This window comes from Periplaneta americana, chromosome 1 (assembly GCF_040183065.1).
Source record: "Periplaneta americana isolate PAMFEO1 chromosome 1, P.americana_PAMFEO1_priV1, whole genome shotgun sequence".
NCBI classification, from domain to species: Eukaryota; Metazoa; Arthropoda; class Insecta; order Blattodea; family Blattidae; genus Periplaneta; species Periplaneta americana.
Window position 1 is genome coordinate 142,690,439 of NC_091117.1, and position 72,089 is coordinate 142,762,527.

Sequence of the window (72,089 nt, forward strand, 5' to 3'; positions counted from 1 at the left end):
CATTATCTGTACTGAATTTTTTTCGAAAACCAAATTGATTATCACTTAATATATTACTGTATGTTTATCAAGATAATTCATCAATCGAACTTTAATAGATTTTTCTAGTAATTTTGAAATACATGAATTTTTATTTTATTTTATTAGGTTATTTTACGACGCTGTATCAACATCTCATATTATTTAGCGTCTGAATGAGATGAAGGTGGTAATGCCGGTGAAATGGGTCCGGGGTCCAGCACCGAAAGTTACCCAGCATTTGCTCGTATTGGGTTGAAGGAAAACACCGGAAAAAACCTCAACCAGGTAACTTGCCCCGACCGGGATTCGAACCCGGGCCACCTGGTTTCGCGGCCAGAAGCGCTGACAGTTACTCCACAGGTGTGGACGAAATACATGAAAGTAATGATATTGGTCTATAATTGTTCATATTTCTTTTGATTCCTGTTTTAAAAATAGGTTTCACAATTGCATTTTTTAATTTATTTGGGAATTTGTCATTTAGAAAACATATATTAAAAATATGAGGTAGAGGTTTGGCAATATCATTTATAACCATCTTAAGTATTTAGCACTTATGTTATCAGAACCAGGTGATACATTATTTTTTAAAGTTTTGGCTATATTGATTATTTCATCATCTGTTAAGGGGGTAAAGATACATACAAACATTTACTGAAGTTACATTGCTAAGAAAATTGTTATTTTTTATAGACGATACAATATCCAAGATAATGTTTGTAAAATACGAGTTAAATTCTGTTGGAATAAGTTTTTTATCACTTAAGATTAAACCATTTCGAGAAACAATCTCAGTAAATTGTTCTTTTTTATTTACTTCAATATTTGCCGCTTCTCGCACAGTTTGCCAAAACATTTTAGAATTATTGCTATATTTTTCTAATTTGATAGAGAAATAATTAGCTTTCGCTCTCTTTATTACGTTAGATAATATGTTACGAAATTTTTTTAATTTTTTTTTTTTAATAATATTAAATGGTTCTTTTCTTAATTTGCTTGCGAGTTTGTCTCTCGTACGGATTGATTTAACTATACCATTTGTAATCTATGTACTGTATATTTTTAGTAGAGCCATCGATGTAGCTCAGTCGGTAGACTAGCTGGCCTGCTGATCCGGAGCTGCGCTCGGGCTTTGGTTGGATCCCCCGTTGGGTTTCATTGAATGATTTCTTCCGAGGTTTTCCCCAGCCTGTTGGACTGAAGCCGGATGGTCTATGGCGAGTCCTCGGCCTCACTTTATTTCACCCCCTTTGGTCTGATTACCTGGTTGGGTTTTTTCCGAGGTTTTCCCCAACCATAAGGCAAATGCCGGGCAATCTTTTGGCGAATTCTCGGGCCTCACCTCATCTCACTACATCTCGCCAAAATATTGTAAAACATTTTTAAAAATTGTAGAAAATTACAAAATTGTAAAACTGAAAAAATTGTAAAATATTGTAAAAATGTAAAAAGTTGTAATAATTGTAATATTGTAAAATTTTGACTTGTTCTACATGTTAAACCTTCATTGCTAATGGAATATAATAAATGAAATGAAAAAAGAAGAAATAGAGGTCTCACGCCAAAAGTAGATTACACATCAGGCGGGGTCACCGCTGGGATTTGAATTTGAATTATAGCATGCATAGCGTGTGTTCTTGTAGAGAAGAATTGGCATCATGCTGATAAACACGCAAATTACATCACGCAATAGTGCAAGTAGGCTACTGTAATTGGTCATAAGCCCATCACTCATCATGTACTAGATGGTTTACGCCATCCAGTCTGTGCCGTCTCATATCGGATTCAATTTATTCAGTTAGTCCATCGTTATTAGGGCGTTCAAGGTCTCGACTTCTCTTTAGTATATATCCATACGCTCGCTATACGTGGTACTTGATAACGATCCGTCCGAAACACATGTTGGTGGTGCCAGATGTTTGTAGACCGTTATAGTTTCGTACAGTTTGTGTTATACTGTAATGGTGAGTTTTTATTTTTAAATCTTCAAACTACAGAGAATATTCAGACACGACGAACACAGAAGAATTTCACAATCAAAACCTGAAGAGGTTATTATCGGTGCCGGTGGCTGTCAAGTGTTCCTATTGATTAATATGTGTGTTGGGTCCAAAATATTCATAATTTGCTCATTTCCTATGTTATTATCAGAGACTGGAAGTTTAGGCATTATGGATCATTAAAATACGCAAGCAAAAGGGCATCAAATAGCTCAAATAGGCAGACAAAAAGGCATTATAAATAGCTAAAAAATACGCAATAAAAGGCAATTACAAAAACCTTGCACTAGACCCATTTATTTACTAGATTACGCTATTCAATAACTCGATCGTCATATTTTAAAGAACTTTAAAGTTTTAAACAAAAGTTTTAAACTTGACACAAAAATGAAAAATTTTTTTTTTAAAAAGCCTATGTACTGCAATGCCTTATTCGTTGCACACGACAACCAAATGCTTTTTTAAGTTGTCTGGGGTCATGTTGAGTCTCCTGTCAGATAACACATATTTCAGACGAGAAAATAACTTCTCAAATTCGACAGAGGTTATTGGAGCAAATCTAAAACATAACATCATTGTAGGATCCATTTCAACTGCAATAGAACTGTCACCTTGTAGAATTTTTGAAATGTTTCTTAGTTTATCAAGCTCACAATTTTTCGAAAACACATTTTTACACTTTTCCCTAACTAATGAACCTCATTTCCCTGGTTCACTGTCCATTAATTGCACTGTATCATCCACAATTTTCACTGACTTCGTCAAAGGCTGCCCTTTGTCTTGAAGCTGGCAGATCACTTGTGGCAGGAAACGAAACTCGGCCGCAATGAAAGTTAACCCCTTACCGCATGGACAGTCTTGCACGCACCGGTTTAATATTCAAATAACTTAAATAGTTCTTTCTTTCTCAACTGATGTCACATATGGTCAAATCTAATTCTTGACAGTTTGCCATATCTATCCAAGTATGCAGTTTGAAATATTATATGCTTATATTATAAATTATATGAATATAAAACCGGTATGTGCCATACCTGTACCTGAATGCGGCAAGGGGTTAAATAATTTTTTTGGCTGCTACAATTGAAGATGCTTCATCCTCCAGAGAGTTCACCACCTCAGTTACAGTCAGGAAATTTGAAGCGAAATAAAGTGTCGCTGAGACCCATGTCCCCCATCTCGTTATGATAGGTTTGGGGGGGGGGAGATATATTTGGTGCAATGGATTTAAATGTCAGAATTCTTGATGTAGCTTTCAGAAAGATCTTCTTAATACTGGAAATCAAATTATCGATATCCGGAAACAAGCATCGTATCTCTTCTGACACTTTGTGAAAGCCGTGTGCTAAGCATGTTTGGAAATAGCACTTTTAAAATTATTCCAGTCTTTTTCATGTATGGTGCAGCGTCCTGATGAAAAGTAACACGTTCTCATATTGAATTTCTTCAGGCCACAGTAACTGTAATGAATTGGTGAATAACTGCGCGATAGTTGAATTGTTAACTTTCTCCAGACACTCTATTGTAAGCAGGAATGGTTTCATTGATTCATCTTCTGAAGGTTCTAGTGGCCAACAATTACATTGGCAATGAAGCGACCCGTAGGATCAGGTAACTCGTCGACAGAAATCCAGGTCATCTTATTTTTGATTTTATCTTTAATGATTTTCATTGTATCATCGTAACATTCGCTTAAGTAACATTTTCGTAAACTTGACTCGCTAGGCACAGATTCGTTCATAGGCTATACTTCTCCAAAAACTGTCTCAATTTGCATTCGACTTATATAAAGTTTTTCTTGCTGCCGAAATCCCTTTGTGGAAATTATAGAATCCTACATTAGCCTTGGAAAGTGCATTTTTGTGTTTGGTTGTACTGATATGCTGCGATATGAAATATTTCTTTTTGTAATTCACTGACTGTTCACATAATATTTTGCACTTAAGTACTTTACCGTCAGTACAAAATACGTCGGATCCAAAAGTATTAACGTAACTTTGAAATTTACTGCGTAAAGGAACACTCGATTTCGGCATCTTGGTGCTATAGTCGCGACGCAGTTATTCCCGGCGTTGACTCCTCCTCTTTGCTTACGTCTTAGGAATTGAAGGCTCTATAAAGTCTAGGTAGCTAGTATCGTTCGCCATTTTTGTTCTTTCGTTGCCGAGCTACCATACGAGAGATCTACGAGTATTTGCCACACCGTTAAACATTATCACGTCGTAGCTCCTATGATAATAAATCAAACGCACTGTAATTCAGCAAATAATTGAGCGGCAAATAACGTCTTCGTGTGCTTTCTGTGAACGCCAACGAAAGAGCCAAAATGGCGGGCGATTATATTAAGTATTTATCGAGCCTTAAGAAATGAATAACGTCTTCCTCAGCGAATCACAAGACGCACACGTTTAAATGTAGCCGACCTGCAACGCGATTGGCTGCCGGAAATTAGAGCGACGGGACTATAGCTACAACAACGTCGCAATGAAAACTGAAAGAAAAATAACCGTTAAAAATAATGTTAGACCCTCACTCATTGTTGCCGTGTCAAATAAACACAAGCGATAATTAAAACGCTTACCTACTGTTACACATTTTCGCACGGCAGCATTCATTGTTGCAAAGAGAATATAAACTGACTGAAAGACAATAATATACATTCGGTGAAGTTACTTTCATTGTAGCAGTTGCAGAAATAAATTAAAATATATCTGTAGGCAATTTCTAATAATAATTAAATAAATAATAGATAAATAATCAAATAAAGGCATAAAAAGGCATTTACTTTGTAAATCAGGCATTTATATTAACAAAGGCAGAAACGGGCAACATAAAACTGCGACGTTTCAATCACAAAGGTAGGGCTATAATTATTACAGACTTACTTTCAAAATGAAGATAGATTTAACACATTTAAAAAGACATTCTGCCAAATTTCCGGTCTCTGGTTATTATTATAGAGTTTAGCAATGAGCGTATTCCGAATCTCACCGGTAAGCAATCCGATGGCATCACGGTGTTCCGAATTCCACCGATGACGTCATTGATGCTCCACCGGTGTCGCACCGGTGCCATCAACTTGCAGAAGTGGTGGCAGTCTCCATCAGCCGCCATCAGTGAATCTGATTGGTTCTTGTATAGGGCGGGAATTAGCAGACCAATAACATCGTGCACTCTTGTGTCATGGCGGTGTGTTCTGCTTTAGTTCTGCTGTATTGTTTGTAGTGAGCACAACGTAAAAACAATATGTTAATGGCTTATGAGCGAACATGTCAACGGACCCGTTATTACTACCGGTTCAAGAAATAAATTGTTTATGCTATCTTTTCTTTGAACGAGATGGGAGTACGAAAATTTTGCAAAATTTTGCTAGCGTAGCACAGACAACAACTTGTACAGTCGCCACGACAGCCATCGATCCTTCTAGCAGTTTTGTTCCTTATTTCGCTGGAACGTGACGTCATTGATGCTACCGGACCGGTGAGATTCGGAATACGCTGAATATAATAATCATCTGTGACATTAACACCGAGAGGTATATGGAAATTATTTTTCTTTATTTTTAGCTAGTTAATGTGGAGCATAATGTTTTTGCCTTTTTCCAACAGTATTTTTCGACAACACATACAGCCGACTACTGTATGGACTAACTTCATTTCAGGATGGAATTATCAGTAGGAAAGTCTACCTCAATCGATCCCCCAGCTCAGACCCTAGTCACTTCTATCTTTGAAAAATGTAAAAGTTAAAGTATACAAAAATAATTTTACATGCCTGAAAGAACTAACAAATACAATTCGGAATAATATCGTCTTCATTTCTCAATGGCAACTTTAATGAGCAGTGCTGAGATTCCTTTAACCTGCGCGGTGTTGTAAACGACGCAGCGACTAGTTTGTAGAGCAAAGAAAGAGACAGAGAATACTTTTACGATCCCATTCGGAAGCAGTGCTCGCGTGTATACAGGTACAATTGGATGAAACATGTAGCAGTCAATGAAATAACGTTTCCATGTGTACTAAATTTTTTATAATTGAGCAACATTTGCATTGGAATTTAACACAGTAAACTTCATATAATTTCAAAAGTAATTAAATAAAATACATAGGCTAAATACAATACACTTCTATGAATAACAAAAACTAGTAATTACAGTTTGACATACATAAATAAGATATACTTCTATGCAAAACAAATACCAGTATATGGTTCACTGATTTTTATGACAATAAATTACAATATACATTCTGATTGTATCAACAGAAAAAGAGGTGCAGTCGGGTGAAAAATCTTGTTGGGTACTTGTACTCCGTGAGGTGGACGAGAGTTCTTCTTCTTGTGTTTTAACATGAAGTATTCACTGCCAAATTCGTTTACCAATATTTATTGCATGTTGTATTTTCTTATTTTCAGCATATTTCTTAACAACGTAAGACTACGTTCTGACTAGCGCTTGTGCTCGTAAGAAATTAAATGTTCAGATACACGAGTAAGGAAAACAAATCTTCACGAGACGACATCCTTTGATATCGTATTCTCGTTGCGAGTGTACGCTCGTAACTCCATACGTCAGACTGAAGCTGTAGTCTAGACATCACTAACCTATTTTCAATGTTTTGGTTAAAGGAATCGCAGCTCTGGTAATGAGTAATGCAGGCGTGGAATACATTTGAACCAATATGACGGATAATTTAAGCATCTCCTTTCTTAATTTGGGTGAGTAAATGACATTTGAACTCCTTGTAATTTAGTAATAATTTACATAATAATTCGTGTTGGTATGTATATCACCAATAATGTACTCTCTGTGTAGTCGGAGCCTACGAATGATTCGCCTGAGATTCAGGATGCCGCATTGCGGTTTCGCTATAAATCTATTCACCCAGTATTTTATTGGTACAAGCAAAATTACTTGTAACTAGTATAAATAATGCAAATTGTATTCCACAAAATCTTCTGATAGATTAAAATTTTACAATTCCAAATTTATTTGTTATTTGTGTTGTTCTGTTTCACAAAATTATTAGTAATAATAATTTGTGTATTATACCGATTTTTATACTAGTATATAGAATATTATTAGTGTTTTTAAGAGTACATTTATATAATATGATTTAAAAGTGTAGCTTACTAACTGCAGTGAAAGTGATGGTGATGTTAATTAGATTTTTTCAGAATTTAGAGAAAGAATAAACAGTTCTATTTTTTATAGACAAGGTGACATCGAAACCTTTGCATGACGTGGGATATAGATCAGAGTACTCTACATACAGAAGCCAAACAGCCTGCTCTACATAACAATGGCTAATTACGCTAACTACAATGAATTCTTTTTGTTTCGAACGCACCACACCCTGAAGGATGACTGTGCTTAACTACACTGTTTACCTTGACCTCATGGAGAATAGAGAACGCGAACAAAAGACTGCATTGTTCCTCTTGAAGGCGAGACAGATTAGAACTTCAGCTGTTGAAGTTTGTGATGCGAACTGACGAAGGGATAATGGTATCTACTCAATTATACAATTTTATGTTTGTTTTAGGTTAGGATATATTATATAATGTGTTTTGTTTGCGCCATTTTGATTTTAATCTGTGTGTTCTTTTGCAGAGTGGTTGGATCTAATCATAGGTGAGAGGGGTGAAACCTACAAAGTAGGACTTGTTTTACACAGTACGTACGGTCAGAAGACCCGTGCATAGGATATAAGAGAAAATTGTGATAATATAGTACATCTATATATATAATATTGCTCAATAAATCCATCTGCATGTTACTTATATTAATATATTACGAAGAGCTACAAAACATTTACTTTCAATTTTTTGCAAGTTAAATAACCTATATAATATAACATACAGTCCTAACTATTATCTAAGAAGATAAAAAAATAACGTATTTGTTAACAGAAATAAACGTATTATTATTTTGTAAAACTTATAAATATAATTTCATTCTATTCTACGTGTAACTTGGCAGTCGGGTAGCTTAGTTGGTGGAGCCTACAAACTGGAATGTCCCGTCTTCAATCCAATCCCGAAATTTGGAGGGATTTTCTCGTTGACAAAATTACAGAACGGCCCTGGGGTCCACTAAACCTCTTGTTACACTAAGTATAGTATATTTCCCCGTGGTACATAGGCAGAGCGTGATGCTGACCACCCACCTGATTCTAGTGCCCATGTCATGGAAACATTAAGCTCTAACTCTATTTAGTTAATTTAGAGGTTGAACTGAGGTACGGCGAATCGTTGCTAGATAACATCTCCTAGTAACCACACAATACGTTTCTACCGCACTTCAACGACCGTACCAATCTGAAAATAGCATATAGGCCTATTGGTGTTATGTATACAACTAGTCATGTATAATTCTACATATGAATGAATGAATGAATGAATGAATGAATGAATGAATGAATGAATGAATGAATGAATGAATGAATGAATGAATGAATGAATTAATGAATGAATGCTAGCCATGATGTCCCATATTGGGCACAGGCCTCCTGTGATGGGATTAGAAACCCCTCGACAGGGATGGCTCAGGTGTACTCGTTTGGTGAGCCAATCCAGGTGAGCTTGTCGTGTATAGCCTACTGTCGTGACATGGTTACTAACCCTGCTAAAGTTTACTTAGTCTCATCACTTTGTTCTTTGTTCATTTTATGCACTCTCCACATAATACAACACCAGCAGTTTGACACTGATTGTAATTTACACTATTTAACTAACACTTCCTCAACACTGACTTTACTATTTACAAAATTTATCTGACACTTTTACAAATACTGACTTTTTGTGAGCCAATCCAGGCGATCTTGTCGTGTATAGCCTACTGTCGTGACATAGTTTGTTAAACTTTAGTCTCAGCACTTCGTTATTTGTTCATTTTATGCACTGTCCACATAATACTAACACCAGCACTTTGACAAACACTGATTGCTATTTACACTATTTAACTAACACTCTCTCAACAATGACTACAATTTACAAACATTATCTCACACTTTCACAAAAACTGATTTTATTATTTACACTAAATTTGTTACCATGACCTTTCGTTCTTTACACAAAACGCTGTTCCTTGCTGTCCTCGACCACTGTTTCCCCGGCTCTTTGGTAAACATATCAGACTATCTGCGCCGTGGTCTTCCATGTCCTCTCTTTCCGACGTAGGGGTGCCACATCGTGACTGCATGGGTCCACCTTGCCTGGTGTAATCTCGCCACATGTCCCCCCCCCCCAGGTCTACTTCGTTGCCGTGGCTCGTTCTAGCTACCACGTATTATTTTCAATATCTAATTATTTTAAATTTCAATTAATATTTACTTACTGGCTTTTAAGGAACCCGGAGGTTCATTGCCGCCCTCACATAAGCCCGCCATTGGTCTCTATCCTCAGCAAGATTAATCCAGTCTCTATCATCATATCCCACCTCCCTCAAATCCATTTTAATATTATCCTCTCATCTACGTCTCCTCCTCCCCAAAGGTCTTTTTCCCTACGGCCTTCCAACTAACACTCTATACGCATTTCTGGATTCGCCCATACGTGCTACATGCTCAGCCCATCTCAAACGTCTGGATTTAATGTTCCTAATTATGTCAGGTGAAGAATACAATGCGTGCAGTTCAGTGTTGTGTAACGTTCCCCATTCTCCTGTAACTTCATCCCTCTTAGCCCCAAATATTTTCTTAAGCACATTATTCTCAAACACCCTTAACCTATGTTCCTCTCTCAAAGTGAGAGTCCAAGTTTCACAACCATAAAGAACAATGTTCATGTTCACACCTTTACGAATTCTAGATTTTTATGCTCAGCTAATCATGTTCTTTGTAATTTATTTTGTTTAATTTATTAGATGTTAAGATGACTCTATAACACAGCTTCAATTATTACGTTCATAGGAGTTAATTTTATATGCCACTTAATGCCTGAAAGACGGAAGTACTCGTAGCCATTATTTGATATTACATATTGTTCACGTATTAAGATTTAACAATAAAATGTGACAGTCAAATGAAGGTTTTTTATATAATTTTTATTGTCTATTTGGTTAGTTATCTTTCGGTACATTGAAGAGCTGGTTTCGATGTATCTGTGTTTTATTTTATTCAATTTCACTTGCAAATAATGCTTATTTTGATTAAATTCTATCTATTATCACTGCAATGTCCTTCTCTATTTTGTTTACTTTGTAATTCCTTAGTCTAATTGTTAGAGTTTCGCGCCATAGCATTGTGGTCAAAGAAGGTGTCATGCTTAGGACTTGCGTAAAGGAATGAACGATAGTTCGAGTCCTCACGGGGAAGGAATTTCCTCATGAAATTTCGACTAGTGAATGTGACCGGTGCCCACCCTGCATTATGATGAATTTGGGGAGCTATGATAGGCAGCGAAATCCGGTTTCGAAAACCATCTATAATAGCTGGGTGGGGGGCATCATCGTGTTTACTACACGATACCTTCGATTCGGTTGGATGATCATTTACTTCTACTGAGGCATGTGAACGTGAGGCCAGCAGTCAGCTTTGGTCCTTCATGGGCTATCCGCCACGAATTACTTACTGGTTACATTGTTCAGCTTGCGATGTATTATCTATTTATTGTCTCAAAAATTCCCGCTTCCTTTCCTCAGTATTCTAACGGCCAAGTGAATTCTGTCTCTTAAGAATTTCAAATAATTAATGGCATAACATCATCATCATCATCATCATCATCATCATCATCATCATCATCATCACGATATAGGTACAATAACCTCATTCGGTCCTGTAGTCTACCGTTCCATAGGCTTACCTGGGTCTCCTCGTCATTTTGGTCTATATTGCCATTCTCTGTAAAGACTCAAACCATTCCAGTCTGTATGTTCTTATTTGTGAGTTCAGGGATTTTATTACTTATTATCCTGTTTCATCATTTTTAAATGTAATCTAGGTAGTGCTGCGCATGATTAGATTTGAGCGCTTTCAATCGGAGATCTCAGATTACCTCCGATTGAAACCACAACAACTTTTCTAAGGTCAAGACAGCAATTGTATATGTGCTGTGGTACAGATGTATACTTTCCGCTGAGCATTCCTTTAATCTGATCATGGAGTGGTTCGAATCCGAGTATTTTTAATAAGTGTGTAATTTTTTTGTTTATTCTCTCATTTATTTGGCTCTGTTTTTTTTTTTTTTTGCTTGAAGTACTAATTTAGACGACAGATTTTTTCTACATATTTTGAAGTTCATAGAGTTTGTGGAACATGATGTTAATTTTATGTTACTGAACAAATTAATGTTACTAAATTCAATTATTGCGAAATCTACAGGAAAAGTAAAGTTTTTCACTAGCTAATGTAAATAATAATAGTTCTCCTAGAAACATTAGTTTTTCATAAATAGTCACTGTCAATTAGTCTAATCGATTTAGTTCAACGTAAAATATATTAAATGAAATTTCAAAATGTAACCGAATAAACGTGTGGTATGAATGTGTTAGGGTTTACTGTTTAAAAATAATTTACTCAGGCTATTCCTTACCTTTAGGTTAACTCCGGAAAACACTTTTACATAATATCCATGAATATATTCTAATAGAACATAATATAATATTAATAAATATAACGTGCCATAATAATAATAATAATAATAATAATAATAATAATAATAATATTTGTTTGTATCCCCGTAACATGCCATGAAGGCATTTGGGGGGAATGGAGGTAGAGCCCCATGCTTTCCATGACCTTGGCACTAGAATGAGGTGGTGTGGTCGGCACCACGCTCTGACCGCCTTTTATCCCCGGGAAAGACCCGGTACTCAATTTTATGGGAGGCTGAGTGAACCTCGGGGCCGTTCTGAAAGTTTGGCAACGAGAAAAAATCCTGTCACCACCTGGGATCGAACACCGGACCTTCCAGCCCGTAGCCAGCTGCTCCACCAACTGAGCTACCCGGCCGCCCAATAATAATAATAATAATAATAATAATAATAATAATAATAATAATAATAATAATGGTAATAATAATAATAATAATAATAATAATAATAATAATAATAATAATAATAATAATAGCAGTAGTACAGAAAATTTAAAATGCCGATAATGTAAATTGTAAACAATATTATTAATAACCCCCTTGAAAAATTCTGCTACTTCCAACTGAATGAAAGAATTTCCATGTGTCGGATACCCGCTTCAGTGTCATTTTATCCCACTGACAAATGCCGCCGGTCCCGCCGGTCGGTCGTCTTTGAGAACTCCGTCCTTCGATTATCGCTTCCCTCCGAATCTCCGCATCCCTTCGTATACCCCCTATACCGGAGGAGAGTTTTATTCGTGATCTCCGATTCCTCCGTTAGCTGTATTCGTTCCGCTGAGCAGCAGGAGTACTATGCATCATTGCACAGCTCTTAAAAATATCTTCTCGGCAGACTGCATCATCCCTTCGTCGTATTGTTTAATCACCCAACACTCACCTACATCACTAGCGGAATCGCTATTCTTTTTATAAAACTTTAGCTGTACAGTGGAACTCCACACATAAACACGAGGTACGAACTCTGTCTTTCTACGGAGTACTGCGGACATTGGTAAAAATAAGGGCTATACAATGTTTTTATGGTGTGCGGACCGAAAAATAAATTAAGGTATAATTTTAAATAATATATTGTAGTATATGCAAAATATATAAGAAAACAACTTCGTGATTAAGCATAATATATACGTGATACATTTGAAACATAAAACAAACTTCTGGAGAAAAAACTCTCTAAATGTATCTACATAATGTAAATATGTACACACAATTTGAAAGCTTAATTTTCATTCATTGTTCCATATCCCGGATCAGTGTTGTCCATTTGTAGCCAAGAATTCACTTCACTTTCTTTGGTATTCTTTAAGAATACGTCCATGAGGAGAATACCACTTGTGGTGAACTATTTGCACTGAAATGCTCACGAACGCGGGGTGAAAAGAAGAATGGAACCACCGTGCATTTTTTTTTTTGGTGATTGTAACTTACTGGCAGATTTTCTCTATTTATATTTCTTAAAGCTCTTGGACTCTTGCTTTTCCCAATAACTACTCGTGGCAACTTGTGACATACCAGGAGTGTCAGTCTCTCTTTCCGACGTTTGTAACTGGGAGCTGAAGTCTCATTACCATGAACCAATGTGTTGTCAGGAAGAGTTCTTCAGTTCAGTCCTGTCTCATCACAGTTATACAATCGTTCACGTACAGTAGTAGTCCATACGACTTCATTTCACTTCTAAGCTCTTCTAAATTCGGGAACCATAGTGTCGTTGGCACTTAACTTTTCACCCTGAACACTGATCTGACGAATACCATCCCGGTTTTTGAAGTTTCTTAACCAGCCATTGCTAGCTTTGAAATTCGGATCACCTCCCATTTATTTATCTCTATCCCCTTCTCGCATAGTAATGACCCCTTTAAAGATATTCCCTGGATTCATTGTTGCGAAAACCATTCGTACACGGCACTGCCAAACTTTTCATCTTTATGGATTGTTCTTACAGCTCGACCAAGTTAACTCTGCGAGCCGAGAGGGGAAGTTGGAGGCAGTTCTGTAGTGAAAGGAGGCGGTAACGAGAGGAGACCAGTACAGTCTCACATGACAGCAAAGTTTTCCTATAGCGCTTCAGTTCATAGAGCGGTAACAATTTAAGACACTTTGAAATAGACTGTACTTCTACTTCTGCTTGACAGTGATGTTTGGCATTCTGATTGGCAAGCGTGGAGAAAGCTGCATGAGGGGGGAGGCTAGGAGACAGCGTAACTGTTGCCTTTACCTGAAGACAAGGACAAAAAATGCGTGCGCTCCGTAATGTATTTTAAACGATGTGCACACGTTGAAATCTGAGCGTCAAGTGACCTATGTGGCAACTGTGTTTTGCCTCTACATTCAATCCCGGTATCCCCACTCGTAGACTTGACTTGGGCAAGCTGTACCATTTTTCTCTTTTGAATTTTTCCACTCAGCTTATTATAATCACTACAGAATGTCTCGTATTTACATAAATTTTGTTTTATTCATTGAAATGTTCTGATCGAATGTCAAATTCTTGAGCGATGGCTCTGATTGATTCACCTTTTTTTTAACCGTTCCAATATTTGTAACTTCTGCTTTAACATAAGTACTCATTTTTTGTTCCTGCCTTGCTGTCAACGTGTACGAGTATCTGCACACTACTGCACTGGTTCAACTGGTTAGCACTGTGCAGCGTGCGTGGAGGGTGCGTTGACTTACCTTGTATCGTGAAGCATACGAGAGTGAACGTATACTGGGTGTTCAGTTCAAAGTGTGTCATGGTTCGCTGTATGCCGTCATGTGGCTAGCCGATGAGCCTAAACAATCCAATCTTCCTACACGTCCGCAGAGGCGTATTACCTATGTGCGAGAGAAGTTGCCTAGCAAGTTCGGCGTTCATTCTGAAGAGTACTTACCGATACGTACGGTAATGCCGGTAGTGGCAGGAATGTGAACTGTTTCGAAACTTGTACTGAGGTGAGTTTTATTTTACTGTCGAGATATGGGGAGGGGGTTAGGACGATTACTTACGTATTTATTGACATTAACTTCGACGGTCAACATGGACACGGAGCATTTGATTTGTGTTGTGGAATGTTGCCGTACGCAACGGATGATAACAAATACCCTGTGTACGACTTGGCTTCGCAAAACACAGTTCGAAAGAGGTCATGGTAGCACACAGACCGTACAGACCGCCATCTGTTGCTACGACGTTCAAGTTATACCGTACATGCTCTCAAGTTCAGATTGAACGCCTTGATTAATAGACAACTTCTCTGACATAAAAGCTGAAACTCGCTTCAAATCGCTGACTCATCAACAGTGACGTCATGACACACTTTTAAATGAACACCCAGTATTTGTGGAGTGCCTATTTGTGGAGTCCGCTGTATGTCTTTTCTTGTGTTTCGCCTATGAATTTATATTTAGTGCTGTACATTTACTGGAGCTTTTACAATTTGTTTCCTATAAGCCTGTCTTCTTCTTTTCTCTATGATACATAATTTCCCAGGTAATTAACTTACGAGGTCTGTTTTACAATTAGATTATCTATTACAATCTTTACCGTACTACTTATTTTCCTTTGAACACCATCGATTCCGTTTTCTGTTGACGTTCTACAATTACATAAGTTATAGTTGCTATTTCGTTCAACTTATAAGAGGCTATTATGTCATTATTTTTCTTCTTTGGTTATTATTACTTGACAATCCGCGTATATGACTGTACTTATTAATTTCAATTCCTAAAGGGGCTATATGTTTCCACTTTTTCAGCATCATATCATCCAGGTAAAGAGTGAAAAGTGTAATAGATAAACTACATCCTTGTCAGACTCGAGGTCTGTTATTGTTTTGTGTCCTATTTGTTTCCTATTGTGAATGCAGATGTTGCCTGACAGACACTTCTAATAACATTTATCAGTTGAACGGGTATTTCTTTTGTTCCTAATGTTTCCCAGAGTAGTTTCCTATTACGCGCTCGAAAGCCTTTACATAATCGATAAACTATAAGCGTATCTAAGTTACATTCTCTTCTTTTTCCATTTATTATTTTGAGTGTAAAGACACCGTTCGTGCGTATCGACCTTCTATGTATCCCGTTTGTCGTCATCCTATAATACCATATGTTATTGGAGTTAGCCTCTATGTTATTTTAACGTAATTCTTGCAGCATGTTATAAGTTTATAGATCTGTAGTGGAACATATACTTCGATCTTTTTTGGTTCCACTACTGCGGTTTTCCATTCTCTGGATATCTGTCGTTGTGTCCAACATAATATACCCATGAGGTGTAATATTCGTGAATTTTAAGATTGATAAGAAATAATATACAAGATTGATAAGAAATAATATACAATCTGTATTCCTTGAACAATGGAAACTACCGAACCCAAAACCTTTTTTATGTCTCTTGCTTTAATTACAGAATTCTTAAAACAGTGCAATATTTTCTAATAAGCTTATAGTGAGTAAGAACGATAAAGTAGAATTAATCGGATAAAAGCTAAACCACAATTACTGAGAATTAAATTTAACACATTTACTGTAAATTAATTTGGTTGACTTATCAAAGGGTGCGCAGACCTTAACATCTGTCCAGTATCAGTTTTGAAAGTGCGACAACATTAAACTTTATATCTGAATGATAATAAAGAAGCCCTTGAAAGAAAAAAAAAACATTCAAAAGATTGATGACAAATAACTGTACAAATGTTTCTTGGAGCCTAAGTATTATGAATCCATAAATGCTATAAATTACGACCATTCATTACTGTAGAGTTTGCTCACAAATATGCGATATGTTGCGACAGAACGATTAAGATCTTAGTCAACGTTGTCTAAAAAACTCTGCAAGCACCTCCCCGTGTTCTAATTTGTCACGCACAGTCTGGCAGAAAACGTCATGTTGCTCGGGAAGTTGAGTCACTTGAAAAGTTGTCTACTTCGAGTACGTTGACGCGTAAGTATTGATTTTGTTATAATTATGGATTTTCTTTTACGATTATACGGTAAAGATGCCTAACTCCGTGATACCTCTAATCCCGTCATAAAATTTCAATTGACTGCCGTGGAGTCGTGGTCTCTTACTTTTAAGTTTTTGAAATACCTAACAGATGCCAGTAGATGTTTTCTTTTCAATTCTTTTGGCTACCCGCCTTTTGAATAGAAGCAGTCGACTGCACAAACTTTTTTTCAGTGAAAGGTGGTTGATCAGTAAGTTTTTCTTTCTCTTGTGACAGCTCCTGAAGAAACATTTTATATCTGAGGTAAGAATTAATATAGCATTATAAAAATTATATATTACTGTAGATTATAGTCAGCTGAATCAATGTGTATGATTATTTAAACATTGTGAGACAATAACAATACTACAGGAGCGTCCCCATTTTCGGATTTATTTTCATATTCCTCGTTCCTGGCTCACTCGACTAGTGATGCCAGCGCTAAATTATAAAAATTAATGTCTATGAAAGAAAATAGTTAGTGGAAATAATAGTAGAAATAAGTTATAGAAAACATCAATTATGATTATAATAAAATAATTGGGCATATACTTAATTACTGCTGTTTTTAGAAATACAAATAATGAGAAATAATTGTGTTATAATTCAATTTATTCAAATTTAATTTTGTATTAAATTTAACTTTCAGTTTATTTTGTTTATAATATATTAATATGTAATATGTATTCCTATAGTTACACAAGTATTTTCTATGAAATTTGTCACTTAGGCCCTTTTTCTATGTTGTAATTTCTTGGTCGATCCATATTAAAACAATATACCATGAATTTAAAGTGTTTTTCCCAATATAGGTTTGTTTTCTGAGCAATTAATGAGGATTATTTTAGTATCACAGAATTAGGAAACCACTATCACGGAATTTGGATCTCTGTCACGGATTTAGGAGCCACTGTATAACAATGAAGAATCATGTATTATATACCAAACTAGTGAATCTGCTGACACTGAATGTTGTAAAAACTGTAGCTACAGGTCCAAACAAAGTCATTTATTTGTTATTTGAAAATGTTTAGTACAATTTTGGCATAAATATAGACTTTATTATATATGTCAAAGGAATTAGGCAACCTTACCCTATAAGCTATAAATTCCTATTAATATACATATTTGCTTGGATTACTAACCAATTTAAACAAAAATATTCTGTTCTGTTTAAAGAAACTTAAGGCCAATTCATATCAGAGTTTAAAGTTTGCTATATGAGAAATATAATTTTTAGCAGCGTTCTATCATTGTCGTGATAGACAAGAAGTTATCAGAAGAGCCCTCAGGTCTTCTTTGTCCTGACATATTTTTAAAAGAGTACTTTGTGCCGGAGCTCATACAGAGATTATTTTCATGCCAGATAGTTCTAAATTACAATTCTTCGGATGATTACATTGCTAAGTTAGTCTTAGAGGTATAATCAGCAACTTTTCTAAAAAATTTTCTCAGGTTTATATTTTTCACTTCTCATATTATAAAGGTCCAATGTTATGAGGGAGAGTAAATTTCCACGAACTTCTAAAACTTAAGCTGTGTGTTCTTTATTGTCTTATTTCAGATTGTACTTTGAATAAAATTGCGTCACATACTCACAGCATGTAAGATTTGGTGTTTAAATTAAAGACACGAATTCAAAATTGATTTAATTAAGCATTTGTGTTCAAAAGTCCAATAATTAATGGCAGCGACAACAGTGTGAGAAAAATTAAAACATGGATTTGAGCACATAAGCCCAACAAACATGCAGACCGAGAATATTGGTAATTATAATCTGCGGATCATATTGTTTTGCTGGAGAGAATAGTGTGTGAAATCCTTAAAAGGATGACATTAATTTTTATTTTATTTTTTTTTAAATTTGATTTCAAGTTTTATATCTATATCAAAGTTCCTAACAAGTGAACAAATGAAAAAATGGTTTCGTTGTCATAGAAACATACCTAATATTCCTTCGAAAAAAATGTTAGTTTCAAATTGCGTGTATAAAACACATCATAAAAGCATCTTTTGTTGTTGGTACTCTACGTTAACTCAGGATATGAATGGGAAAAATCTTACATCAGAAACGAAAGTTCGTGTGCATTTGCACCGGATGACGTCAGTGCTTTCAGTAGTGTATTTGTTGTGAATATTGTCTAACCTCTAGGCGCTCTTGAATTTCTTGTCTTGCGAAAGTCAGTGATAGACAATTGTTGTTTAGTCAACTGTCCGAAGACAGGTCTGACCCATCTGATCTGGTCCAACCAAGCATAACAAAGTTTTTACTGTGAATGATGATAAATCCATGAATAATGAACCCGCTTTCCTTTGTCCTGTATGATCTTGAGATTTAAAACTTAAGATTAAAACCGCAACGAAAAGTGCGAATAATTCTTAACAATTAATTTCTCTTACCCATTACTGTGTTTCAGTCAACGTTTGCAAACTGCGGCAAACCTTTCTACAGTGTTATTAATCGACGAAGAAAAAATATTTTGCTCCAACTGAAGCAAACATTTTACACGTACTTATTTCAACATTGGGTTTCTTTATTTATTTATATACAAAATAAAACAAGGAAAATTTAAGAAAGTTATTATTACATATTTCGACATTACAACAACAATAGCTGGTACCGGTAAAAATGAACTGGCGGTCCTCTAGGTTAAATACATTTGTAACTTTCTTCATATCCGTGTTAGAGACTTACTTTTTCAGACAAGTTTAATAAGAAAAAATTTACTTGTATAAAAGTCGTTAAATATAAGCGCTAACATAATTTATTGTAATTTCTGAAGCCTTACAAAAACCTCAGAGTGACCAATACTGCCATTTTAGTGTTAGAACTGTTTTATGAAAAAATGTGTAACAGTTAACCACATTATGTCTTGCAGTAAAATATATACTGTTGAAAATTTAATTTTATACATGCTTCATAGAAACTCCGCTGCAAACACTGCTTAATGTAAAATTAAAACATTATCTGGTGAAGTAATTTAACGAATTCCTTGACAATTTGGGTTCTAATAGAAAATAATATACGCTTGCAAACTTATGTTAAAAATAATTTAGCATTACTCATGGATACTGAGATACATAATTTTCTCATTTTTTTCAATATCTAAAATTATAAATTTAGCAAGTTTTGAACGGTAGACCGCGAAATTTTACTGGTCCATTTCCTGAAACGAATAAGGAAATTAATATAAAATCTAGTTGCCAAGTTATCAACATAATTCACGCATTTTCACTTCCTAGTAAACAAAATAATTATTAACGAATAATTTAGTATTATTTGGGAATGTATCTGACGTTCTGACGTAGAATACGTCTTTGTTCGCACTGTTCACAGGGAGCCGAATTCACTCAAGAGTGTGTCACGAAAACTTTGACGTCACTAGAAACTCTTATGCGAGTACTAACATAGATATCTAAATAAACCAAATTGGAGTTAGAGTATAGCAAGGAGCGTCAAGTGACTACACTCTTGGGCGTACGTACAAACCCTCAAGTCCTGACGTACGGCTGCGGGCAAAGGTAGATGCTTCCACAGTGGCGGAGCTAAGAACTTGTACTGTATGTGAAGCAAATTTGTGATAAGAATATAAATTAATTTCAGCTTTTAATTGAAGTACACTTTCACTGTTAATTGCACTATACTCAAAACACTACTCTACATAATTTGGTACGGTTAACTATATACGAAATAAATTTTTGCATGTTTGCACAATAATGAAACAAAACAAAATATACATTTTATACAGATCAACATACTACGAAATAAAACTGTTCACTGTTTGTCTTCGTCTCATTGCTATACAATTCAATTAACAAAATAAAACAACAGTACAAACGTTATTATTCAAGTACAATTCTGTAATAATAGTACTTTTTCTTATATATCAGAGATCCGCGGCGATTTTTGCAGTTTTTTGTTAGTAAGCAGCTTTTCAATTCGCGGAGCTTTTGTTTTAGTACCAGCCAATCGCAAACATGCTTTCAGTGTTCATCACTTAGTTGGCTTCTGTGACGTGACTTTGTAAACTTCATTAAAGGAAATAGTGTTTCGCATACGTAGGTTGTCCCGAACATGCACAACGTTCTTGCAGCAAGATTTTGCAGTTTAGGAAACCTTTCTCGTCGAAAACAAGTATTGAAATGGTTAATACTTTTTCTGTTTTGATACTTATCCTTTAGCTCAATATCGCTTTGTAAATCAAGTATTTCTAATTGTGGTTCAGCAGGAATATCCAGGACACTCACTGAAAAAGGTGTTGCAAATATCTTAAATTGTTGTTCAAGTTCTCTCATATCCTGAAATCTACGTTCGAAGTCTTCGCATAATTGTTGCATTATTCTTATATATTCTTTCAAGGCTTCTAACAAGTTTCCCATGTACATCCATAAATAACGCAATTTCATTCCTAAGTGGGAGAAAACGTTTCAGAACTTTTCCTCGACTTAACCACCTTACCTCGGTGTGGAAGAGTAAATCCCCATACTCACTGTTAATATCATCAAGTAGTGCCCTGAACTCCATGTGATTAAGTCCTTTAGACCTTATGAAATTAATTGTTCGCACAACATCCAGTACATTGCTAAGGTTCAAGTTTTTAGCATATAAATATTCCTGGTGCAAAATGCAGTGCCCCCAAGCGACCTCGATAGGTTCCACCACTGATAGACTGCAGTGTACAACTGTACTGCCCGCAGTGGAAGCCGTAAGCAGACGTGTATGCCCTCTCGCGATCTTGACTCGACCTGGCGGAGCCTGGAATATAGGGACAAACGTTTCTGACATCCGCAGTCTAGCAACGAACCACGATATAGCAGTGCGGGAGTCGAATAATATAGATGGAGAAAACTTTGTCACGGCAGTGAAGTAGTAAACGACCACATCTGAGAAACGGCACATCGCACAGCGTTCATTTTGACGCCATTCGATTGAAAATTACAATTTCTGCTGGAATAATACCAATTTACAAAAATTTGAACGAAAATAATTTTGAAACAGTTGTGCTCAAAAGTTAAGTTTCAGTGAAATGTCCAAGCACATGATCATATTGTAACTTTTATACAACAATGTGATGTGACTTTTATTTCTAACTTTAACCACACACCCGTCAACAATGGGTATTCCACTGAATACAACACAGTAGTCGTTATTGCACTCTACCGAACGACGATGACAATTTACGTGTATTATTGAGAAGATTAACAATGTACTCGTAATTTCACCTAATGTCCACAAACCATTATGTACAAAACAAAACTGTCAGTTCTAGTTTACAGTTCGTTCGCCTTGCCTAGTTCTTCTAGCTCACCCAAGTTCGCTGTACGTCGAACCCAAGCCTTCCAGATACAGTTCACTACACTTCGAACCCAAGCCTCCGGATACGTTGCACTTGCATGATACTGCCACAGTTACAGACTCATTCAAGTTCACTGCACGTCGAACTCAGATCCTCGCCTGGACGCTGCCACAGTTACAGACCCACTCACGTTCACTGCACGTCGAACTCTGATCCTCTCCTGGTCGCTGCCACAGTTGCGGTCCTCCTCACGTCGAATCCCCGTCTCGAAGGTTGGCTTCCTTGCTCGCTCGAAGACTCCGTGTAGACCGGCTTCCGAAGACTAACTCCAACTCAGGTCCACCTCGCTCGCTGCCCAAGGCTGGCTCTCTCTCTCGCTACTGACTGACTGGCTGCACTCGCAGTGTTTTTTATTTTCCACGATCGTCTAGAATGTTCTGCGTGCGAAGCATGTGGACCTGAACAATCCACTTCCAGGCGCTTCCTTACCTCCCTCCGTTCCGCAGCGCTGTCCCGTAGCCTTGTTTCCCCTCTCTCCGAGCCGCGTCCCAACGCCCACCGAGGCTCGAGCCTCGTCTCCCGCGCCACGCGCTCGTACACTCCCGAGGGAACCAGCCACGACTAGAATGTTCCAGACGGTTGCCACAATATCATAGACCTGTCTTAGTTACAATAAGGCCTATCAATGATAGCTACATAAAATGTTGTAAAATACGAACATAGCATTCTCATTCTATACCAGCGAATCCCTCAGACGTATTCTACTCGGAAACATTGCGACTTTGTCAACATAACCCCCCCCTATTATTATTGTGTTCTATTAAGCAGCAAACCTACTCCATGCTGACTACATATCCAGAGAGTCCCACTACATGTGAATGTCTAATGTCGGTTAAAAATTTTATGGGGCGATAACACTGATAAACGAAACGGGCCAAAGGCCCAATCAGTACACACTGACTTTAGAACAAAGTTATGGCTCTCCTTAAAGCGATAAGATTATGGACAGGAAGAAACCGCGTTTCATCTCTTGTAAAGGCAAGGTTTTTAATTCAGTATAATTTTCAAAACTATTCTGGAGTTCTCTCTGCCTTGTAAGGAAGTTTATTACCGGATTTCTAGCGTGTGTGAAATATAGCTGAATTGTGGCGTTTCCTCCTTGTGTACGCATAAAAAAACATGGGAATTGAACTTCTCCTCATGGGAACGTCAGTGTTCTTACAGAAAACTTTTTTTATCCCTCTCAGTTTCCTTTCACATTACTCCCTCTAGTTCCTTTCATTATTTCAATCGTTATACATGTGTTTCAGTCAGAAAATACCAGTGGCAATAATTCCTGTCTGGAAATCGGCCGGATAACGGATGTGGGACGGATTATGTATGAACTACTAAATAACACAAGATAACTAATTTTATGAAGGATGGGTTGAGAGAAGAAAAATTCTCTCCGGCACCAGGACTCGAACCCGAGTTTTCAGCTCTACGTGCTGACGCTTCATCCATTAAGTCACACTGGATTCCAGTTCCAATGCCGGATTAAATCCTCTCAATTTAAGTTCCACCTCTGCACATAGTGTGTTGGACATTGTGCCACAGTCACACATCTGTGACACAGTGCATGAGGGTTGACCACTAAAGGGAAACTAAGTGGAACTTAAATTGGGAGAATTCAATCCGGCATCGGAACTGGAACCCGGTGTGTCTTAGTGGATAAAGCGTCAACACGTATAGCTGAAAACACGGGTTCGGGTCCCGGTGCAGGAGAGAATTGTTCTCCGCTTCATCCATCCTTCATCATATGGTAATGTAGAATTCCTGCACAGAAATATCATATGTACTTCGGTACATTACGATAATAAATAATTTTTATTTTGCCTCTGCCGGAATACGACATTGATACGGAACAGTTGCATATAAATAGATCTTAAGTCTACAACAGAGTTAACATGAATCCCACCACGTTTTTCCTTCACATAGAGCACAGTCACTTTTCGCAATTCGTCAGATCGGCATTTCGAGGAGGCCAGTTGAGCGATCCATCTCGTCAGTTCAACACTGGAAACTACTGCTAAGAAATTTTTAAAGTAGTCCAATAATGCTTTGAAGCCCTATCCTGTTGAAAGACGATAGTATTAATACGACCAACTCTCTTGAGTTCCGGGATCAGAAAGCGCGGCAACATTTGGTCGTACGATAAAGTAAACACAAACGTATAAAAAATGATTCCATTATTTCAGTAGTAAATTAACTCAAGTCTATATAATAATGAGACAAACTATTATTACAGAAGCCATTTGAAGAGTTCTGATGATTTTAATCAGGTTTTAATTTGAAAAACATCTTACTATAGCATAAATACTATTCAATAGTGACTTGGTCGAGCCTACATCTGTTGAAATGCATGGAAGACCAACTGAAAACAATAACAGAAGTGGATTTTCATTGACTATTACACTCTTACTACGTCATACTACTTTTGACCAATAAAACGGTACGAAAGGACGTATTTCAACCAATTATGGCTGCTTATCGCACAATTTTATCGCGTCCCTAGCATTTGTTTAATTTTATCGCGTCCCTAGCATTTGTTTCTTTGTTTGCCAACATTTGAAACTGCGCTGGTCTGGACGTCAAAAATATATATAAAATTACAAACCGCTCCAGTCGATGCACAGCAGTTTCAAATATGACTCGCATTGGCATTCAAGAACAAGAATTAATAAAAATCACTGATCATACCTATGCATCTTCAGAAATCCGATTTACAAATAAATGAAGAGCGCCATTCGGAAATCCTGAATAAGTTGAATACACCATGTAGGCCTAAATCAACGAGTTCCACTTCTATTATGCACACGTCCCATATAACATCAATTGAACCACCAACCACATTCAAATTTGAAAATTGTACATTCAATAATTATTCCTTTTAAAATTATTCATTCGGAAATCCTGAATAAGTTGAATACACCATGTAGGCCTAAATCAACGCGTTCCACTTCTATGACGCACACGTCCAATATAACATCAATTGAACCACCAACCACATTCAGATTTGAAAATTGTACATTCAATAATTATTCCTTTTAAAATTATTCATGTTTATTTTTTATGTCATCGTCGTTAATTAAAACTTTTCTAACATTTGTGTATATTAGTTAGGTTATGTTATAGCTTCTGCTCTGAGAGGATAAAAAGAACTTCTGCTATATGATATTATGGGTAGTCACGTATCAGAGATTGTTTAATATTAAGATTTATTGAATAGTAATCATTACAGTGTCTGTATAAAGACACTACTGCCATCTATCATGCATCTAGCGTAATATTTGTAATGTTGAGATGGTACAATAATACATTTGAAGACAGTTGTATTTTCGTAAGTCAATTAATATTTTATTGTATTGGAGTACTTCGTTACTTCTAATCTTTATATACTTTCTTCTAATCGTGTAATAGTCAATTAAATCCCACTCGAGTTTTGATTTTCTCTAGATAAATCAAAACGTCTAGTGAGATTACTGTTGATAATTGCTAAATAGGTGATCTAGTAGAAACAGACGTTGCAACATCAGTTATTTACCGTTAATTATATCATTTTTCCAGGCAAATCACCTTACTGTGTTTAATTTTATGCAGAGTTCCGAATGAACACGTTCTCTGGAATCCGCGGGGAATATAAGGATGACATATTTACCAGGTTGGGAGGTTAAAAATCAGACCTATTCTAAAAGTTCGATAAAACTTATGTGTTAAATACTAGAGTAGAGTGAGGTAAATGAGTGACACAAAGTTTCGTCACATTATGACAATGTATATTCTTGAAAGGTATTGGGATGTATTGTGATGCCTTATGCTTCCTATTCATCTGTCCTTGTCATCTCGAATTAAGATATAGTCTATTCTACAACAATGAAAAATTACAAACCCACTATGCGGACAGGTATTTATATTTATATGTAAAATAGTTGTAAGTGTATGTATTCAAGGGTGCCTGCAGGATACAATCTCAGTGGTAGCAAGGTGGTTAGAAAATTAGAGGAAACGGATGGACGAAGAGAGAGAAATTGAACATGAAAAATAGCCAATTCTGAAATTTAAATTACCATGCGCACTCATTCATAGTCAAAAGCACTTTGTTGAATTGTTTACCGAAGGTTTGAGAAAACATGTGTCGAATACGCAGAGAAAAATAAAAAAACCGCGTAAAAAATAAAAATCTCAGTGGGAGAAATTGCTACCACTGTCTACTCCCTGTGGGCGCCCTTCACTGCATCTGTGTGATTTCCAAAAACAATCGAAAAATTTCCAAGAAGTTGACAATAGTTATACATTTTATACAGAATGTTCAGATCAATTTGTACAATATTTTGGGTAGTGATAAGTGGTGTCGAAAGGAACAAGTTTTACTATGAATCCATACAAAGCGACGCTTCAATATGATACTACATGTCATTGCATCTGTTTCAATGTTATCTTGAAAATTGATCAAAATGTTCCTACAGCTAGGCCATCTTGATTTCTAGAATTCGACTTGTTTCTAGGACATAGTGAAAAGTATAATATATAAAAGACCAGTGGAGAAACACTTACTTATACTCATACTTGCTTGTGATAACATCAGAAGGACTCAAACATCTTTGAAAAGTTAACGATGCGTCATTGCAGTATGTCCTACAAACTGAATGAACGCTATTATCACAACTTCCCCCAAATTATAAAATCAGTAATATTAAAATTAATACCTGTATAGAAACATGTAATATGCCTAGACATAAATGAAAAACTTCACTCTAAGCATCCCACTATGCAAAAAATGGAGTTGCCAAACGACAAGGCACGAAACTACGTTTCTGAGGATATGTCGTGTCATGCCGGAGTACCACCTGCTATCTGTTCACTGGTAAAATTTCTTCCTTTTTCTACTAGCTATTACTTTCTAACTTTGTAACTGTACCCCTTTTCATGCGACTTAGTACATTAAGGTTGTGGTTTTACAGCCGGACAGAACAGTACGAGCCATTCGCGCTTAAGCAACGTTGCCTCGTTGTATTGTCATCACTTAGTCTCTATTAGTTATGGTAAGTTAAATATTACACGCGCCCAGACAAAATATTGTGGCCACGAAGAAAATGAGACGTATGAACCAAGTCGACTGAAGAGTATTATAGCTCATCCGACCGAAATGTAAAAATATGTCGTATAAGCACAGTCTAGTATATACAGTCACGAAGCTCTATAAGTAGCGAATATGCATCCATATGCTAACCACTAGGATCGCTACAACAGACAATGTGAAATAGTACTAGCACAGTCTATTGTTCCTAGTACCCTCAACAACTCAAGGTTCATGACTGTATATACTAGACCAGGAGTCAGCACAGAGCACGCTGGGGCTAGCCTCTCTTCCCGTTGAAAACGCAGTGCACTATAGTGCTCTCGTAGCTGCTAGCGGGTATGCTCTCTATCTCTCCCTGTTCCACTACCGTGCACACGAGACTGCACCGCGTACCCATTGCACATTTCAGCGAGTGGTGACGACCACTGTACTAGACTGTGGTATAAGTAAGGATGAAGGGACATTCAAGTTTCTTGAAGTGGCAATATATTATTTGAGAGACCGGAATTTTGGCAGAATGCCTTTTTAAATGTGTTAAATCTATCTTCATTTTGAAAGTAAATCTGTACGAATAATACCTTTCTGATTGAAACGCCACAGTTTTATGTTGCCCTTTTCTGCCTTTTTAAATATAAATGCCTAATTTACAATATAAATGCTTTTTTGACTTTATTTGATTATTTATATGAGCCGTTCAGAGCAGAAGTGGTGTAAGTCAAATATGGGTAATGAGGATTAACGTAAACATTCTGTAAAATACAGCGCAAAGTAGCAATTAATATTCAATTTATTTAAACTATTAGTAGTCAGTGGATAGCACGAAGGACATATTAATTGCTACTTTGCGCTGTATTTTACAGAATTTTTACTTTAAACTTCATTACCCAATTTTGACTTACACCACTTCTGCTCTGAACGGCTCATATATTATTTATTAGTTTATTATTAAAAATTGCCTACAGGTATATTTTAATTTATTTCTATAACAGTTACAATAAAAGTGACTTCACCGAATGTATATTATTATCTTTCAGTCAGTTCATATTCTCTTTGCAACAATGAGTGCTGCCGTGCAAAAATGTATAACAGTAAGCGTTTTAATTATCGCTTGTGTTTATGTGACAAGGCAACAATGAGTGCGGGTCCAACGTTATTTTTAACGGTTATTTTTCTTTCAGTTTTCATTGGGACGTTGTTGTAGCTAGCAGAAAGATGCCGAAATTCAGTCTTCCTTTACGCAGTAATTTGCAAAGTTACGTTAATACTTTTGGATCCGACGTATTTTGTACTGACGGTAAAGTACTTACATGCAAAATATTATGAGAGCAGTCAGTGAACTACGAAAAGAAATATTTCATATCGCAACATATCAGTGCCACCAAACACTAAAATGCACTTTCCAAGGCTACTGGGAAGAAGATTTCTTTGCTTCCAACAGTAACTGCAACATCGAGTCGAAAATCTCAATTTGCATTCGACTTATGTAAAGCTTTTCTTGCCGCCGAAATCCCTTTGTGGAAAGTGAAAGGTTGTGGGCCTAGTGCAAGGTTTTGTAATTGCCATTTGTTATGTATTTTAGCTATTTATAATGCCTTTTTGCCTGCCTATTTTACCTATTTATGATGCCTTTTTGCCGGCCTATTTTAATGATTCATAATGCCTAAACTTCCGGTATCTGAATATAATATATAAATTCAAATTGTAAAAAATCCTCTTTCTTACTAATATTCATAATTTGTATTTGTCAACAGATACAACTCCATCATGTTTAGAGTGAATAATAAGGTCCTAAGTTCTGAAAAAATGGAGAATATGGAACGTACTTACAATGCTGGAGCTGGAAATGAACAAATGACATTTGCAGTGAGGCGGAAACCTACATACGACTTGTCGAAACCAGTATACAAACAAAATTACATGAAGACCAATACTTATTTCGACGAAATGAAGCCAATTCTCTTCATATTAAAAATTATTGGTACCTTGCCATACAGCGTTATTTCTGAAGGTAAATGAAATAGGATATTACATATTCTATTTAATATTATTTTGAATTATGCATCTGAAGTTATTGTACTCGTAATTGTGTATACTCCTGCTGAAATACACTTTTGTTGTATTACAGGAGAACTGATCTTCAGAAAACTGTCTGCACTTACGCTGTATTCCACTGTTATACAAATAGGAATGACGGCTTGTGGTCTGATAGTGTTAAAGGAGAGAATGGCCGTTATGTGTGCAAACGACAACGAACAATTTGAAAGGAAAATAGCTCGGTTTTCTGTGACAATGATGTATGTATCCATATCCGCGTTTCCACTTGTTAATATAATAGAATACAGCAAGAAGATTCGGTTCATCAACGACTGGAAGAGCTTTCAGGTAGTATGTTCAAACGTGGCAATACAATTTTCATTCTGGCAATAATAGCCGACTAATAACAGCTGACTAACAACAGTACACTAATAATAGCAGCAGTTTAATAACAGCTGACTAATAACAGCAGTCTAATAACAGCAGTGTAATAACAGCTGACTAATAATAGCAGACCATTAACAGGAGACTAACGACAGCAGACTAATGACAGCAAACTAATAACAGCAAGCTAATAACAGCTGACTAATAACAGGAGACTAATAACAGCTGACTAATAACAGCAGGCTAATAATAGCTGATTAATAACAGTAGACTAATAACAGCAGACTAATAACAGCAAGCTAATAACAGCTGACTAATAACAGCAGGCTAATAACAGAAGACTAACAACACCAGACTAATAACAGCAAGCTAATAACAGCTGACTAATAACAAATGACTAATAACAACTGACTAATAACAGTAGACTAATAACAGGAGACTAACAACAGGAGAATAACGACAGCAGACTAATGACAGGAGACTAATAACAGCAAGCTAATAAGAGCAGGCTAATACCACGCTAATAACAGTAGACTAATAACAGCAAACTAAACACAGATGAATAATAACAGCAGAATAGTAACAGCTGATTAATAACAGGTGAATAATAACAGCATACTAGTAACAGAAGAATAATAACAGGTGAATAATAACAGACTAGTAACAGCAGACTAATAATAGCTGACTAATAACAGGTGAATAATAACAACACATAATAACAGCTGACTAATAACAGGTGAATAACAACAGACTAATAACAGCAGATTAATAACAGCAGACTAATAACAGATGAATAATAACAGCAGATTAGTAACAGCAGACTAATAACAGCTGACTAATAAAAGCAGACTAATGATAGCTGACTAATAACAACAGACTAATAACAGTTGATTTCTCTTTTCAATTGATATGCTTAACAGCAGACTAATAACAGCTCAATTATCTTTTCAATACTATGCTTAACCGAACAATATACAATATGTAGAAATTTCTTGGGGAGTGGATAGAGAACCTAAAACGAAGCAAGAAAGTTAATGTAAATGTATTGCCAATTTCGCTTTGTTTTATAAATACAAGTAACTTTTTATTGCAGGTGGTTTAGTTCTTACATTATTTGTAAAGAAAGAAAACTTTACAGCCATTCCAGTTGTCACGGATGTTATATTTTTACTATTTTCAAACTCTATATAGCCTACACACATCACAAAAGTTTTGCATCACCTCGGTTCCAAGAGTTCTTGAACCTTGACGTTCAATGTTTATATTGTATAATAGTATAGTCCCTTAGACCAGGGGTCGTCAGCGCAGAGCACCCTGGGGCTAGCGTCTCTTACCCGCAGAGAACACAGTGCACCATGGTGCACTCGTAGCTGCTAGAGGGTATGCTCTCTGCCTCTTCCTGCTGCACGACGGTGCAAACGGGATGGCACCGTTTACCCATTGCACATTTCAGCGAGTGCTGACGACCACTGCCTTAGACTATTCATAGATGTCACTAAATCTGCACAAAGATGTGAACAACCACGCACGAGCCGTACCTATCAAACAGAGCAGGTAAGACAGCCGATCAGTTCCAGTCATAACATCAGGAAGATAATACACTACTTGCGTTGTTAGCAGTTCTGCTATGGCTAGAAGGTCAATGCGACATTTGATCGTGTCCGCCTTGTCACACTGTGTCAGGAAAGGCTATCATCAAGGGACGTTTCCAGATGTCTCAGAGTAAATCAAAGCAATGTTCTTCAGACATAGAAGAGGTACAGAGTCTCGTGCAGGCCGTCCAAGGGCTGCAACTGCAGTCGATGACCGCTACTTATGGATTTCAGCTCGGAAGAACCCGGAACGCAATGCCACTATGCTCAATAATGATTTTCGTGCAGCCACAGGTCATCACGTTTCAACTAATACTGTAACAAATAGACTGCAACTTCATTCTTGCCGTCCATGACGAGGTCCAGCTCTGAAACCTAGACACCATGGGTCGCGGTACAGATGGGCCCAACATTATGCTGAATGGACTCGCCACGTAAGTGGCATAAAGTTCTTTTCACAGATGAGTGTCGCATACGCCTTCAACCAGACTATCGTGAGAGACGTGTTTGGAGGCAGTCTGGTTAGGCTGCACGTCTTAGACACACTGTTCAGCGAGTGCTGCTAGGTGGTGGTTCCCTGATGTTTTGGGATGGCATTATGTGGGACCACCGTTCGCCACTCGTAGTCATGGAAAGCAAGAAACGGCTATACCTTACAGTCTGATCCATAGTGCAACCGTATTGCTAGAATTTTGAAGAGGAATTCGTCTTAATGGATGATAATTCTCGCGCTCATCGTGCACGTCTCGTTAATGACATCCTTCGTGATGGCGAAATCGTTGACTAGAGTGGCCGGCATGTTCAACAGACAAGAATCCTATCCAACATGATTGGGATACATTGAAAAGGGCTGTTGATGGACGAGATGACCCACCAACCAAGCTGAGATATCTACGCCGAATCGCCATTGAGGAGTGGGACAATCTGGACCATCAGTGCCTTAATGAACTAGTGAACAGTATGCCACGACGAATACAGGCATGCATCACTGCAAGTAGACGTGCTATCAGGTATTAAAGGTACTGGTGTAGGTTGTAGTAGCAAGTCAAGCTGTATTGTTGTAGAGCTTGTGATGTTTGGTTCTGATAAGCAATAAAGAGAGCTGATATTTTACTTTTGTATATCTCTCTTCCGTTTTTATAAAAAAGTTCAGGAACTCTTGGGACCGAGGTGATGCAAAACGTTTTTTGATGTATGTATTTAAAATTAAATGATTTTTGTGAACTTTTATTATTAGAATCAACTTTTGAAGATAAGTATCATTTTTACAGACAAAAAAGTTGTTGAATAAAAGGTAATATTATTGCAGAAAATAAAGAAAAGCTTCCGTCACGGATGTTACAAGATTTGTGAACTCAATTCACACTTTATTAACAAGAAGTGTAGAAGTCAGGTTTCTGCCTCAAGCAAAAAGGGATCCATCCTCACAATGGCCATGTGAAAGCTATGCAAATCTCATGGCATCCAATTACTTCAAAAAAAAAAAACAATCGGTAAATATTTTATAGCTGTTTCTTCCATGTCACGGATGTTACACACATTTTATCACGGATGTTACAGATTAACTGAAGTCCTTCACTTTTCCAGTTTCAAAACAACTGTGAGATTTCTAAGTCAAAATATTCACTTGAACTGTAAGATTAAGTGTTATTAACCCAAAGTACTGAAAATAAATGGCAGAAAGAATGTAGTGCAGAGTACAAAGTTCCTTGATCCTGGAGTTCTGGAAGTAACATTGCAGTCTCTCAAAATATTTATACAACAATAGCTCCTTGAAAAACATACATTAACAGCTGATCTCTCTATGAGTAAGTGCTGCAAACTTTAGGGATATAAAACAGTACCACTTACCCAGCCAAGACCACTTAGATTCAATGCCCATAAAACTTGAAACTATTTTCCTTTTGAAAATATAACATTAGAGTATTTAATTTTAGGTTCTGATCTAGGTTTTGCACTAATAATAAAAAATATTTCTGAAAAGATTTTTTCAATGGAATTCTCAGTTTACCCGGAATGACTGTTTTACTCATTATTGCCGCCTGGCAGTGGAAAACAAGTGATAGTGGAAGCTTCGAGATTTGTTATTTGCTGTTCATATTACTCATGTGTCATATGGGCTGACGAAAATCCATTTGCAGTTTTAGAAACAAGACACCAATAAACAGTTCAGTATGAATGTATGGGCTAGAATTTAGGTGACAGATTAATTGAACCAGTGAGTGGAAAAAGGGAATAACTACATTTTTTTGCTAAATTGAACTGAGATAGCCATTTTGTTCCTCAATGATAGACTCATTGGATGAGCTGAAAAAGGGAATATTACTAACATTCTTACCCACGTAAAATCTCATGTCTGTTCTGTGTGGAGTGGAAGAAGGAAATAACTTCTGTAGTAGTTCCCTTTTCCACTCAATACTGTTCTATTACTGCTAATATTGGGAAATTTTTATAATAAACTAATAATAAGCTGCAGGAAGTAACTGATACATGTAAACAAAGAGGAAATGTTGTTGGGTTATTATTCGACTACATGCAGAACTTGTCACTTTCCTTTATTCGTGTACAGGAGATGTTTTATCTTCACAAGCTTTGGATATACGTACATACAGTATTCTGTATTCATAATATTTCTAACAACAATGCATTGAAACTGCAACAGATTAACCGAACAGTAAAGCAGGAAAAGTTGATTACCATAATTGCATAAAAACACCTTTTCCAAAGCTTCCTTAGTACCGTACCATGTTACAAAATATCTGTAGATGCAGTAACTAAAGTTTGTGTCATTATTACAGTTATCTTTAAATAACTTGAAAACGATTAGACATATCTCAAAACGAATTGCACCACTGTTTTTCTCACAAAATTTCAGATGATTTTGAGTACCTATATGACCCCCTTTCCACTTAAAATTTCAAAGTTGCATTCAAAATGGCGGCTTTTGAGATTGCTGAGAGCTAGAGTCGAATGTGTCACTGGTAGAGCATTTGGTTTTACAAATACTGGTGCTGGCCGAGAATGGAAGGAAGCAAACTGCTACGTGCGGAGTGAAAGGGGGGACGGACCCTCCCGAATCGTCCAGAAGTCCGTCGAAGTGGAAATCCAGATTATTCGAGAGTGGAATCTTTGGAGAACTCTCCAGAAACTATAGTTTGGTTATAAAAGAGAAGACGCAAGTGAACATCAGTCAGTCAGTCAGTCAGTCAGTCAGTCAGTCAGTCAGTCAGTCAGTCAGTCAGTCTTGTGTAGCAGTGAAGCCAGCTTCGAGACCAGAGCGCGACTTGAGTTGTGTCCGTAACTGTGGAGCCTGAAGCCCGGAGTTCGAGTGCAGTGGACCGCAGTTGGGGGACCAGAGTTCGAAGTTCAGCGGATCGTCTCTGAAGGTCTGGGGTTCGAGATTCTGTGAACGCGAGTGACTGAGCTAGAAGAACTAGCCAAGACAAACGAGCTGTGAACTGAGAACTGACAGTTCTGTGTTGTAAATAGTGCTTTGTGAATATTAATTAAGATTTACGGTTCATTGTTGCTCGCAAGAATCCAAGTAAGTTGTCATTGTCGTCTGTGGAGTGCAATAACGAATACTGTGTTGCTGTTTGGAGAGCAAATCCTATTGTTGAGATAATAAAATTACATTGTTGTTGAGTTGGAATATGGCTAGCACTCATTATAAATAATCACTTATAAACTCTAGATCACCTATATTGTTTGGTCAGGACAAGTCTGTCATATTAGGATGAATACTATACTACTAAATAAATGTAAAGAAATTACGAAATAATAGATTGTTAGTAGTGTACGCGCGACATTTTTCATCGGGTTAATTCTAGAAAAAAGTTGCTTGCAGACACATGCCTAATTATGTGGATGCAAAGATTGCCAGCATCTTAGCTACGAAATTACGCAAGTTTGGAGACCTTGTCATTAAATAATAATTCATACAAATTGCTTACCGGTTTTACCTGACATTTTAAAACGGGTATTGTTCTCTACGACTCCCCTATGTGTTTATAATGCGATAAATTGATCGGACTGCATTTTAAATTAGTAGCAGCAACTGCTGCATTCACAACGGTCTGGGCTCCCGTGTAAGCCCACTGGTTCCGATGTCTTTACCACAACGGTCGCAACTCCACTCAAGACACACAGAAAAATCCGAGAGTGGAAAACATAAAAAGCTGTTAATATACAAACGGATCAATCACGCTGATTAATCTCCAACGAAAGAGAACTAAAGAATGCATTTAATCTCAACCTCACAGTGCATATATGTATACAAGGAGAACCTAGCAGAAAAATAACGAAACAGAGAACGCGTCAGATCCATCCAGCAAAAAGACGAAAAGGTAGCCAACACACAGGAAGGATTGATGAAATAAATATAACTAAACAGGAAAAAGGACCTAAAAAAAGGAAAGGAATAGTGGCGTAACATATCGCCAGATTATATGTACAATAAGAGGATTATTACCACAAAGATTTTCATTCTCATGTTTATTATTTCTTAGCTTATAGGGGTTACTGGTGATTGCGAAATGCCGCACTTCACACCAGTTACTTTGGTCTCATACCTGTCCACTCCAAAATGTTTCGTGACAATTCTCGTCGGGAGGTCCAAAGTCTTCTCTTTTTTGTTTCCTGTACATTGCTCTCTGTCTCACTTACGTACTGATGATAAGCAGTGTCGGTACCATGTTGTTCTACAAACTCTCTACGAGCAGGAACAGAAGGTTTCGTACAGAATGGGAAGAAGAATTTATTCGCTGTTCTGTCGGAGAAAATGTAATATGTTGCTTTGCTCAACGGTTCAATTAGCAGTAGTATATAAAAGCGACATTACAGGGCATTACGCTGAATACACAGGCATAACAGATACTATTATTATTATTATTATTATTATTATTATTATTATTATTATTATTATTATTATTATTAATCAGCAAGTGTTACCATAATTATATACGTGCCTCAATATACAGGCCTACATCTTCCCTTGAATGATAAAATAATTACTTCGCTATATCTCCATTTTAATTTTTTTTTATCTTTTTATGACTATTATCACTTATTTACTAGTTATTGATTTAATAATAATAATAATAATAATAATAATAATAATAATAATAATAATAACAGCACTAATAACAATAATGATAGCTCTATCAGTACCAGCAATAATAATAATAATAATAATAATAATAATAATAATAGTAATAATAATAATAATAATAACTGATTGAATATTACGTGCTAGCGTAGTAATGAAGTGAGCTATTAAACTCCAAGAACTGAAATCATCCTTCAATCATCGTCCTGAAGAGAAAGATGACATAAATAAATGTAAGGAAGCCAGCTATCTAGTGGCGAACGACATAGCTCGTTCTCTTAAGTCTTACAACGAAGGAGAGTTTTATAAAAGCGTAGGCCTAATGATCAAGGTGGCTGAAATAATTTGTTCAATGAAAGTTGTTAATTAATTTTGAACACTGCAACTTGTACAGTCGATCAGTCCTAGTGAAATGGAGTACACGAGAGCGGAATAAGCAGACCTGATTTTCGAATACGGATGAGCCAATGGGAACAGTAGACAAGTTCACAGATTGTTTCGGGTCAAGTAGCCACGTAGGAGACGTCCGGCCCATACCATTTTTCCACGACTGTTCCAAAAGTTAAGGGAAGGAGGGCACGTGGTGCCAAATTACAATTACATTTCCACACAACTATTTTTGCTTATAACTTTCGACTCTGTCATTTCCGGACCATGGATCCTTATCTCAAATTGATACATGTGCCCTTCGCCATCATCCCTGTAAGTTTGTAACACTACCTCGGAAACACCCTGTGTAATTAATAATTATAAGAATTCATATTGTTTAGGTAGAAAACAAAAGGAAACCACTGCCTGATATCGTAACTACCACGAGAGTAAACCATGGTATTCTTGCGGTGTTAATTTCACCCCACAGGACAAATAAAGATATACTTATGCTCCTATTGAAATGTGACATGTATGATACAGTGATGATAACAACAGCATTTGTGAATTCACAGACACGACCTCCAACATATTTCATATGATATCTCTATGTTTTAGGCTGAATTCAGTCATGTAACTGGAAAGAATTTCGTCCTCAGTCTCAGAACTAAAGTTTATGCAGTAATGGTGGTATATCCTGTGACTGTAGCGGTGATTCTCTTTCTGGCAAAAGACGATATGACGACGTGGTGGCACCTTTGCATCGCAGGAATAGGGCCCACGATGTCGTGGCTCTATATCTGGTTCTTTCTTCTCACATGCCAAGCCTTCGTATCTTCAGCAAGGAACGTAGGAGAAGAGTTTGCACAAGTAAGTACAATTAGATTTCCAAATTTGAGTAAGTACTGTCAAAATACTTTCCACTCCAAATATTATGATTTAATTCCTAGAACAAAATATCTCCATCATCCTGGATCTAGTGATTACCTTGGCATTAAATGCACCAGAATTCCGCAGATTTAAATTCGATGGAGAGATCTGCATTTATAACTCTCTGCAAAATCTTAAGTAAATTCTAAGTCCTAGATTCGTCATAGAATAACTTCTATCATGCCAAATTTTCTGGTTTATGGACACAGGTGTCATGACATAGACCTATAGCTATACAGAATTATTTCTACACACAAAAGTATGGATATATAAGATCCACCGCTGTGGAGTAACGGTTAGCACGTCTGACCGTGAAACGAGCGGGCCCAGGTTCAAAATCCTAGTTGGCACAAGTTACCTGGTTGAGGTTTTTCTCCCGAGTTTTTTCTTCAACCAATTGAAGCAGAATTGCTGAGGTAATTTTTGGCATTGGACCTCGGACTCATATCTCCACCATTATTACACTTCTCCTCTTTCAACATTATCACTTTCATTTCTTTCCTAAGATTCGGGCTTGCTCCGAGTTTACACCCAGTGAATATGTGGTCATTCGTTGTTGGTGGTAGTGAAATGTGAGCTTTAAGGGAGTCCGGTGGTGGCGCACAAAGGATTTGTAGCGCTGGTCCAAGTCCGTGCCCTTTCCTGAAGGGGGACTAATAGAATGTAATAGAGTAGAATTCGTATATAGAAACTATAAATAATAACTAATAAGAAATAGTTTCTTAACACCTTGATGTGTAGTCGGACATTTTGATTATTAGTCTAGTGGTGAGAGAGGTATGTTACTGAGATGAGGAATTTAGAATGATCAGAATAATCATGGACGAAAAAAAACACAGTTACGGCTCTCTTCCATTCAGTAAGGGGATTTCTTTATGTTTCCCAAACCTTCGAAACGATTATTTGCTTCCGTTTCTTTCCATAGCAATAGATTTTATCTTCTTTGGCTGGATTCGAACTTTTTTAAAAATGGTTTTAGTTGGTTATTTAACGACGCAGTATCAACTATGAAGTTATTTAGCATCCTTGAGATTGGTGATAGCGAGATGGTATTTGGCGAGATGAGGCCGAGGATTCGCCATAGATTACCTGGTATTCACCTTACGGTTGCAGTTCTCACTGAGCGACGAGTGGAGCTGGATGTGAATGACCGCGCGCCGTATAAAGTAGCGAAGAGTAAATAGTACAAACAAATCGTTCTAAAGTTTAAAGAATTGTGACGTGAGTGTTTCGAGTAAAATGGATCCGGAAAGTCTTAGGGAAAGCATCGTTAAAATCAATAAGAAGATAGAAGAATTGCAAGAGGAGAACATGATGTTGAAGAGGAAAGTGAAAGACTTAGAAGAAGAGAAGAGGAAGAATAATTTAGTATTTTTCGGGATCGAAGAACAGGAAAGAGAGCAATCTTGGGAAACATATGAAGTGATACTGACTGTGTGCTGGGAGAGGATGGGATTAGATATTAGTAACGGTCAAGTGAACGAGGTCTACAGAGTGGGGCATGGGGCTAACCGGCCTATACTAGTCAAATTGGCGAACTCTATGGTAAAGGATATGATAATGAGCAAAAAGAGTGAGTTATAAGACTCTAATATTAGCATCGATAGTGACTTTGATTATGAAGTGAGGTGCAGGAGGAAAGTGTTAGTGCCTTTTTTGAAAGCGGCAAGGGAAAACGGTCACCACGCGAGGCTATTGAAGGACAAGTTAAACATTAATGGCGTGACTTTCGACGTAGAGTTATGTTTGGACAGCGTAAATAAATCTGGAATAGGTGAAAATATAAGCGAAGAAAAAAGAAAAATGCTTAAGGATAAAGTAATGGGGATAGTGAAAGAAAATTCATTTAGTACGAGGAACGAAGGCGTGAAGAGCAAGAAACCTGACATGCTAGAGAGTGCGGAAGTCGGAGTTTTGTCGAGGACAGCAAATTCCGATCGAGAAGCATGCGGCAGAACGACCCCGGCCCGGTGGATTACGAAAGGTGAAGATAGAGGAATGACCGTGAGGAGTTGCACGAACGTATGGAAGAAATCTGTAGTGACGTCACCACAAGGTCACAACAAGAGTGTAATGTGTCAAACGAATAGGAGCGGTAATGTAGACGTGTGTGGTGTCAGCGAAAGAAATGAAGGCAACGTGAGACAACAGCTGGGAAAGGGGAATGTGCAAAAGAAAGTCGATAGGAATAAGGCGGAGAGCAGCAAGGATAAACCAGCATACAATCTAAGGAAATGGTGTGTCAGTGGAATGAAGGATTAATTAAGGGTGCAGTGAATATGGGTGAATAGTGTTTTAGTATGAGAAGGGTCATGATGAGTTATTTAATTAGTAGGAATGAGAGGACGTATTGTAAATATAGGAAGAGTAGAGGAGCTAAAAGTAGGACTAGACTAGATAGGTATCAGTAGGACAAAAAAAGTAATATAGATAGATGTAAAGCAAATAATAGAGGGTAGGCTTAGTTATAGTACAGTAAATGATTGTAGTGATATGTTAAATAAGTTGGTCTGTGAAAATGATGAATAGAAAAAGTAATTGTTACGTTGTTATTAGGAATAGGAAATAGTAGAAGGTAGGAGTAGAGGGAAAAAAGGAATATTTAGTAAACGCAGAAATATAGGAAGTGTGGTGAAAGACTTAGTGGGTGAACCTTAAATGATGAAGAGATGTCGGTCATTAACATCAAGTATTGTACAAGTTGTAAATAGTATATGGAAGGGACTGCTGGCCCGAATACTATTAAGTGAAGGGCCAGCAGGACCAAAAGTTTGAGTGAGAATAAACCATACCATACCATACCATACCTTACGGTTGGGGAAAACCTCGGAAAAAACCCAACCAGATAATCAGCCCAAGCGGGAATCGAACCCGCGCCCGAGCACAACTTCAGACAGGCAGACAAGCGTCTTAACCGACTGAGCCACGCCGGTGGCTGACTCGAACTTAGAACTCCGATAAAATTAGAACTATTTGATCAGCAAGGACGAAGTTAGAAAATGCTGACGCGAACATATCTTTAGATGGAGCCGAAATGGACCAAGAGGTCAAATTTTGGCGATGATTATAATAATTATGGTAATGTGTTTCTTTTTGTTGCAGTATATCTCCGCTTATGGTTTCGGACATCCCGAAAAAATCAGCCAATACAAATATCTGTGGCTCCAGCTAGCAAACTTAACACAGAGCCTGGGAAGTTCTAATGGAATTACCTATGGAGTATACATTTTAGTCTGTTTCGTTTATCAAGTTCTAGCATGTTATGGTTGCTTGACCACAATACGCGAAGAGATTAATTTAGTTAATGTAACGCTGATGCTGACGACAATATCCTTTGATCTTGTATTATTATTGTTCGGTACAATTGCGGAAATGGCAACAAAAGAGGTAAATTTCACTTACATTGATATTTTAAATTTCCTTACAACAGATACATATTTTTAACTGCTTTCCAATGTAGTTATGTGATTTAAAGTGTAATTAATTAGAATATTACTACTTTCTTTCGTACAAAACATATAATTCAATTAGTGATCTGGGATAAATCTTGTAAGTTGAACTTAAATAATGTTTTTATAAAAAAAAAAACTGAGAAAACCCGCATAAAGGGGAGACTGAAAGACTTAATTTTTATAGTGCCGTGAGGTAAGAATGTTTTAGTTAATCATATTTTAACACTTAACAGTTTGTTAAGTGTTTTACCAAAATTCCTTTCATCAATCACTCTTAAATTTAACAGTATGTTAATCCTTTGCAGCATAGTAAGCCAAAAAATTAAAAAGAAATGCAGTTTTTAATGTTTTTCATATCATGGATTATAACAAAGCTTCGATCATTTTGTTTCAAAAATTTTAATTCTGCACACAATTAAAAAAAATGACGGTCACTCTGAGCGACCACTGTGCCACTGTAGGAATGTTGATATAATATACCAATATAGCATAATGTGACATTAACAATGGTTTTACAAATGTATAATTTATTAATTTTCCTTATTTTATAGTTCAGGTACACCATTCACTCATTACTTTTGATGATGCAATTTGAAAGTTCTTTTTGTCATTCAGGCACAGTGCCACTTTGCACGTTGAACACAGATGGCAGCTCTATGTATCCTCAAGAAGTGATTGCATGGTGGAACATCTGTGCTGTAACTGAAAGAAATAAAATTGTGATTCTTCTGAACAACCATTATGCTGCAAAGGGTTAAGCCAAATGTTAAGTTAATACTGTATCTCTTGTCGTTTATGTCAAAACTTTTAACAGATTGTTAATTGCTCAAGAATAATGGTTTATATACATAAATACTTTATTTATGTCTTCTGAATACTGAGAAAGAAGGATGAAAAATGATTTTCAAAACTATCGAAACCTTTAACGTGGTTCATAACGTCCAAGAAGGTTGTCAGCAAGATTGTGGAGGACATTTGAGAGAGATTAGAACAGATAACAGATAAAAATCTTTCTCTTCATTCCTGCAGAAAATTTTAGCATTGAGATTTTATGCAATAGAGTCTTTTCATTTAATGATTGTCTACAATGTCGGAATATCTAAAGTTACTATTCCTAGAATTATCCGTAAAGTTTCTGCATCTATAACTTCGCAGCAGTGAGACCAATGTATGTATTGTTCTGAACTGCTATAGAATGTGTGGTTTCGTTTTCCACGAGCTGTATACTGTTGTATTTTGAACAACTTTCATATCAAAATATATAAATTTATTCTCGATTTCATTATGTAATGTGTGAACCAAAGATGAATTTTACTTGTATGATAATTCTAAGTAATCAGTGTCATAAAGATGAAAATGTGTCAGGAAGGATAAAAGAGATTAATAAAGGATATTAAGTGTGAAATTTAGATTGAATCGCTTAAGTGAAATACTCTTAATAATACATTTACCAGCAAACATCTACTTGCCTTATTTGATATGTGATTACGACCCTAGTCTTACTTTGTGTATATTGATGTGCTGTACCATGTCTTATTATTCTGGATCGACATTTTTCGTACTACTGTGTGATAAAACATGTCCACATACGAAACATTAAAAAAAAAAAAAAAAACATTAATTTTTATACGATCGTGTTTTCTCTTATATTTACAGCTTTTGTTGTTAGGCCTTGAAAATTAGAATTCCCACAAAGTCACTTGTTGCTAGGGGAACCATTCTTCAGAACATGAAACTGTACCGCACTGAAATAGACTCATTACAGTGCACTTATTGTTATTTAGTTGTAGTTTACGAAGGCTTTGGAATAATATTGCTCTAAATTTTCAATGCAAAATACATTGTATTTGCATTTTTTAAAATATGATCGTGCAAAAAATGTTGTACAATACTTTTTGAAGTGCATTACAAAATCTCGGAAATTCAAAACTTCGCTCTGCTCGTTTTTCAAACTTTTCCTTGATTTTGTGAAAAACATTTTCCAACCTTGTATCGTAATATACTACTACAAATAGATTATTAAGAGTTATTTCACACGTTCAACAATGGTTTTCGCGTTTGCATTGGATGAAAGGAAAACAATTACAGGAAATTCATAATTATATAAATTATTGAACGGAAAGTAAGAACAAACTAAGATGAGACGCAATTTCATGAGAATGCAGAATGAAATTAATATTCAGAAGGTAACTAAATAGAATCCACGTACAAAATGCAAGCATATTAGAAGCGTGAGAAAACAATCATAGAAAGTATGACGAACATGAATGTAAAGAATGGGAGACGAATGTACCCACATAGATGAGTGAAAAGAGTAAAGTTTTGTATTGAGGAACATATTAACACGTGGAGATATTTATTCCTCTTATATTTTAAAAAATGTTTCATTCGTGACTGTTCACATTAATTTCAAGATTAATATGAATTTTACTAAGTATTTTTTCATCTCAAGATTGGTCACTTTTCATTATACCATACTATTTAATTTTGATATTGAAAATAAATAAGTAAATTCTGTATTAAGATTCAGATTTTGTATCATTCGCTTAAAGTCGAAGAAAGCTCTATTACGACACAGAATTAGTAATTCACTGTCCTGTATTTTACTTTAAGGTGGGTGCGAAATTTGAAGGACGTCTACAATCGATTGCAAAACAGTATATGTCCACAAATACTGCATCCTACAATGAGGTAACGGTTTAAATTTATTTATATCTGCTTCTTTGCCTTTATGTTCCTATTTTAACTCAATTATATAAAAAAATTATAGATATAAATAGTTGCCCCAAAATGCAATTATCTATCATTAGGTATATCATTGTATAATGAAGTATTCCTTAATAAAAAAAACATCAACATCATCATTGTGACAGCAACGGACAGCTCAATATTTTTATGACATGTTACTGACCGATTTATGTAAAAAAGAGCTCCTGTACTGAGAAGCGAGCGGAGAAAGAAACTAATCTTTTTTTAAATGAAAATTATCTTAATATATAAAATTGAATGTGGGTATGTATGTATGTATGTATGTATGTATGTGTGTGTATGTTCTCTATACAAATCTACACGCTTTGACCGAAATGTGCCAAAGTTTGCACATTTAACCTTCATAACCAGGAGAAGAACATAGGCTACATTAAAATTGTGCAAATGGAAGTTAAATTAATTAAATATATAAAAAATAAAAATAAATAGATCAAATATTCATGTATTATATTAAAATGCAAAATCTTCTACAGTCAATTGTTCTTTATTATTGTCTGTTGTATTCAACATAGACTTTGACGAGGCCTTGGAAATTTTAACACGAAATTAAATTACATTTGTTACACATCATGAAGGCTAAAACTAGATAATTCACGCAATAAGTATCTTTACGCAGTCCAGGACCGTATTATGAATTCCTCGATGCAGTTTTGTAGATAGTGAGCAGACTGTTTTATCCAATTGAATTCTAGAATTCTTTCAAACTACAAGGATTGCTACCACATAATTTACTTAATATTGAATAGCCATAGTAGACCTACTATTGCGAAATATTGACTCATCAAAATTATGCACTAACAAGAATTTGTGTCAAAAACTCATGCGAAACGTAATATGAGTTGCAATATCTATATATATAATTTGAACTGGTAATGGAAATTACGGGAAAACGGTTGAACGGATTTTAATAAATGACCCCTCATTTTGAAGATTGGAACCCAAAGTTTTTCGGAAAAGTAGTAGTTTTCAGTGAAATGTCAATTTTCCTACATAATTTTCCTATTTTCCAAAATTCATCTATTGTCAGTTTTGGGAACTAATTTTATCGAATCACGGCCGACTTGATTGAATTTCAGAACAAAACACACACTACAATAAACAATAAGTTATTACACGAAGGCCATGACCTGCAGGATTGCCGACATATTTAGAGCTCAATTCAATTTGTTATTAAAAACTGATTCTGCAGTGTATAATAATTTTCTGAGTATAGCTCTGTATTGGATATTCAAATCTACGAAACTTGAGGTGGTTTGATGGCATTATTATCATTAGAAATAAACATTATTATAGTTAATATCATGATGCATCTATTTTTCATTAATTGTACATAATATTGATGCTATATTGATGACATGAAAGTAAAACGTTTTGAGGTTATGTAAGTAAATGTAGAGAATATCTTAATTTAGATCTTCATTTCTATAATTTACTGAGTGATTGCTATATATAACTACAAAACTTAAGTAAGATAATAATATTGTTATTAAAAATCAAATATTTTTATACTTATTAGCCCAGTGGGGTTGGGTCTTTTTCATAGACTTAATGGCGGTGTAGTGTAGATATTGATATGTGTCACTGTCTTCAGTATTGACTCGAGAGAGCGCAAAAATTACAGTTCCTAAGGAAAGATCAAAAGGTATTACTTACTGATAAAATAAGAGGCATAGAAAATTTTGTAGTCTCCAGATCATTTCAGCAAGATCTCTTAGTAGGATAAAATGATTTTACGCTCTATATTTCAAGTTCTACAAGCAGCAGCTAAAGCTTAGCAAACCTGACATTTTTTTAACTTTCGCCTACAATCCACAATGACCTGAAATAGCTACTGCTATCATCCTGACATTGATACTTGCGTTTTCGCGTTGAAACTCAAAAACTGAAGTTGGATAGGTTCAAGAGAAAGTATTTGGCCTAAAAAAAATCTGTTCAGAGGGAGTATGTTTCATTATTATGGAAGCAAATAACTATTAAACAGACAAGTATTCTTCATTGAAAATAAATCTGAAAAATTTTTATTTGAACGTCTAACGAACTTTGTTTGCAGCAGCATTTGCTACACAAGCCACTAGTTAACTGGAAAAACGAAAGAAGATGATGTTTTTATCCCACGTATTGCTATTATAGCCAAACGATTTTAAGCAATTATTATAAGTTATAGTAATATTTGTGATGATATTACAATATTATAATATTGCAATAATAATATAGAGCCTATTTTACTGCTACTGTTAACCCGTCTCTTATTAATAAGTTATGGTCACTAATGACTTGGCCGTTTATAGAAAAATATGATTTTCTGTTGTGGTAGTGTTCTACATTGCCTTCTCCAGGAGAGTGAATTCTGATGAGTATAGTCTCCGTTACTGCAAAACACCCTGAAATCCATGTATTTGATAGAATCCATCCGTTACAGATTGTAGATTGGCCTTGAAGGAAATGAAATATATTGTGGGCAGAAAGGCTTAATAATGCATAATGCCGTGGTACGATAAATATTATCATCAATCACAGTGTTAAATATCTTAAATATCCCTGTAGCATAAGGTCTTAATGTTGTTAAAACTCTATTCATAGGTGAGATGGAATTATTTCGATTAGTCAGTTTCTTTGGATATTAGTGGCACTTTCTTTAATATTCGTCACTAGGGAGGAGAAAACATAAGTAAATATGGTTCGTTGTGGTTTTATATAGTTCCCTTGCCGAGGTCTCCGATAAGTCTAACAAACAGTTTATTTAGAAATAGACCAAAATTTAAAACCCGGGCAACGCCGGGTAATTTAAGCCAGTCTTAATATATAAAATTTAATGTGGGTATGTATGTATGTATGTATGTATGTGGGTGTGTATGTTCTCTATACAAATCTACACGCTTTGACCAATATGTGCCAAAGTTTGCACATTTCACCTTCATAACCAGGAGAAGAACATAGGCTACATTAAAATTGTGCAAATGGAAGTTAAATTCATTAAAATTATAAAAAATAAAAATAAATAGATCAAATCTTCATGTATGATATTAAAATACAAAATCTTCTACAGCCAATTGTTCTTTTATTATTATCTGTTGTATTCAACATCGACTTTCACGAGGCCTTGGAAATTTTAACATGAAATTAAACTACATTGTTGTTACAGATCGCGAAGGCTAAAACTAGATAATTCATGCAATAAGTATCTTTACGCAATCCAGGATTGTATTATGAATTCCTCGATGCAGTTTTGTAGTGAGCAGACTGTTTGATACAACTGAATTCTAGAATTCTTTGAAACTACAAGGATTGCTACCACATAATTTACTTAATATTGAATAACAAATAGTACTATTGCGAAATATTGACCCGCCAAAATTATGCACGAATAAGAATTGGTGTGAAAAACTCATACGAAATGTAATAGAATTGGCAATATTAACTGCAAAAATAACAGATGTTTTTATTCCACGTATTGCTAGGATACTCATTCAATTTTAAGCAACTGCAATTTCAATGACACTAGCATTTGTAATGACCATATTAAAATGAACCTGAAGGACAGTCGCTCAAAGTTGCAACATTAACTTAAAAACTGCCTGTTTTTCATATCTTCAACTATATTTTATACAAAGAGGTGAAAAAAAAAAGATTTTACACATATCAATAAGCAATTCAATGATACTTTTGTCATGTATGTGAATGTATATAAGCCCACTGAAAATAGCACTGTATTAATTCTCAAAATATTGTTGTTCACGTCCGAAAACGTGTTGCTGAGAAATTATATCTGTATAATCACGTTGCAAATGTAGTATGTTAAGCGTTGTGGAAATAAAAATCTCTTAATTTCTAAAATACCGGTAGGCCTATAAGTTTCTCAGAATATTAGTCTTTATGTTAAAAAACGACATTGCGAGTTTATATTGTATCTGTATTCTGTCTATAAAATTAGAATTAATATAATATGTCCTGAAAAAATCTTCCAATATAAATTAAATTATATATGTATATATCGGTTCGATGCTGAAACTGATCAGAAAGAGAAGAAGGAATTATATTTTCGTTGGGTTTTACTTTGTTTATAGTTTGATTTTTCTGTTACTTTATTTGTATTTCTGGTGGTGTGGAAGAGAAGGCCTAATGGCCTTAACTACACCAGAATAAAAAAATAAATAAATAAACACAAATGAATAAAACAAATAAATAAATAAGTAACAACAAATAAATACATACAAATAAATAAATATATACATTTAAAACAACAGTTTAACGTCAGGCATATGATGAAATGTTTTCTTTTCGGTGCATGATTTACAACCCTGAGTTAATCCTGGAAGACATTTGGCTAAGGACTTCATTAATTCATGTAAGTGACGTTAAGTAAAGATTCATCTTTATGGGCGAGGTTAGCTTAGTAAAGAAATTCGTTTTGGTTGTCTGTAGTTGGGTTTCCGAGATTTCCGAAAATGTAATAACCAGTTTAATTAAAAATAGAAGCAGAAAGGAAAACCCGGGCAATGCCGGGTACTTTCAGCTAGTTTATAATATAAAATAGTTGCATAATTTTCAGTCAGCAACTTATCTAATTGTAAGTACAGAATGAATTCTGTTACATCACATTGAATTATATATTTCACAGATCACATTATATTATGTTTCACGAATATTTTCGACCTGTACAAAAGTCATCTTCAGGTGACACAATAAAGCATACAAAACAAAACTGAACACAGGTGAAAGCAGTACAATGAGTGAACACACATAGCCTACGTATTACAAACCATGCATGCTTATTTTAAAGCTCAAGTGTGGCTGTAAGTCAGAGCATCATACATTGTAATTAGTTAAAATAATCAGGTAAAAATAACAATAAAGTAAAAAGGCTACACTTAAATTAATTTCATGGTGTGTGACACATAACAATTTGTTTGCCAATGTTTAAAAATTAAAAATTAAGTTTAAAAAATATAAAACCTAGGAGGTTAAAATGACGGAATATATCCATTTGTAATGCAGTGTTCAAGACGGTAAATTCTTTGAGATGTGGGTATGTGTGTTCTCAGTCGCTCGCAGCAATGGGTAGCAATAATATAACGCGCGCCCCCGCTAAGGAGCAAGATGTCCTTAGAGCAGCTATTACGAATAATGGTAACGGACATTTTTCTCGAATAGGAGAACTGAAATTATTGACAGTCTCCGGAGAGGGCTTGGACAGTAGAGTGGCACTTCTAGAGAGAGTTCGAGCAAAAGTTAACAAGGAGGTGACTGGTAGATAGGTCGAAGGAGCGCGACAGAAGCGTACAGATAATGCTGCTACATATTAACAGAAAAGAAACAGTCACACATTGGCACACCGAGAATTAGTCCCTTCTATTTGTGCTCTTGGATGAATTTTAATAAAAGCGTAGTTTTCTTCACCTCTGGACATAACTGCGCCAGAGCTTTAACTCTAGCGGTCTTACTAATAAAAACTCTATATACAGACGTTTAACTGTCTTATACTTATACAATGAGTAGCTCTTTATACGCCGTATGTAAATTCCTTACTAATAATCACTACATACGTCATGTATAACAGTATAACTGTTACGCAGCTACGTCATAGTTTCGTCATTACTTCGTTACGAAAGGTAATAGAATATCTGAGGTTCTCTATTGCATACGGTAGAGCGCTCTAGTGTGACGTGTTAAATATCGATAGTATAACTGGCTCTAATCGATTACCACACTACATTTTGGTCAAAGAGTACAAGCCAAAGCAATATTATTCTAATAATTCTATGATCTTTGGTTTGTTCTTCTGTGGTTACAAGGTAATCATCATCATAAAATGACAGTCGATACGAACAGCTGTTAGAGGGGCGGCCATTTTTTCGCTATATACAACGCTTAAACAAGGGGTTTCGTGTATATAACTACTGCAAAGCAATTCCCATTATATAGTTACAGCTTGTTTATACGTCCATAGTTTATACGGTTTATTAGTAACATTTTCTGTCTCAACTCTGCATAAGTCTGGTATAAAAACTATACACGGTTTATTAGTAAGACTGTAGGACTTTGAACAGATTGTATACCAAGATAACGTCATAGATTTAAAAAAGGTAATATTGAAATAAAATTTCTAGCGTAAGTTAAGAAATGTGACGTAAATTTCTGTAATTTTAAAAAAGGTTCGTGCGTACATTCGAGTAAGAGATAATTTTTAATATCCTACGTAGAATATGATTCACTCGCAAATATTTAGGTATGTAGTGTAAATTAATTTCTAACGAACATTAGATTAAAACAGCGTTAGCGTGTTATTTGAGCCACTTCTGAAAGACATAGTGTCAGTATAGTGCTCATACACACATACACACATAGGCACGCGCACGGTAACGCACAATCACTCTCACGTATTATAATATCATGTTTACTTTGTTTTCAGAAACATGCCTTTTTAATTTGAACTTCAATTGAAATTTAACACCTATAATTATGTTGCAGGTTCAGAATTTTCTGGTGACTATTTCATTGAATCCACCAGTAATAAATTTAAGTGGCTTTGTAAGCGTAAATAGGGGACTCAATACAGCTGTAAGTAAAGACCTAACTTAATTAAGATTAAATTTAGTTGAGAAATGATTAAAAACTATTACTATTAAGATTAGTGTCAATGCCTCTAGTCTGACTTACACATTTTACTGGCTTCACATAATTAATTAATTATTTTTACTCGTATACTACTCATATTTTCTCCAAAACTTCGTAAGTTTTTCCGGAACAATGTCTTAGGTTTGCTGCAGATATTTCGTGTAGAAATTGCTGCACCTCATATATTTGAGCAGCGAATAATCCGAGGATTCACATCAGTTCAATAGTTAACAATAAACAATGCAACGAAACAGGAAAGATTCCGAAATTTCTTTAAAAATGCGAAGACTTTACCAGGAGCGGATATTAACTCAAATCATGTCCTGCTGATAGGCGAAGTAGATATTAGTCTGAGGAAGCTGACAGGAAGACAGGTAATGAAAAATTGAAGATGGAAAAATTGAAGAATGAAAAGGAAAGAAGAAAATTTGAAGCAAATTTTCAAGAGAAAGCCGCTACATTAGAAGCCACACCTGAGAATAGTAACGAATACTGGACTCATCTAGAAAGCTGTGTAGCAGAAGAAACAATAGGATACAGACAAGGTGTGAGAATTAAGAAACCTTCGTTCAAAGGGAAAATGTTGGAGAAGATGGAGGAAAGGAGAAAACGGAAAAAAACATCAACACAGAAGAAGGCAGAAGAAACTACAGGAAACTTAACAACGAACTAAGAAGAGAAACTGATTAGGTGAAGGAAGACTGGATGAAAGAGATACCGTATGTAAAGAAATACTGGAACTAGAGAGAAAAGGAAGTTATGATTATGTACTGCGAAGTAAAAAATGCTTGGACTTCACAAGTAAGAACGCAACTCCATGTGGCAGATAGAGGACGAAATCAGAAATGAAATAACAGACAAACAAGGAATAGGCTACTGAAAAGATGGACGAAATATGTAGAAGAGTTATATGAGACAGGGAATTGTCAAGATGATTTAGCTTTAGAAGACGAAGCAGCTATATCAGAAGATAAAAAAGAATTTTCTATTTTAAGGGAAATGAATAATTGGAAAGCAACAGAAGTTGATGGAATTCCCTTCAATTACTGAAATTCTTGGGTGAAGACAAGAAGGAAATTCTGTCATTATGCAACGAAATATATGAGAAATGCGAATGGTATGAAGATTATATGGAGACAGTGTTGCTTCCAATACCGAAGAAAAATAATCCTAAGAAATGTAACGAGTTCAGGACCACAAGCCTGATATCACACTCGGCGAATTCTCTTGCGAATATTGATTACACGTTTAGTGTATATTATAAAATGAAAGAACAGTTGGAAGAGGATCACTTTGACTTCAGGAAGGAAGAAAGGTAGGAGAGTTGCAATGTGAATACTATGAACAATCGGCGAAAAATATTTAGAGAAGAATAAAGAGGTGTATATATTTGTGGACCTAGAAAAGGCTTTTGACAGAATGGATTGGAATAAACTGATGGGGATCTCAAAGAAAATTGATGTGGATTGGAAAGAGAGGAGGCTGTTCAATAACTTTTATATGAAACAACAAATCAAAGTTAGCATAGGAGAAGAAATGCCAGACGGAGCGAAATAAGGAGAGGAGTACATCAAGGATGCCCTTTATCACCACCCTGTTCGACATCTAATTGGAGGATTTAGTGAAAAACTGTTTTCAGAATATGGAAGAAATGATAGTAGGAGGAGGAAGAATAAAGTGCATAAGATTTGCTGATGATATGGCATTGTTAGCAGAAAAGGAGATAATACTAAGGGATATGCTACTGAAGCTAAATGACAGCTGTGAGCAATATGGGATGAAAATAAAATGCAAACAAGACCAAAACCATCGTCTTCGGAAAAAAGTAAACAAGGTAAACTTTCGGATTCTAAATGAGGCAGTAAAACAAGCGGACAGCTTCAAATACTTGGGGTGTACTATAAGCAGTGACATGGGCTGCTGTCACGAAGTCAAAAGGAGGATAGTAATGAAAAAGTAATCGTTTAATATAAAAAGGAGCATCTACTACGTACCTCTGAGAAAATAAGTAAAAAAGAGCCTAGTGAAGTGCTTAGTGTGGAGAGTAGGATCGTATGGTGCAGCAGCATGGACATTACGATGAAGTGAAGCGAACAAAAGCATTTGAAATGTGGATATGGAGTAGAATGGAGAGTGTGAAATGGACAGACAGAATAAAAAAACGAAGCTGTGCTGGAAAGAGTGGGTGAAGAAAGAATAATGCTGAAACTGATGAGAAAGAAAAAAAAGGAATTGGCTGAGAAGAAACTGCAGGATACACTGGAAGGAATGGTGAACGGGAAAAGAGTTGGAGCAGAAGAAGATATCAAATAATAGACAACAGTAAGAAATATGAATCATATGCGGGGGAGAAAACAGGAAAGACTGGAAAATGCTTCGTTTGCAGTGAAAGACCTGCCGTTGGGCAGAATAGAATGAATGAATGAATGAATGAATGAATGAATGAATGAATGAATGAATGAATGAATGAATGAATGAATGAATGAATGAATGAATACAACAAATTCCAGTTATCACAGAACATCTGAGAATTTTTTTAGTAATGTGCGTTAAGTGTACTGTTGTAATGGAAAGAAAAATCTACTTTATTGAATAGCTGCTAGAATTAATTCCTAACCGTGATCTCTGTTACTCAATAAACAGCACTGTTGATTATCACACCACTATTTCATCAATATTATCCTTGTATAAATTAAAGGAAACATGTTTAGCTCTACTTCTTGTTGAACACGATACTTCGTAAAGGCCCGTTTTCGCCAAAATTTGTATACTCGTATAGCCTAATAGAAGACGCATAACTGATAGTGTACCTTCTTCTCTAACATCTCATTCCCACCACAATCAGTGGTAACTTTCCTTGCATTTCAAGCACTAAACTAAATAATTATGTAGCAGTTTACGACAATCGTATACTTACTTACTGATGGCTTTTAAGAAACCCGAGGTTCATTGCCGCCCTCAAATAAGCCCGCCATCGGTCCCTATCCTGAACAAGATTAATTCCAGTCTCTACCATCATATCCCACCTCCCTCAAATCCATTTTAATATTATCCTCCTATCTAGGTCTCGTCATACCCAAATACTATATACGACAATCGTAAACTTACACCGAGTCAAAGTTACGCGGAAACTTTATGACCACATATGTTTATATATATTGAAAAGGTGGATTCTTTAATAAATATATTTTATTTAGGATCCAAATAATCTAATGGTATCTTTCCTTTTTCAATTTAAGAAACAATGATAAAATATTAATTTGTTTTCTTAGGGAAGTAAGGAAGTGTAATTCCAAACAAAAATAAAAATAATAAAATCATATATATATATATATATATATATATATATATAGCTTACGGTGTACATAATATACAGCCTACAGTGTATATAATGTTGCAGAAATAGTGTTAGTGTTAAGTTACAATGATTTTGCACAATTTTCGACTTAAACTAAGGGAAAATTAACGATTACTGGAACAGATCATGCGAGGGCCACCTTTCATAAATCTGGACAACACGAGAGATGGTGAGTGGTTTCTATAATTAAGAGGTGCGCAGATCTCGCATCTCGCAACTATAGAAATCACTCACTACCTCTTGTGTAAGTAGTCCGGATTTGTGCGAGGCGGGCCTCGCATCTCGCACGTCGCATGCGTCGGTTCAGAAAAACCAAGGCTTTACTGCCTTAACAAAAATTGCGCAAACATCCACGATGGAGCCATGAAGTCTCTTCGATGAACTGGTGACCTTAGCTAGGGTTATTTAAATTTGGAATCTTACTTCCTGACTTCCCCTTGAATGCTATAATGTTTAATTGCTCTTAACATTCTCTTTTCAGCTGATGTCTCAAACGGTGACATACTTGATTGTCCTGATTCAGTTCAATATGAGTTCGGACAAGTAATCAGTGTTACAGAGACAAAGAAGGTGGTCCCTTTAAACAATATAAAAATAATGTGTATGGTAGTGTTCACAATCGATTAGTTTATCTATTGACTTTTACACGAGAGTTCCCGTTAAATCTGTACTGAAATGTCTACAATTACTTACAAGAATACCTACTAAGTAACATCCCATTCTTTGTTCAAAATTGAGCAATGGTGGAACGAGAATTATAAGCTAAACCTAAGCTATCGGAAGAAACCAACAAAAATCTGCTCACCATAAATCTCAAAGGATAACGAAAATAAAACTCCGATCTTTTTTTAAGATACCATGAGATGGCTTATGTAAAACTGAAGCTAAAGGAACTGACTGAGGAAATGAAAATATAATTCTTACAATAAAATTTGAGATTTTTATTGGATTTTATTCTATCATGCCTTACACAGTTGTATGTCCAATTACAAAACTGTAATGGACATGTGTTCTATTCCTTACACACAAGCAGAGAGTTATGATAATTTCGTAAGAATTGGATGTCCTATAGTTAAAACTTATTTTAAATAGTACATTTGCGCTATGCAAACCACATATTATACAGTTCCACTACTAATGAAAGTTTACTATTGGTTCAAAATCTGAAGAAATGTGTTCATCAACGAAAAGACTCAATGGCTTAATAATACCGGCGAATTGTCATAAATCCATGTGTAAGAGGAAAGTACAGTATAGTAATATATTCCGTTAGCCTAAATGTGAAGTGATTAGTATTGAAAAACAGTATTTAATTAATGTTTATGAAATCCCACAGATATTTTATTTCTTGTTTCTAAAAATGTAGATCGTATTGTAATACTGAGATTAAGTGAAATAAAGCTACTTTACACAATAATATTAATAATAATGTTATAATAACAATAATATTAAACTTATTGAATATTTTATATAGGCCTAAATATTTCATTACTGTCGCAATCAAGAAAGTAGCCTATATAGATGTGTAGAAATTATTCATGCAATCTTTAACAGGGTGGGCCAGAAGTCACTTTACAGTTTGAAATGAATATAACTGTTTTGTTTTTTTTTTTTAATGTAGGCCTTATATATTTCTTAATAAGATATTCTACATGTTAAGGATACTCTTCTGACCCAGGTTTAAAAAATTATCTCTTAGATGACCATCATGTTCCTGTTAAAAAATAAGTGCTCTTGCAATTACATTGTCCTTAACAGCTTGAAATATCTCTGGCTGTATCCCCTGAATTTCTTCAAGAATATTCTTCTTGAGCTCGCAATGGTTCGACGTTCCGCTCCTTTAAATAACCCCAGAGAAAAAAATCTGGCGCCGTGAAATAAGGGACCGTGGAGGCCAAGGGAAATCAGAGCACTTGGAAATGATTTTTTCTCCAAAAATTGTCCTTACCATTTGCATGAATGCTCTGGCTGAATGTGATGTGGCCCCGTCTTGCTGCCACAACATTCCTGGTGTATTCTCTACAGCTATGAGCACAAAATTTCTCAACATGTCTCGGTATCTGTCACCCGTAACAGTTACTGATCTGTTGTCTTCCTGAAAGAAGTACCTATGTGCCTATTATTCTTTGAGAACTAACCCCGCAACAAATCGTGACTTTAAGAGAGTAGCTCCCGTTGATGGACGATTGTCGGATTTTCCCTGCCCCAAAATTGCGTGTTTTGTCGGTTTACGAAGCTGTTTAAGTGAACATGTGCTCCATCCCCCATGATGTTTGTGAATAAAGTTCACGTCTTCTTCAGCCGTCTCTTGAATACGGGCACAATAACGCAGCCGTTCCTGATGATCCCTCGGTTTCAGTTGCTGTACGAGTTGGATTTTGTATGGAAAGCCTTTTAACTGTTTTAATATGCGACTCAAAGTAGTGCGACTGATCCCAAATTCTTGTGAATGGCGCCTTGTGGATGTTCCTGGTTCTGGAAAACGTTGACAGACCCTTGTGCCTCGAAACGTTGAACCAAGGCTAATATCCTCGAAGGAGGAATTCTTACAAGAAAATTACGCATATAGGTTATGTCCTTTGCGTGAGAACAACAACGGATCGTTTCATAGTAACATTGGATAATTTTTACACGTTTTTCGGTTGTGAATTTCTTCATTATTAATTTCCAAAGCCTCGTTCTTCAGAATCCGAAAAGGAAAATTAAAAACATTTAATTTCAGAAACGTTATACGCGTGTTACATTGTAAAATGACTTCTGACCCACCTTTGTACAGTGGACAATAATGCAAGAATGAAGGTAAGTTAAATGAAAGTGGTAGGGAGCCTCAACTACTCAGAAAAAAAAAACTGCTCTACATTATCTCCCATTACAAATCTCACAGAATTCGCTGAGTATGAAACCAAGCTTCCTGTGTGAGAAGACCTCAATCACCTAAAATTCCCTGTACAACCAAATAACTTTTTGCAATCTGAAGAGAGAAAAATTATAAGCAAACAACAGTGTACATTTGATTAAGAATAAATCATTGAAGTGTGCGCTGTAGTTTGAAATTTTTAGTTCGTCTTTGCAAACAGTCCATATGGTTTTCACAGTGCACTCTTAATATTCATCGCCAATTGATATTTCGCGACAATTTGAAAGCTAAAAGGAAATAAATACAGAATATAGCCTACCAGAGAAAAGAAATGTAAGTTCTGTAGCAGTAAAATGAAATTAATATCAGTTAATGACTGACCTGTCTGATAACACTCTTGAGGGTTTGTCTATGAAAGTTTTCCTTAATGCATCGCTAGCCTAGGCTGAAACTTTATGTACTCGTAACAATGTGTCGATCAAGTAGATGGCTACTTTATCCGAACGTTGAATGATTTTAGTTTTTAGTTTCCAAAATAATAATTTTCATCATTCCCTTATTATCCAGTATGCTGTTAGATCATGAGTCATTATAGTTTTAATTGCATACTCGCATAAAATGATGGAAGTAAATTATTTTATAAAAACCCAGTTTTCCAGTCTCATTTGGGAAATATTCCTAATAAATGTCATCCGAGGAGATTCTTTTGACATTACGTAGCTCGAGAGTTTATCAATAATCTCAGAGCTTCTCGTTGTATTACCTATGAAAATTTCTTATCAAATATTTTTACAGATAAGTTCCTTATCGTTTCATATTGCTTATGTTATATCACAAAATGAACAGAATATAATTCTTACAATCCGAATTTGGACGTGGATATTTTGTTTTCCATTCAAATGTATGTTCAGTCAACAGTCCGAAATCTGGTTGGAACTTCAATATGTGATACCAATAAGGCATCACTCATGAGGCACGTATAAAAACAATTGAATACCCGGGTTTGAAAATACTCGTATACTAAGTCCAAGAAACCAAATTTTACAGGAGAGACAAAAAACCTTGTCACTACATTACTTCTCAAGACAAATTAATGACTGTGGATGCGTTTTATAGAGTTTTCGCTCCTACACATGCATCAGAAACTCTATTGCTGATACGTGCAATTGCAAGGTATTTATGTGCCTTTAATTAACCTGGACTTCCATCTTTTCCATACGTCGACGTTGTTTTGTATGAACCAGCGTCGTGCAATACAAGCACTATTTCGGTTCAAGTTTGTCGAGTATAGCGAAGTTCGATATGCGCTGATGTTCGCTCTGCAGGAGGAGGGCTGTCGTGTTTGTTCCATCTTGTTATAAAAATGATGGGTTCGGGAGTAAAACATGGTAAGTGAGTTTTAGTGTTTTGAAGTTATAGGTAGGTAATTTTTATACAACCATCAATAGTTTGTATAATAATTTTGAGAGAAAAATTGTTCCGGGGCCGGGTATCGAACCCGAGACCTTTGGTTAAACGTACCAACGCTCTACGAACTGAGCTACCCGGGAACTCTACCCGACATCGATCCAACTTTTCCCTCTATATCCACAGACCTCAAAGTGGGCTGACAACCGTCAAGCAACCAACATTGAGTGCACACTAACTCTGTGTGACTTAAATTGTGGTTTTCTGTTAACGAACAGTGACGTGTATTATGCAAATCAAGCTTTCAGGTATAACTCCCTGTAAAGTTGATTTGAATAATTTTGAGAGAAAAATTGTTCCGGGGCCGGGTATCGAACCCGGGACCTTTGGTTAAACGTACCAACGCTCTACCAACTGAGCTACCCGGGAACTCTACCCGACACCGATCCAACTTTTCCCTCTATATCCATAGACCTCAAAGTGGGCTGAATAGTTTTTATAGTTATCAGGAAAGTAAAATCTGTGTACTTCTGCCATCTGTTGACATGTTGAAATACTAGCTACTCCATTAGATCCAGAATGTAAGATACCATATTATACGGTACATACCTATTTCTTGACCAAAATGTCAATTACGCCCGAGCCCCTAAAATATTCGCTGTCTTCCACTCCCATCCCTTCGTGTTTTAACCGCTTAAGAATTTTAACATAGACCTTGAGATTAGTTTTTCATATTAAATAAGACGATTTTTGTAATATCTTGCTTGCCTCTATCATGTCCGAACATTGCAGGACACTAATAGGAACTATGGGATCAGGAAAATTTGATATGTTATATACGTCTGATGAGTAAAGAAGTATTTTATTATTGAAAACTGAATGTTCGAAAACATATTAGCTCACTACAGCAGTAGGTTAAGGATACTACCGTCGCTGGACTGAACTTCGTCTTTGTGTGACGGCACAGATTTGTACAAGTTCTGATCATCTTTGATTACATGTTTAAACAATTTGTTTGGTAGCGTGGTCACACCTGCTTTAGGTTTTAAAATTTGGAAGCACCCACATGGTTCACCATACATTAATTCTGATGTTTTGACCTGAAACTTGTGTGCACTACAATACTTCAATACCCTTATTTAAAACACAGAGAACTTCCTGACCTTGTTGAGTCTTTTTTTAAAATAGTTATTTATGTTCTCTCAAATTTTCTCCATCCACGACTACAATAACATATTTTCGACTGGACATGTCATACCATCCTTTGGTATCTCTATTTTCTCAACCTTCTTCTTCAGCCCTTCAATGGTAGAGCAAGATCGGTCACATGGTAGATAACTGTGGCCTTCGTATTGGTCAATAATGTTGTACATCATTTTTGCAGTTAAGTATGTAGTGCTACAAACATGTCTATTTAACTGACACATCGTTTTGCGCCATATTCGGTTCACTGAAAATGCAGATATTATAATAAACCCAAATCTATCCAAGACTCACTTTTTAAATTGCATTTTCAGCAATTCAGAAATGTTACATGCATCAACTTTTGGGCTTCATATGAGTACCCAAAATTCTTATTAAAGTGTTTTTGTTAATAATCATACTTCATTGGGCATTTTGCTCCCATAAGTGTAATAAAAACGTATTATTTTTTTCCTATAAAAAGACTATCCTGATTGTTACTTGAAACTTCAAGCGACACTGATAATGTTACAGGGGACGTTTGCATCTTTTCAAGCACTGGTCATTGCCATTTGCATAATCTGATTGAGCCGCTTTGAAGAATCAGCTGTGATGCAAAAATCTGATTGTTGCAGGTTGCAAGCTATTGGCAGGTGGCAATCTAGGAGAACCTCGCTTTTCATAATATTTAATATCAGATACGCGGAAGAGAATGCCTCAGGACCTTAACTCTGCCACAAAAAATAAAGCATTATTATTATTTTAAAAAATCCAGTAAGTCCAGGAAAACCACGCTTTTCATTCCAGGGGTTACTATTTCTGTGCTTACAAACATGAGATGGAGATGGACTGATTTCGTTTCCATTCTTACCACGATGCGCGTCACCAAGAAGACTTCGTAACAGTGTAAAAACGCTTTTGCGATTTCGATGGACTTAATTGGCTTTCAAACCTGGCGATTCAATTATTCTTCCGCTGACACACATAGTGAAGTGAGATATAGTGCCTGATAATAGATATATCAGCCAAAACCTCAATCAGAGATTATTCATTCAAATAATAAATCTAAATCTTGCTTATTAAAAATAATTTATTTCATGTGTACTATTTCCAATACGAAGACATAAGAAGACAAACACATCTCAAAGACGCAGCAGAAACGGCCGATAAGGTGAAGAAGAAATGGGCAGGATACGTGATGCGACTCAACGAGAACCGGTGGACACACATCCTTAATACATGGGACTCAAGGATTGGCAAACGCAACTCTGGAAGACAGAAGACAAGGTAGGCAGACGAACTTAGATCAATATTCGGCTATCTATGGTCAATAACAGCGAAAGACCGACAACAATGGAAACTAATCACAAAGTGACTTGCAATCCAAACAGTGACTAGTGAACAGTGGACCCTTCAGTGTGAACCCAGACAGTATCCCAAACTATTACACTACAAAAGTGACCATCATTCCTGGAGTGGCTAACCGGGAACTGCTTGACAAGCCACACTGCATAGTCAGGAGGCCCTTGTCCTTCATGGGATATCGTGACTAATTCTTAATTCTTAATTTCCCAATGATTACACAGGCACATTTTATCCCAGAAATCGTCTTTCGATCACGATGAATGCAAAATGAAGTACTTTTTATATAAATCTTATCATATTATGTTTTTATCAAACTCCAATATTCCTATTTACCATACAGGTTGGACATGAAAATATGTACAGAACCTTGAAGAGCTATCCCAGATCTTTTCCTTCGCCCACATAAAATAATACTGCCTATAACATTAATCCCTTGTTTTCAATAGCGCTATTGTTTGGTAGTGTCCAATTTATTAAATGGTTACCTGCGATGATCTGATAACAATGCTTATGCTTGTTCATACGGATATATATCGGATCAATTGTTCTAGTATTTCAGATGAAAGGTCTATAGATAAAAGTAGTCTGCATCTTGTAGAATGTAGAGCACATACTGACAGAGGTGAGTACTTCTTTCTCTTACTACTGACATGCTATTTATCATAGAGTACGGCAAAGAATCTATAAAATTATCATAATATTATAGTTTCGCAAATTACTAGCAACAAATTAATATGTTTAAGTTATTCAATATATTACACAATGTTACTACCGGTGTCATACATACTTGCAATTGAAAACTATGTTCTACTCAGATATCAGTACTCCTGTCTCTTGAATTTTTGCTTTTTAACTATGCCTGACTGAATATTGCAGGTAGGTGTATGTACTTAAATTAAACTCGTGGCGCTACCGCCACACAAGATACCAGGGCCGAACCGAGCACCTGATAATTACATAGGCTATACTTCGTTCCATAATGACTGACAGGAGACGTAAACATTGCCGTCAGAGGAGGAGAGAAGTATAATTGCTATTCAACCAATGGCAGAGGTCTCATTCCACACTTGTCTTGAAGTTGGGCGGGAGTAGAACGCTTCAGACTGCTCAACTGCGTAAATACCACACGGAGAAGGGGTGCTATATGGTCATTGTTGTGATACCCAATACCTGTCTTATTATGCTTTCATTAACTGCATTTTGCCATCCATAGTAGGTCCCAAATTTTTCTGATCACGAAGCTGAGTGAATCCCTTTCCAAAACTTAATAATAATAATCCCTGGCGCTACAGCCCGTGAAGGGCCTAGACCGACCACCTGGCCTCACGCCTACATGCCGAAGCAGAGGTGGACGATCATCCAACCAGAATGGAGGTATCGTGTGGTTAGCACGATGATCCTCCCAGCCGTTATAGCTGGTATTCACAACCGGATTTCGCTACCTATCGTAGCTCCCCAAGTGCATCACGATGCTGGGTGGGCACCGGTCCCATACACCGGCCGAAATTTCATGAGAAAATTTCTTCCCTTATGAGGACTCGAACCAGCGCGCATTCCGTAACGCGAGTCCTAGGCGGGATGCCTTAGACCGCGGCGCCACGGCGCGGGACTTTCCAAAACTTACTCCCTTGAAAAATATCTTAACTATATCCGGGTATCGAACTCGGAACCTCCTTGTTTGTAGTTAGGCAATAAAATCACTACATTAAGGAGGCAGTTAAATGTGTTTAAATACGTGAAAATTTCAATAAGAGAGTATAAATATCACGATAATGTGAAAATTGATCAAAGCAGACGATGTTAATAGTAATAGTAATAATAATAATAATAATAATAATAATAATAATAATAATAATAATAATAATAATGAGATAAAAGTAGAAGAATGGTCTTCTCGCAAACTGCTCTACATCAAATAAATTTAAAAGTCATATTGAGTTCAGATAAGTTTGTGAAATAATATCATATAAATTAGTTTTTATTTTCAGTCAATCACTTATCATGTTAAGATGGCAGAAATGGATTCTGTTACATCAGAATACAATATTAATATACGTCACGAATATTTTCGACTTACTTTCAAGTCATCTTCAGGTGATAGTTTACTAACAAACAAACATTTGAACACGGTGAAAAAATATTTAAACACATCTATAAAACACAAATAAATAGTGTAACCATGCGTACTTTCTTAAAGTGGTTGAATGGCGTACATGGTATTAAATTAACATTCAGATAGAAAACCTTCCAGTGGATATAATTATAATTTATACAATATAATATTGTATCCTGATGTAACAGAATCCATTTCTGCCATCTTAACATGATAAGTGATTGACTGAAAATAAAAACTAATTTATTTTATATTATATGCTCTACATCAGTTAACAGTTACGCCACGCTGACTTGAAAATGAGCTACAATTGAGGGTCATCATGAGAACTGACAACACTTTTTAAGCAGTCAGTCTTGGTTTATCACCTAAGGGTGTTTGATCATATTCCTAAATTCGTTCTGGATTCCATTACAATAATGCTTCTTCACATCACAAGTCTCACTTGAGTAAGATTTTACTTTCCATTTCTCCGTAATTATACTAGATCTGAGTTCGTGGGGATATAATATCACGGTCTAGTACATGCAGTCACGAAGCTCAATATATAGGAAATATGCATCCACAGATAGTTGCTAACCATAGGATCGCTACTATCGCCTCATCACAGACGATGCGAAATAGTACCGGCACAGTCTATCTATAGTTCCTAGTACCCTCAACAACTCAAGCTTCGTGAATGTATATACTAGATTGTGATAATATTTCACTTTTATACATTGTGTGCAGGATTCAGTGGAGGATTTGCACTTGTCACCCATAGGCAGCTAAAAAAATGCAGTCGTCTTTTTATTCCCAAATTCTTATTTCTACAATTTCATCATTGACAAAATCAGAAAACTAGCAGAACATACTATAATTACTGAGATTTTATGATAGCAGTTTTGTAGATTTAACATTTAATTTCAGATCGGAAATAAAGACCTCCATTCTTGATGAAAATGCAATATATATGTTCGTGGTGAACACACACAACCAGGGCAAGGGATTTGGAGTACTGTAAAGTATTGGTGAAATATTCTATAAACAGCCAAAGTTGTTTTAAACTTGAACCGAGCTACTTCACTTATCAAGCAGTAGTACAGTTCAGTCAATGAAAATTACACGGAACTTGTTGCGAAATTACTTCAGAACCTGCATAGCATTTGCTCCGCCAGAGTATAAACAACTAAACAGTGCAGTTGTATTCAAGTGTGTCAGTCAGCAGTTCGTGCACATTTCTTGCACAGATATGCTGAAAAATAGAACAAGTACAGTTCTCGTCAAGCTTAGACGACCTCCCTCACACCACTCTGCTGACTCGTGCCTTACCCAAAACATAACAAAATCATACGGTGCATGCCTGTAAGTTATGCAGCGTTGTCACATTATGACACTGAATTAACCCAGCCGCTGGGCTGAGGCAAATATGATGTTTTCTAAGAGAGAAGTTAGGCCTAGTAGTTGTCTCTTGCGGTAAGATAAGCTGACCTCTCTACTCGGGCTGAGGCCTTCTATGTTTGGCAACGCTGTTATAAAGCAATTTTGTTACCGGACGCGGCCAACTGCATAACATAAACATCGAGAGCATGTTGACTTGAGTTCTTTGACTCGTTTTCTCTGAGCTGGGATCGTCTAAGTTAGGCGAGTACAATACAGTGTATACAAAATTAAGAGCATGTATTTCAGAAAATGATGGTGTACTTATTATTTAAAGCAATAAACTATTCTGGAAGTATTTAGTGATGGCAATCTCATAAATAAATTGCTTTTAATGCTCAGAAGTTCTTGCGGTAACCTCCTCATGGCAAATGAATTCATTAGTAATCCGGTCCTACACGTCATCTTTGGCTTTGATTATCATACAGTCCGTTTTATTGCATTGCACAATATTTTCATACTTGGTTATTAATTCCGTAACAGTGACTTTTCTATCTAAAACTGGTTTAACAATGTGCCCAATATTCTAGTCTTTTTTACATCATTTTGAACATTCTCTCCATTCTCCTCTGTTAAGCCACTGTTCTTGCTCCAATCTTCTTTCCTTCATTGTTGTTTTAATTCCATGAATCCCTGTAATATTAGGTCTCCCTCTCTTCAACCTCTCGGGCGGCAACCATTCCAGCACTTTTTTTGGTAATCGCTCTTCACTCATCCTTTTTACATGGCTGTACCATTGCAACTGCTTATATTGTACAGTAGTGGCAAAAAAACCGGATCGACGGAATAATCAAAGTCCCCGAATGAGCCACTGCGCATGCCACGCCCGCATTCACAAGATAGCGAGTAATATATTGAAATTGTTGTAGTTTCGACTGCTGACGTAGTTCATTTCGAAAGTCATTAGAAAATAAGTTGGTAAAATTCATGTTCTGGAAATGATAAGTTAATTAAGTAGTAAAATATCGCTGCAATCGAAAAGTACTGGGAATAAATTTGAATAAGGGTCCAAGGAACAAATTTCAATAAGTGTCCAAGGAATATGCACCGATGCTCTGGAGTGAACAAGGCTCTGAAATCAGCTACAAGGGTCAGTCTGTTTTTCTTTGCCACTACTGTACATAATTCGGCATTGCATTTTTTACTCCTATTTTAGATTTTATTATGTTGTTTCTAATTCTGTATCTTTTCGATATTAAAACCGACTTCTCCAAAAGTCCACTTCCATAGCTAATAATTTACAAATTGTTTGATGTTCCTGCTGCCAAGTTTCTGTTCCATATGCTGCTATGCTTCTTACTATTGCCCTAAAAATTTGCGATTTATTTTCTTTGGTAATACTTCTGTTCTAGAGAATGCTATTTAAGGTTGATATATATATTTTTTTCACACTGTTAACTTTGTGATTCATTTTCAATATGTCAATGTGTGTTTAGTCAGCAGTCCCAAGACTAGTTGCAACCTCATAAGTGACACCAATAAGGCATTACTCATGAGCCAACTAAGTCAGAAGGTAATGGAGTAGGCAGACTAGTTTCTTTCCCTCCACTGCATACATCGATGGCTAGTAACATAGTTCATTAATCAGACTTGAGATGTTCATTTCTAATAAAAAATAATAATTGCCATCGAGATAGTAATATTTCGCTAGTTTTCTCTTTATGAAGCAAGTGAAACACTTTCTGAAAAAGTTTTCTTCTGACAACGCCTTCCTGATTCACACCATTCCCAATTTTCGCTTAGAGTTTCAACTACGTGGCGAGAGTGAACAAAAATGTTAGCCAACATTCATCTATAAATCGTAGGTACAATCCAAATGTACGACAGAATATTAATGTAGATGTTAGAACTATAGCCTGTGTTAATGCATTTTTAACATTTCTTGGTGAATCTATCCCTAAATAGCTTTATTTTATGCAAAGCTACGATCACACAAACATATCTGCGTAAACTTAAATTCGAATGCCTGTCTCGAAATCAATGCACCTAATCATATTCGGGCACCGATTTCATTTATTAAGTTGTTTTTCAGCTTATTTCTGTCAGAGAATTTAAATATCAATTCTCTTACAGCAATGTTAATCCATATAGCCTAAAGAATCAAGGCGAAGAATATGCCGAACTAATCTGTTCTATTGCGTTTGTATCCAGGGCTGCATATTTTCCCTATCTGTCCGATATCAATGAAAATTAAAATATAAAGTTTAATTAAAATTGGTCTAATGGAAGATGAGCTTCATACATGCAGGCAGACACACACAGATAAAAACAGATAGACGAACAAAGTGGCACTAAAAGCTCTATGAAGGTATTGCGAACTCTCATAAGACCATACACACTAAACCAGGCCTGCACAAACGGCACTCATTGAGCGCGGCCGTTCCTTCGGAGCAGGAGAGTCGTCTAACAGCTCGCCGGAAAGGTTACATCGGAATGACGTAGGCCTGCTATAGGTAGAGGGTAGTCCACGCAGCTATCTGGTGTATTATCAGTAGATATTTCACTTTGCCTATCTACGGCTACATAATGGAGAAATCTAAAAGACGGAAAAGTGATCATCAGGCAAATTCTTTCAATATTGCATGAGAAAATGCTTATTTTTTCACAGCAGCTAGAGCCTATACTTATTTGCCAAAAAGTTTGAAAGAAAGAGGAAAACAATATAATGCGTCATTACTGGTCCACACATACAGATACGATGGTTTTGTTGGTGAAGATCGCAGTAGAAAGTTTCAAGGGTTGAAAGTTGCATTATTACATGAGGTAGGGTACGTTAAAATTTATTAATCTCCAATTTAAATATCTCTCTTCAGGGAAAAGGCCAGCTCATTGTTGATGTTGAATAAATTACAGGATTTCAGTCGTAAACTTACACTTTTCGTAAGTCAGTTTCGGGAAGGTAATATGTCTCATTTTGCAACGATAGAAACTGCTCGTGATGAAGCCATGCTAAACGATTATGTGCAAATATTAATTGAAATTCAAAATGAATTTAATTCTAGGTCCCAAGATCTTGTCTTAATTGGAAATAAGTTTAAAGTTATCATAATAAATTCCTTCAACACCAGTTGAAACAGTGTCATACGATTTACAGCTTGAACTTATTATCTTCAATGTGATCTAAGGGCTAAAAACCGTTTGAATAATACAACTAGCCTAGTTGAGTATTACAAGACTAAACATTAGCAATAATATCCACGACTACACAGGCTAGCTGTGAAAATGTTTGCTATGCTTGGCTCAACATTTATATTTGTGAGCAACTGTTTTCTATAATCAACTTTAATAAACATTGAACATGTGTAACTGATGTTTCATTACGATAAGTACTGTTCCTTTCAGCTGTGAACAGCATAAAACCCGGTTTTGATATACTGATAAATAAAAATATAACAAAATGATATTGTATATTATAAATAGCTATAGAATTTCTATTATTTCTGTAAAATAAATATTTCTTTATTAATTAATAATAGTCCAAGATAGTTTTGAATACAACGAACGGGAATTCATTTCATGAACACTGGTACTAGTACTTCCTTTTGTGTACATTTTGTACGAGATCACCCCTTCTTCCAGTCCACCCTTATACAGAGCGCAGCCAATATATGCATTCCGCTCGCGAGCTGTGAGCCGAATCGGAGAGCGCAAACCTTGTGCAGGCCTGCGCTAAACGTTTATTAGAGACAGCACTCCAGGCCATCGATACATGTCGAGATCTTCCCAAAACATAGTGTCGAAATCTCCCCGAGTTACACTTTCATTCAAAAGATGGCAGCACACTCGAAATAAAGTTAATAAATTGTTTGAGGTACTCTGACGCCTTTATTAACCCGTAAAATGTATGTATATATATATATATATATATATATATATATATATATATATATATAATAATAATAATAATAATAATAATAATAATAATAATAATAATAATAATTTGTACATCTATTAATATCACGAACATTTAGTCAAACTACATTAAAATATATCATATTTAACCACTTAAAAGAAAAGTGTCACATTTATTTGGTTTATTGCCTTTCGTGAAACACAAGTTGAAGTCACGAGATTCGCTTGCAGCTTACACAGAGATTACAAACACAGGCGACATAGATCTCACGTAGTCCGATCTTTTTTCACTAGGAACAGTGCTCGTATTCACTACTTTTCTTAAAAGTGTCAGGATCTCTCAAATGTCGAGAACTCCCAAAACGATCCTATGTTGTTGTTGTTGTTGTTTAGTCAAAACCACCGACGTAGCTCAGTCGGCTAAGGCGCTTGCCTGCCGATCCGGATTTGAGTTCGGGCGCGGGTTCGATTCCCGCTTGGGCTGATTACCTGGTCTGGTTTTTCCGAGGTTTTCCCCAACCATAAGGCAAATGTCAGGTAATCTATGGCGAATCCTCGGTCTCATCTCGCCAAATATCATCTCGCTATCACCAATCCCATCGACGCTAAATAACGTCGTAGTTGATACAGCGTTGTTAAATAACCAACTAAAATAAGTGACACCAATAAGGCATCACTTATGACGCAACTAGTAATGAGGTAGGATGAACAGTTCATTTCCACCTCCATTGCATACATTGCCCACTAGCTACATAGGCCTACTACATCAGTCAGACTTCAGAAACTACCCTATATTAACAATAATTAATATTCTATTTTAAAGAATTGCTTGGTGACTATATATACATCAAGAATAAAAATGTATTTCGAGGGGCATGGATACAACTTGTGGCGATCTACGCAGCAGGAGAGAGCGCCAAGAACCTCATCGAAATCTCTGAATTATCCAACTTTGTCCCGTTCTCCAAGAAACGTGTTTTATGAGGAAATGTATCCAGTTCTCATCACGTTCAAGGTTTTTGGATGTTTTCCTTACAGCGTATCGAGTAATGGTAAGTATAATTGAAGATATATTGTAAACATTATCAAATATCTTAGGCCTAATTTTGTAGGACAGTAATGCTATAAATTCTAAAAAATTAACCTCTTCAATTCATACAAGAGAACTGAATTTGGGACTATACTCAAATGCTTCAAATCCATATTTCCATCCTTTCTTACCAGATAAATTGGTTTTGGAATATCGTTTGACTGTCGGTATTAAAACTTTTATATTCTTCCTGCATAGCTTTTTCATATTTAATCTCTAACCTAGTGTACGATTAGTTTTATACAGCAAATATGCAAATACAAATCACAAAATATTTCTCCAGCAATAACATCAGAATATTTTAAACTTTTATTCCAAAACTTTACAAAAAAGACAATTTAGACGGTTTCAAATTTTCTGTTGCTTAATAGCAGTGGCAAATGCAAAGGTATAACCCATACGTTCAAGAAATGTTTGATTCAGAGTAGTTCTAACTTGATTTATCGCAGTGTCTTCATGCTAATTAGTACCGGTACCAAATTATATCTGTCAAGTTAACTGCTGGTAAGAAAATGGACTGGATCTAATTTTAACTGTGATTTTCTCCAAATTCAGACTCATGATGGCTGAAGTATGTTATTATTGTTGTTTAGTAAACTGTCTGAAGACAGGTCTGAACCTCACAAGTTCCTTTCCCCCTCCATTGTATACATCGCCGACTAGTTACATATTACTATACTTCGAAATTGAGGCACATTATCTCTTATGTTATGTGAACAAAGGACGGAAGTGCAAATTTAGCTTTCAGCTAAAGCTCCCTGTGAAGCAGACTTGAATAATTTCAAGGGAAAAATTGTTCCGGGGCCGGGTATCAAACCCGGAATCTTCTGCTGAACGCATCAACGTTCTACCGACTGAGCTACCCAGGAACTTCACCCGACCCCGTATCAATGTTTCCCTTTTATGTCCACACAACTCGAGTGGGCTGACAAGACGCTAGAAACCCACATATCTACGTAGACAGGATTTCGGCCGTGGATGCCATAGCAAGGACTCTTTGTCTCTCCTATATAATCTTTGAATGTTTGTTCTGTTTCAAGCTGCGGCTTTGGTAATCGTGTTGACTGTATTATCAAGAAGTTGCACTGCTTGAGAATGTAGTGGAGCTAGTCGGAATTGACGGATGTACTAAGGATTGTACTTCTATTATCTCCATGGCACTTTCCATAACAGTTTTGCATTTCTGCAACTAATTAAATATACTACTCCCTTTCCTCTTTTCACCATGGCGACTCTGGTTCTAAGCTCGCCTGTGTCACGAAGAAATTTGTGAAAGTGTAAGTCGGCACGAAAGTTTTCTTCGAGTTCTCCCGTTTTTTCCTCACATTATAATCATCATTCCACCAATGCTCACATAATCACCCTTACTCTGCGAGATCCAGAGCAGGCTCCAGAACAAATAAACAAGACTCAAAGTTGCATACATTCACGTTTTAATAAAGACTATTACTTCTTCTCTTTCCTTGCTATCAGGGACCACCTTCCAGTTACGTCATTTGACCATGTGTTGCCATATCGGTGTAGTCCTAATGGTGAACTCTGGTTTCAAGTTTATGTCAACAATTCTGTCCAACTTTCTGTCTCGTGACAAATGGCATGAGCTCAGAAAAGTAAACTGCATGCAGTAAATGAAATTACCAATGGTAAACGAAACAATTTAAATGTTGGAGAAGAAATATTCTCCTTCCTCCATCTCAACATTTCTGGCTAGCTCAATTGCAGTAGTGGTTTAAAACCCTCACAAGAAATATGAAAGAGAGGAAAAATATTTGCTAGTAGGTTTTATTGGTACAATTTCACTGTTGTTTTTATTTATCTAAAATAATTTGTGTGAGGAGTTTATAATTTTGTAACTATCAGAAAGACAAGCTGAAATATTTTGCAACTATCGACATAGTGAATGGTGTCACAGAACAAAATAGATTACGTTCTTGATCAAGTATGTTTCAGACAATATGGTGTTTCACATAATCTCCAAGGAAACTCTTTACTAGTTTATAGTAACATGTGTCGTAATTATTGGATCTACAGCGACACTGTACCAGAGATACATTTATCTAAAATGATTTATGTGTGGAGTTTATAATTTTGTAACTATCAGAAAGACAAGCTGAAATATTTTGCAACTATGGACATATTGAATGGTGTCACAGAACAAAATAGATTACGTTCTTGATCAATTATGTTTCAGACTTGATCAATTATGTTTCAGACAATCTGGTGTTTCACATAATCTCCAAGGAAACTCTTTACTCCGTTATAGTAACATGTGTCGTAATTACTGGATCTATAGCGACACTGCACCAGAGATACCTGATGCTTATGATGTCAGAAATATCCTTCACTGAAATGATAGTCGAATGTACGAGTCAAACAGTTGCAATATTAATTACTTTATTAACACTAATACTTAATATTGAGGCGAGAAAATTAGCCCAATACATTAACAGCTGGAAATATTTTCAGGTAAAGTATCAATCTGTTTATAGTCTATAATTAATAAATGGTTTATGTTGTCAACATTATATCTAAGGTTTGAAGATTCAATCTCGACAGAACGCAACATTAAAGTACTGTCTTAAGTGGGTACGTAGTTGTCCATTTCGTTTTTAATCCACCAGCACTTGAAAACTAAACTATTACCCATTCTGGTCCGCCTCTTTGGTATTGAGGTAGCGTGCTGGACTCCTGATCAAGGTGGTCCGGGTTCGATTTCGGTCGTGAAGTCAGGAGGGATTTAATTCGGACCTCTTCACGGAGACTGGTTGTCTATTCATTGTCTCAGTATGTGTGGTGTCTCGCAGTGGCTCCCGGGTATCCTGACCCAGTAAACTGGGGAGTCCTGCAGTTTGTTTGTGTGTTCAATAGAGTTGTGGGTCTAAGCCTCAGACTGCGGTGCCGAAATTAGTAAACAATTACCCATTCTGAACTGATGCCAGTTTAATTAGGCCTACTACAGAGCGATAAGCTCTGCTTCCAGCCGGGAACACTCGCGTCAGACCTGTATGCGTTCATGGATTGATGATCCAAATACATCCCCCATCGCACTACGTTCAAGACCAGATTAGGCACGTGTTTTATTAGGTTGGTGCATAATTCCGTAGCGATTTTTCATAAATTTATTAAACATATTAGATGCACATAAGAGAGAAGTTAATCCTCAACAATATATTCTCCTTCACTATTTACAACAGTGTGCAAA

General features: G+C 36.1%; 1 protein-coding gene and 1 long non-coding RNA gene across 2 annotated transcripts; both read left to right on the forward strand.

Moving 5' to 3' along the window:
• Positions 1-1,834: 1,834 nt before the first annotated feature.
• Positions 1,835-7,521, forward strand: LOC138709269 (uncharacterized). Its single transcript, XR_011334898.1, has 3 exons — positions 1,835-1,985; positions 6,648-6,737; positions 7,382-7,521. It is a non-coding gene; the product is annotated as an uncharacterized lncRNA (long non-coding RNA).
• A 21,228-nt stretch (positions 7,522-28,749) lies between these two features.
• Positions 28,750-55,003, forward strand: LOC138709278 (gustatory and odorant receptor 24-like). Its single transcript, XM_069839936.1, has 7 exons — positions 28,750-29,000; positions 29,118-29,374; positions 37,097-37,348; positions 40,511-40,795; positions 43,474-43,551; positions 50,098-50,187; positions 54,084-55,003. Exons 1-7 carry the CDS (start codon positions 28,757-28,759, stop codon positions 54,147-54,149), a joined length of 1,272 nt encoding a protein of 423 aa, XP_069696037.1. The 5' UTR covers positions 28,750-28,756; the 3' UTR covers positions 54,150-55,003.
• The last annotated feature ends 17,086 nt before the right edge of the window (positions 55,004-72,089 follow it).

Excerpts from the sequence above, each read along its gene's own strand:
- LOC138709278 (XM_069839936.1), top strand. The coding sequence starts at position 28,757 with ATGTTTAGAGTGAATAATAAGGTCCTAAGTTCTGAAAAAATGGAGAAT. Across the intron at positions 43,552-50,097 it reads ATACTGCATCCTACAATGAG|GTTCAGAATTTTCTGGTGAC; the intron begins GTAACGGTTTAA and ends ATTATGTTGCAG. Across the intron at positions 50,188-54,083 it reads ATAGGGGACTCAATACAGCT|CTGATGTCTCAAACGGTGAC; the intron begins GTAAGTAAAGAC and ends TTCTCTTTTCAG.